General features: G+C 35.1%; 1 protein-coding gene across 1 annotated transcript; it reads right to left on the bottom strand.

Moving 5' to 3' along the window:
- Positions 1 to 24,605: 24,605 nt before the first annotated feature.
- On the bottom strand, positions 24,606 to 45,235 carry LOC149774214 (uncharacterized). Its single transcript, XM_089945675.1, has 8 exons — positions 43,299 to 45,235; positions 42,649 to 42,731; positions 41,509 to 41,665; positions 36,643 to 36,786; positions 33,089 to 33,154; positions 28,593 to 28,695; positions 27,150 to 27,296; positions 24,606 to 26,091 (listed from the first exon to the last, which is right to left on the bottom strand). The coding sequence occupies exons 1-6, from the start codon at positions 43,525 to 43,527 to the stop codon at positions 28,682 to 28,684; spliced, it is 693 nt and encodes a 230-aa protein (XP_089801801.1). The 5' UTR covers positions 43,528 to 45,235; the 3' UTR covers positions 24,606 to 26,091; positions 27,150 to 27,296; positions 28,593 to 28,681.
- Between the last annotated feature and the right edge of the window lie 26,854 nt (positions 45,236 to 72,089).

The raw sequence follows: 72,089 nt of genomic DNA on the forward strand, positions 1-72,089 counted from the left end.
GATTATTAATCATTGGTGATGTTACTGTCGGTGAGATTTTAACATAGCTGGTTTTTTCAATGATTCCTGTAATCTGTGCACTAATTCCGCCGAATAAATCAGTGGTTTTTTTTTAGGTTTTCAAGTTTTATATTAACGTCGTCGCTGTTCACGTTGTATTTCATTGTATCGATTTTTTGACGTATCGAACTGTTTAGATTTATGGTATCTTCACCGAGTTTTTTAGTGTTATGCTCGTCTCGTTTGATTATATCGGCTATTTTAATGTTGCTTGTTTTTAGTTTTCCATGTTGATCCTGAAAAACAGCAACCTCATTGGAGTCTACCTCTGCTATCGATAAAAGATTGTTTATGTAATCTGGCGTTACGTATTTGGATAAACATACGTGATAAAAGAGATCTACAAAAAATGTCAACCATTATTCATTGTTTGTGTTTAATTTACCCGACGTGTATTCGTGGACTGTTTTATGATACGGTTTATCAGATTTAGATATCGCAGCGAGAATATTAATTGCCTCACTGCCACATATCGGAGGATCGGTTAGTTTTTGCATTGGCAGCGTAGAATACCACGTTGGGATGTTTAACTGAGATACGTAACTTAAAAACTCACGCGGTGGAGCTAACCCATATGAGTCTGCGTAAACTATCTCACGTGGATTAATTGTGCAAGCAACCCAATGCGTGCCTGGTCCAGTGCTGGCATCAAGATTTATAATTCCTGTTTCGTATTTGTTTGGACGCGCAGGTAATTGATCTCGCATAAATACACCACGAAAGAATTTTATTTTTAGTTTTTTAGCGGCGTCAATTAAATCAAAATTAGACATCGGTAAAACACTCCGTGTTTTTATTTTTTCCTTACCATGGAGGTGTTCTTATTAATGGAAGGCCTTTTCCGTACCATGGAGGTGTTCCTGGTAGATAAAGGCCGCGTCCCATTTTTTTGTATCTTCCGCCTAGTACTTTTTTGCAGCTAGTCCTCCTACTGTTCCAGCAGCACCTAAAGCAGCGGCTTTTGCTAAAGCTGGTGCAGCCGCGGAAATTAACGCCGGTAACGCAGCGAAAAGCGGGAAAATCCCACCTGTTTTAATCATATCTTTGACGGCGCCCGCAGATAGATTAATTTGAACCCCAGCATTGTCTGATCCAGCTTTGCTGAGATGTTTTCGTTGTGTTTTGGTCAACGAAAGTTTATTTGGCCCGCCTTGAATCTGATTGTTAATTTTACCTCGCAATTTTTCGCGATACTTGATTGTAATTTTTTGGTCTGACCAGGAGTCAGAGTTACGCTAACGTGTTCATACATTTCTATAAATGTATGATTGGTTTAAATCACATTTTCTCCACGGGAGCGACAATAATTCTCATGCGACCACTAATACCCTAAAAAATCATAGTCATATCACTGAGCATAACAGCAATCGCCCTGAACTGAACAGAACCTGCATTGGATAATCTAGCCTTAAAGTGTATGTCAACAACAGACTGTTTTATCAAATCAAGATGTTCCAGTGAAAAATAGTAAATCGGATAGAAATTTTTAAAATCCAGCTGAGAGATCTGTAATCCAGTATCAATATTTTGATCTCGTCCCATGTAGCTCCATAATCGATGATAACCACGTGCTATCGAATTATTGGTAAAATCCAGCGAGATTTCCTCAATTGGTTCTTGATGCCCATTTATTCGCAGTGAAATCTCGCTGGCATTAAAATTATCAAAGATCACGTGACTTTGTTCCTGGTTACCTAATCGAGCAGTCCGTTGAAGGGCTATAAAGATATGTCTTGGTGCAGAAACACCTTGCTGTGATGCTATATGCCAGGTAAAATTACCATTAATGTTACTGGGAAAACTATCTGTGACTGTTGTTAACCAGGATACTATTTGATTTACCACCCTGATTCATGAATGATAATAATTTTTGTTCTTCGCTCATTGATGGTGTCATTGATGGCATCCACAAAGTGAGTTTGGATAATACAACCTTACCGTCGTCAACAGCAGCTGCTTTCCAAATAGCATCATTGCTGTCACCTTTTCGATAAAAGACAACCGAGTGTTTAGCACCGAAAATAACCTTTCTAAAGTCTCTGCAAAATCCAAAAATGTGAAACAGTGGAATCGCGCATGAAAATCTCCGACGATCACCCGATAACATACTCTTGCGCGCAGCAAATCCGAGATTATAATTAGGATTGGAGCCCATTACTACTGGTTCTGTATCAGCTTCTTCATTAGCAGCAGAATGCTTTTTGGGTCTTTTTATTTCATACTGAACAGGACTGGCACTATCTGAGTTATCTTTGGTAAACATCATACTAGGCCGAGCCGATCTGGTATAATCATCTGAATATCTTGCCAGGCCGATAATTGTTGTGGCTACATCAACATTGTCGTTGATTGTTTCGATTTCTTTTCCATCAATCATGTAAGTGGCGCTCTTGAATAATGCCATAATACCATTGTTAACAAATCCAACAATACCAATAATATTTTGGGCATACGCGGTATTATCAAGCTTAATAATCTCACCAACGACCTCAATAAATGCCTCACACGGCAGAAAATATCTAGTTGTATCTTGTACCTGTAATTCAATTCGACTGCTACTATTTGGTGTTAATGCGTCGTACGAATAATACTGATAATCCTGTATTGAATCATCTCTACTTACTGGTTCGTCCATGTCAAAGGCGGCATTTGATACCCTTGAGAACATTATTATTAATAAAAATATTCTTCGTCTAAAAAGAAGTCCCTCTCAGTATACGCTAGTACTAATTACCTCTTGTTGCGGCTGCACCAGCGCTGCGTCTTGTTGCGCTAACGACGCCAGTTTCTGATTAGCAGCGCCGTTTATTATTTTACTGACGTCACTGGGCATCTCAGCGGTGATGGGTAATTTTACCGCTGGTTTCTTTCGCACTAATCTTAATACCCTGTCCTGGACGGCATCAAAAGCTTTGCTAGCAGCCGCGCCAACAGAACTAAAAATTTTATTACGAACAACATCCACTGCTTTTGACGATAGCTGTTTAGCGAATGATCCCACCTTAGGAGCGATTCGCGTAACAAAACCCTTGGCTACATCACCTAATCCTGATCCTGTGATTTTGTACACAGGTAACCGCGCATTAACAACGCGAGCTCGTACTGGTCTACGATGACTATCATGAATGATCATTTTATTATTATTTTAATTGTTTAATCGCTATGATAATAAGCGAGTTCATCAATAAGCTCATGGTAAACAGATACGTCGATAATACCACCCTGAAACAATCTTCGACAAATATCAGTTGCCTCGTTGATTATTTCGTGTGAATTATTCCCTGATCGCGCTCCTCCAATAAGAACCTCCAGCCGAGAAACATCATTAACAACACTATCAGGACAGCTATTGTAACCGCTACCTTTTTTTTCTCTCATTTTATACACATTTCTTCTGAATTCTTTGTACTCTGGATCGTTCAGATCAACCGGAGATTTTTTGTGAGCAAAAAATACTGCAGGAATCCAATCATCATCGGTGGTTTCGGAGAATCTTGGTAATATATATTTTCCTCGTTCTGAGTAACTATGTGTGGCAATGTTGGTCATTTCTTCCTCATCCTCAAAATCCTTAATTGCATTTTTATTAAACATAAGAGCAGCAATTTCACCATGCAGAGTTGATTTTTCCGGTGAAGCAACAAAATCATCAGCGTCGCCATATATCTCTGCCTCTGGTGTTAATTTTTTCTGGTTGACTTCCTTGCTGAATTTTATATAATCTGGATCATGATGATTAAATTCTTTGTTGTAGTAATTGAAGTATAATGATGCAGTCCAATCATTTGGGGAAAATTTATCAACAAACTTCGGCAACAGGTATTTATTTCTGTGATCAAAATCATGAGCGGCAAGCTCAGTTATTCTGTCGCGATCTTTAAGCAATTTAATAGCATCCGGTTTAAATACCTCGTGAATTTTCATTTGCCGCTGTGATAATTCAGCCTCAACAAATTTTCTGAATTTTTTGTAATTTGGATCATCAATATCATAAAATCTGTCCTCGGCAGCAAAATATACTGTAGGTCTCCAATTTTTCAGAGTCACTTTGTCGATAAATTCTTTATTTAGATATTTTTCGTTCTCATTGAAACCAAATGCTGCTATCTCAGTCAATTTATTTTTGTCTCTGAAAGTATCAAGAGCTTCACTGGTAAATAAACCTGTGGTTTTTATTTGCTGTTTTGCAGGTTGTGGTTGTTGCTTTGCAGGTTGTGGTGGTGGTTGTGGTTGTTGCATTTGATATATGATTTTGTCTATCGCATTATTGTATAGTATAAATCTAGCATCATTTGATCTCGCCTGGTTGGTTCCATAGTGTATTCTGTACATCCACTTGTACCACATTTCACGAGATATATTCTCATTAACATATTTAGGTTTTAAAACCTGATCTCCATGTCAAATGTCACAATAGCATGCATAGCTAGCTCATCGGGATTCTTTTTTTTTTATGATATCATTAATAGCATTATCGGTAAATTTATTAACCAAATCAACTTTCATTATGGTGGTTTTATCATCGTCGTCAACAGGCTGAGTTTGCTCATCAATTTTTTTCAGTATAGGAAGAATACCACTATCAGGTTTTTTTTTCGTCCCCCAGGAAAACCCTCTCAGTGGTTTCAGTAATTGGTTTAAACAATAATTCAGTTGACTCAGTGAATCCTTGTTTTGCATCTTCAACCACACGTATTTTTTGCTTAACTGACTTTCGCACTTTTTTAATATTTCCTGTCTCTCTCGTGCTATTCTTGTTCTAAGTGCTTCTCCAACATCCATGATTAATAATAATATTATTAATTTTAATTATGTAACTCTCTCTCTGTAAAAATATGATTGTAATTTTCTTTTTGTAAATTTCTGATTGTAATTTTTTATTTTTGATGAATAGCAGCATTGAGGGCGGCTACCCATAGTTGGTCGTATGGAGGGATAAAAAAATAAAAAAAAAAACACGTAGAGTTATTTTTTCAGCTATCTCTTCGAACTAAGGTTTCCTTGATGGAATCGGGTTCAATAAAAAATAAAACATCCCAGGAAGCCTTATTTTGGTAATCTAAACCTTTCTACGGAATAGTTTTTCATGGAAGCCTCCGTTATTTGTCGGAACCCTTAGGTGTGTTCGCCCTCTCTGCTGCTTTGTGTATAATAATCCTCGATATGCTTTAAAATATCATTTTTATCAACTGTTGTTTTGTCTCCATTGGTTTTTAAAACATCCATCACTTTCTCCCCTCCTCTTCTTATTTCCTCTCGCTTGTATGGCCCTCTCGCTTTCTTATATATCTGTGTAAACTTTCCAGCTTTTATTTCGTTACCCCTTATTTTTTCCTCTTCTATATTATTTAATCTATCCTTGAGTTTGTTTTCAAGTTCTATTGAATTATCTTTTTTAAGTTGCAATTCGATGGCCTATTTTTCTAATTTTAGTTTCATGCTCCTTGTTTGGGCAAATTTGATTGCTATATTTTTTGTTTAATTTTCAAATCATCCCACTCTTTAATTATGTCCATATTTCCATTTTCTGTCATAGTATTTATTAAATTTTTATCCTCTAAGATAAAATTTGGATCCTCTAATATTTTATTATTTAGTTTCCAAGTCCCTGTTTCCCATTTGTTTTCATTTGGCAGTTATTTTCATATATATCAATTTGTGATCTGAGATCTTAAAATTTATTATTTTTGCTTCTTTATAATTATTTTCTTTGTAGTTAGTACATATAAATTTATCTATCCGACCCCCTTTATTTTGTTTGTATTCAAAAGTATATTCTTTTCTTAATAAATTTAATTTACGATATATATCCGTAACTTTATGAGCATTAACAAAGTCCCTCATTATTAGTTTGCAATTCAGGTCATTAGTGGTTAACTCCCCTTCTCTGTCTAAATTTTCTCCTACCCAATTGTAGTCTCCCCCTATTATTACATTTTCCATGTTATATTGTTCTAAATATTTAGATATATTTTTTATAAAGCTATGTTTTTATAGTTTTTTTTTTTGCTGGTACATAAATATTAATGAAATGTACTTTTCCAAATCTTATATGAATCATCCTTCCTTTAAAATCATTCCCCTCATTTACTCTTTCCCAATTATAAGCCGGTTTATTTTTATCATTTCCTTCATAGTCGTTTTTAATTAAAATCCCATTTAAGTAACTCTCACAATATGCTTTTATCTCATCAGTAAATCCATTGTGAGTTTCCTGAAAGAACAAAATGTCATATTCTAGGTTTCGACTAAATTTGGCAATTTTTTCCTTGTTTATTCCATTTACATTAATTGTATTTAGTTCGACTAGAGGACAGGCCATCCTCTTAAGCAAACTGTCTGTTACGGTAGTAGAGTGATAGAAATTTGAGATTTAATTTAAGTTATATTCCCCGCCCACCGATTTTACCCTTGAGGCTCATGCGGGTTAATCCAGGAGACGATAGCGCGAGGAAAACCCCTATGGTCGCCTCCTCTTTCTAGCTTTCTGCTACAATCTATTCCTGACCTACTACCGATCGCTGATCCACTTGCATACCATAAGCTTCGGTTGTATCGAACAGAGTAATCTGATACTTTCTTTGCTTCTCCTTACCTTTTTTCAATGAAGAATCGAAAGTTTTTCATATTGGGTCCTCGGCAAGTAAACTTAATCTCAACTTGTCAGTCAAAGCGCCAAGATAATAATTTGAAATACAGAATTGTCCTAGCTAGCCCTGGCTATAAGTGCATATATAAATCACGCATACGATCTCCTTTATTATTTCGGAGGGAGTCATTGTACCCAGTGAACTATTGTACTATACAAATACTTAACTGCACTCTATAACAGGCGCGATTACAATTTTACAATGGATGTGTTTTCTCATTAGTAATAGGGGTGTGTTTCCACCAAGGCTTTTTAAGTTTGAACGCGAATTATGTTCACCCACATGTAAAGTGTCTGCGTGTCTGAATCAGACAGCGGGTATTACCCTTGACTAAGATATTCCATGTGCGAATCACGCTCGCGGCCATTTAAATTTTCTTTAGTAATCCCGAAACGTCGAGCACAGGCTGAGTTGCACACAAACATACAAGTAAAATGTGAAGATGTACCGTCCGTGTCAATTACACTATCATTCAAACAGGAATAATTAATGCCTTAAAAGGTTGTACGTACGGTCGGCAACAACATCTGATCATTCCAGTATGTATATTGGAACCCTATGGCTCACACGAGGCTGCAAATTTATACCAATGTAATCGACACTGACCAGTAACACGTCTCTTGACTGTAAGAAATTAGTATATAAAGCTTGAGATAGCAGTATGCATTTAAATCTAAAAGAAATAATGTTGATAAGTACAATTTCCTTTTGTGAGAGAACGTTAGGACGCTAACGCCTAAAACGTGGTGACGAATGCAACAAGAAACATAAAAATATGATTGCGTGAAAAGAAACCTTACAGTTTTTAACATTAAGTGATTCTCCTGTTCCAATGGCCACTAATGACCTTGAAGACAATAAAACACTCATCAAAGGCAGTATAATATTTACCGAAGAAAGCGAAGAGAGCGAGGATGCTCATGATCAATATCAAGAGGATTAGTAACTAATTACCTTTGGCATGCAGCATTTGAAACTCCAATGACATTCATTTGCAGTAACAAGATATAAGAGGATTTTATAATCGACTTGAAGATATCGCGGGATTTCGTTGAAAAGTTATTTCGGTACACGTACACAAAATTAATACTTTGGGGGGTAGGGAGACCAGACAGATGCCCCCCCCCCCCCGTATCAAAACAATAAATGAAAGGTGTTTTATGTGTAAGTGTTACCCCCCATATATATGTTGTTTGTTTTACTTTAAGATAGAATTTAGATCAAAAATTTATTTAGATTAAATTTTAGATGGGGTATTTAAATCCCTTGTGTTATCTATAGGGTTGTTCTTCCGAGTGGGTTTCCATCACATGACTCGAAATCCTTTCCCTAGATTCCAAGTAGACCTTGACTAAAGGTCGCCTATATCCCGTGTGTGCTATACGAGTATATGCTATATTGTATGTGTGCTATATATATAGTTTTTGTGTAGGGATAGCCAGTTATTGTCAAATCGTCTCCAGTTGTCTTGCGATCCAGATGATAATTGGATAAAAACTTTATTTTTATGTCAATTCATTTTGAATTTCGAATTTCGGCTATGTAACGGTGTCATACTGGTTTGATTGGAGAAAAAACTAAATTCCGTATTGTTTCATGTGAGGGTTAATCTGTGTCGTTCTTCGCATAATTGATTTATTGATTGAGGTCGGCTGTGCTCGAGTTGGGGTCCACACATTCTTTCTTTATTCGTTTGTATTTCTCTCACCTCGAGAAAGGCCGCCTCTAATTATTTATTGGATTATTGCCAAAGTTCCAAGAGGGTGTATGTTTCACACACAAAAGGGATTAACTGTACAGTACGGGGGCTGTACAGTTGAAGGAAAGAAACAGAAGAGAAAACTACACGAGAGTCTTTGTTTGTATGTTATGCATATACGTTTTCCTACCTGGGGTAGTTTTCCAAAACTCTTTCATAGGCCTGTTCACTTCGCGTGGTGCCATGTGACATAGCCTCATGACGTCCTTATCTCGTACTTTCCCCATTAAGGGGGGCCCCGAGTGGCCGAGTGGTCTAAAGCGCTCACCGTTACGGATCACTGCCATCTCACCTCTGTCTGCGTGGGTTCGAGTCTCGGATTCGGCCAATGTGGATATGTGAGAAAGCTTGCCAGTAGCTTCTCGAGGGTCGATGGTTCCTTCTGGGGATTTCCCGGTTTCTTCCTCCACCATTAATAATGGCCGCCATGTATAGCCTATTGCGTGCTGAAAAATGGCGTTAAACCCTACAACAACAACAACAATTCCCCATTAAGGATCCCTGTTCCTCCCTGTTTATATGTTTTTTAGAGTTTTAAAACTTTCCCTAATCTAAAACGATAATTTTTATGGTACACACAGTGTCTATGTTTAAATTAAAACTTGTGTTTATTTTTTTAATTGTTACATTTATTATAATCTTAAAACACATCTAGAGATACCTATTGTCTCAGGCCCAGATAGCCTCAGAGTCAGGGAGCGAGATTGGGATCTCCGGTCCGTTTCAAGGTGACATACATAAGGGGTGCCGTCCGAAACACCCCCTCCCGCCCCCATTATCCTCCCCCCAGTCCATAGGCCCCAAAAATCTTTAAATGAACCTTAATTTAGTGATGATAATTTATTATTTTTTAATTGTTATGACTTGGTCACATGCCAGCATTGTTTTAGTAATAGCATGGTATTTCGTAAAATTTGCTTTTTTGCACATGGGGCATTTAACAATTGTTCTAATCATTCTTCTTCGTAGCGCGACTTATCCAGTTAACCATGCGTTATGTAAGTATTTGAATATTATACCTTGAATTTTATGTGAGCCGATGTTGGCCCAGTGCCTTCAAACTCTATCCCAATTAACGGAGATATTTTCTTCTTCTACTTTATTTTTTATTTTTAGGGTTAAATTTTGCCTAATCCAATTATAAGTTTTCTTCGTTTCAATTCCCCATAGCTCATCAACATCCCTATATTTCCATAAAAGTTCTTTTATATTCCTAAAACACATTGGTAATTCCTGTCTTTTGACTAACTTATTATTTTTGTATATATCACTTCTATTCCTAATGGTAAAACCAAACCAATAAATATATAACGCTTCCCAATGAGCTTTTGGTTGGTTATTTATCTTTTTAAATCTATTTAAAATATTGGAACATTTAATTAAAATTGGGCTTGGTAGGGCGAGCCCTCCACTATTCATGGCTCTATTTAGTGTAGATTTTTTTTAACATGATGTGTTTTAAAATTCCAAATATATTTTATAATATCATTATCAATTTTATCAAGTTCATTGTTCCTTCCATCTACAGAATTTAAAAGATATTAATATTAGAATATAAATACGTTTTTGCAACTTGTGTTCGCTCCATTATGCATAATGGCGTAAGTGCCCAGATTTTGATATTTTCATTTATTTTCATTATACATTTTTGCAGTTTTCCTTTTCTTCATTTGTTAAAAAAAAATTCTTAGGGCTTTAACCCTGTCTTTAATTAAGTGTGGTGTTAAACCCGGTTGGTTTCCCCTCCAGTTCCCTATTTTTAGCATCTCAGTTTTGTCATGATTGATTTTTGACCCCGACGCTTTTCCGAAAGATTCGTATTCCTTTTCCAAGTGTTTAAAGGAATTGGAGTTTTTAATAAAGTTTGTACAATCATCAGCATGTTGGAGTATTTTAAACTCTTCTTTTAAATTTGGAATTTTGATACCTTCTATTCTTTTGTTGGTCCTGATTTTAATACTTAGACTTTCTATTGCTATTACATATAATAGCATTGACAGTGGGCAACCTTGCCTCACTGATCTTTCTATGTCAAATTTTTCCGTTACAGCTCCATTGACCTGTACACTTGTAGTTGTTTTGTTATACAGGATTTTGGTCCAGTTTAGGAAGTTTGTTCCAAAACCAAATTTTTCTAATACTTTTTGTATGTAGTTATGTTCCAATCTGTCGAAAGCTTTCTCTTGGTCAAAAAGTACCATAGCGCTTTTCGTACCTGTTTCATTAACAAAGTCAATTATAGTTCTTGTATTTAAAATATTACTTTGAATGTTTCTACCTTTCCCCCACAAGTTTGATTTATATTCATTATTTCATTCATTCCTTTTTTAACTCTATTTGCTAAAATTCTACTTAATATTTTATAGTCCGTATTTATGGGGGAGATGTGCCTCTAATTTTTAAGTTCTTCCCTTTCGCCTTCTCTTTGTATATAACTATTATTAACCCTTCCATCATGGATTTAGACATTGTATCATCTTTTAAAAGTATATTATTATATAAACATTCAAGAATCGGCGCTTACTCACTTTTGAATTTTGTGTAGAATTCCACAGTGAGTCCATCTTTCCCTGGAGATTTGCCTTTTGCTAGTTCTTTAATGGTGGATATTTTTTCTTCATTTGTGATGAAATCGTCATACAGGTTTCTGTGTTCTGACGATATCATTTCACATGGTACCCCTTCTAAATAATCGAATATTACCTGTGTAACTATGTTTTGAGACGTATATAAGTTAGTGTAGTATGCTCTTGTTTTCCACATTATTTCTTTTTATCCTTAATTTCTATTCCATTATCTTTTAATTTATATTTTTTTCTCTCCCTCTCTCCTCATTTCCTTTCTTTTATACAGACCTTCTGCCTTATTATAAATGTTATTATTCTTTCCTGCTCTTATCTCTATACATTTTCTTTCTTCCTCTACTATTTGATTCAACCTATCCGTATATGTCTTCATATTCTCATCTGTTAATGTTTTTAAGTCTTAATTTTAATTCTTCTTTTTCCATTTGTTGTATTTTTCTACGCTTCTTTGAATGATAAATTGCTTTTTTTTAATTTTATCTTTTAGTACTTCCCAATCTGATAATATTATACTTATAATGCCCCCTTTTTCATTTTTTATTTTGATTGATTCATTTTTAACTTCTCCCACAAAACCCTCTTCTTCTATTATTCAATTATTTATTTCCAGATCCCTTTCCCCCATTTATTCATATCATTTAAATTCAATTCTAAATTTACTAATTTGTGATCTGAAATTCTGAATTCAATAATTTCTGCTTTTTGGTGTATTTTTTCTTCATATTTAGTAGCATAAAATTTATCCAATCTACTAGCCCCCTTGTTTTTGTATTCATGTGTGTATTCTGTATTTAATAAATTTAATCTTCTATATATATCCACTAGATTGTGGTCTTTCAAAAGTTTTCCCATTACTTCCCTTGAACTGTAGTCATTTGTTGATAGTCCCCCTGTTCTGTCTACACTCTCCCCCACCCATTTAAAATCACCTCTTATAACTAATAGTTCCATTGTGTAGTCATTGATATGTTTACTTAAATTTTGAATGAATTCATGTCTCTTGTATCTGGTGGCTGGACAATATACATTGATTATATGTAATTTATTTAAAAGCATATGTATTGCCCTTCACTTTGAATTTTCCCCGTCTTCTATTTTTTCCCAATTGAAACCAATTTTATTCTTAGTAATTGTGGCTACCCCTGCTTGTATATCATCATGCTTAAAATTATTTAAAATTACAATTACATTCATTTCTTCTTCAATCATGGCTATAAATTCTTTGGTAAAACTATTATGAATCTCCTGTAAAAGGATTACATCATGCACAGTTAAGATTATTAATTTATTGACTCTTTCTTTATCTAATCCATTACTGTTGATTGAAGCAATTCGGAAGTTTGTTCCTTCCCTTTTTGTTTCCTCCAGGTGGCCGCTTTCTTCTAATTATTACACTATGTATATGAGTTATTTGTTTATTTTGTTATTAGTGGTTGTTTAAAGATAAAATGCTTAGTTATCTGGGGGCACTTGCCCCTCCCCCCCCCCCCCATCGGCGTCCGATATATTTGTCGCTTTGTTTTCTGTAAAGTCAAAATTAATACGGCCAATTATCAAGGACAACACGGTGGTCGTAAGGAATTGCAAGCTCAAAAACAAGAGTTGAGTTTACCTATTGTGGTGGTAAGCGGGCAGTGCTTTCGCCAAATACCCGATTGATGATATTTTTGCTGAATAGGAAGAGCGATTTGATAATAACTTGTGGTGGCTGCCGTGGGGTACATTGGCTTGCTTCTGGCTTTTTAGCATAACCATCGGGACTGAAACGTCTTTTATGGTTGCTGATTGGTGTGAGGTTGTATATCATCCAGTGGATTATTTGATAAAGGGCTACTGTACATGAAACAAACATGAACCGAGATGATATATTGATAGTTATTTCATATTCAAACTATATTCCTTTTGAATACATAGCGCGTCTGATTGCAGATGGACGCAATCGAAGCAAATGTGTTTACAAAGGTGTTGTTATTTGACATGGCAATAAAGCCAAAGAGAAACACCGTCAAAACTTTTCCGTCATTGACTTATCCTCCCAGGCAAAGCCACTCTTGTCCAAGTACAGTTGCTATGGAACCAGTTCCGTCTTTCTAAGCTTGGTTCGCACGCTGATAACTTGATGTAGCGGGACGCTGTAAAACTAAGCTGACGATTAAGCTGGTCATGCAATGGTTAGCTTATGATAGTTTGTACGTGATCGCGTCATCAGCCATGTTCCGATGTACTAAGACAATTTGCGGACGTGATTGCGTCGTACATGTCTGATCGCCTACCAACCAGTTCTGTTCCACTATATATGAATCACCCCCCACCGTAGACGACCATAACCTTGTCAATTACGATGTCGACCAAGATAAAGTTATAAAAAAATCGAAAATAAATCCAGAACGATGTCAAAGCCATGTATGAGGTTCGATGCCGCAAAGCTATCCATAATCGACTGGAACTTCTTCGCGGTCAAATAGATGTCCGCGAACGTGTCATAAATATGTTTTAATTGAGAATGGCAGAATGTAAAACTTACCAATATTAAGTGTACAAGGCTAGGAATCCATACATGCGAGATCCAATAGAACTTCAGGCTCAGGACGTATTGCGGCATTTTCTTTCGTGCGATGCATTCATGGAAGTCCTATGAAAGCTTGTGTGTAACAACATATTCTTCGCCAGCGAAAAAGCCGGATTTATCAACAATGGTATAATAGCAATGTTCAAAACCACACGTTATCTTATTGAAGGAAAGGAAAAAGTTTCCTGTTTGGACTATTTCGATGCTGTTGTACCAGTTCTTGAACTCGCTCGTTACAGTGGCGATTAAGCAATTTCCGTTGGTTCGTCTATGACATTTTTTTCAAAGGCACAAGCAAATGCCTTGAGCATATCAAATACAATGTTGACGCCGTCAACAACGATGAGGTCACAGGAGACAATCCCAATATGAACGGCAGATTCGTGCAGCATCGAGTGCAACTTAGTACGGTCAGGGAGTTTTCCTGCACGACTCCAGTCAAAAGTATATTTGGACTTTACATAGAATTTATTTTAGGACTTTATACGGACCAAACGTACGGTCACATTAAACAAATTATCAATGATAATGATAATGATATATATATATATATCACGTGATGGTGCCCTCTGTCATGTTTACCCCGACCCAGAGTTGCGAAGTCACAGATAGCCAATTAGCAGGTAGGTGTGGAAATGTTTGTCCAAGATCTTAAAGAAGTTGCCTGAAGAAGTGGGATTGTCTTAACTTCTTTTCCCTGCAGACAGACAGACAGGTTGAACTGGCCTCTAAGACGATTGGACAGGGTCACAGCGCTACCCAATCAGAATCGAGATAGGGGAGAGACCTTGATTTGGGTAGAATGATATCTCCGCGTCTTCCGGCAAGAATTAGTTCGCTAAGACAAATTACCCAGAGTGGAGGTTAGCGTAACTCCGAATAGCCATTCGTTATTGGCGGGAAAATCTTACAGCAGGTAATTCTAAGTACAGAGAGCTTCAAATAAGGTCAGTGGGATATTTGTTCAGTCTTTGTGGAATGCGACTGCATTTTAATTGTAGGTCGTATGTATACTTTATTATTACTAGAATCGTAGTACGAAGAATTACTTTGTTTTGTTAATATGTTTGCATATTTTGAAAAAATGAGTTGATATTTGTAAAGAATTATGTAGCTTGCTAGCCGTCGTAAGAGTTAATATTTTAATTCGCTATGTGGGTATTTTATAGTAGACTAACACATGTGTTCATATGATTATAGATTTTGCCATTGTTAAATATCTGTAATGTACAGACATGCGTCTGATTGTGGTCAGATTGCAGTACCATGAGATTAAATGCATATGTGTATATACTGATGTGAAGCAATGTATTGATGTCTGTATGACAATTCGCTGATACCATGTTATTACGTTATTGTTTACCCTGCAAGAAGTGTGTGGGAATTTCGATGTGTACGCATGTGTGACAGAAACCGTGATGACCTTACCTGATGATTAATTGTCGATATAGTGTGAGGAGAGATTCGATAAAACATATGTTAAAGCCTTGTGGTTTTTCACAGGAAGCTTTGAGGGACAGACCAGTTACAGTTTGGTAACGTAGTCTCAGATAGAGAGACGGAGGAAAGGAGAAGAAAGGAGAGAAGGCAGGAGAAGTTGGAGCCTGGGAGCGAAATTGGAAGAGGAGATAGTAGAGAGGGAAATGGAGTCGAAGGAGGAGTTAGAAGAACGGAAAGAAGGAAGGAATTAGCGGGAAAGAAAGAGATGAGTAGATGCAAGGACAGGGGGAAAATCGAACTCACACTGTAAATCACGTGATGAATTAGGCTGTCACTTGGTCGAGGGATAGACGAGTGATTGGAAGTTATCGTTTTTAAATTATCGAATTTATTAAATTGTTATTGATTGAATCTCATCTTCATGTTCTCTATAATTTAACCGTCGGCATTGCTGACTGGGGGCTCAGAGCTGTAAATCTACCTCGTCACTAATTTAACTTTCTAACCTCACAAGCCAGGGTAGAACTTTCCTCATAATTTAATTAAATTATATTGGAAGAACCCCACTCCAATGCGTGCAAACGTCACACCCTCGCAGATGGTAAAATCGTGTTATCCGAACTACTTGGGAGAAAACTGAATAACTCACAGTGGACACAGATAGAAGTTTGTCATTTGTGACTTAGCAGACCATCTAAGATTTCGTTTTTACGCGATGCACACAACTTTCCATCAAACTGGCTTCCAGAGAATATTCCTATTCCAACGACTTGCCCAGCAAGATATTAGCTCACCACTTCAATTTTGTTGGGGCATTTTATATCATAGATAGTTTGAACCACCAACTGTAACTTCCAATGATATTTGCAGAACTGACAGTGAATGAGGTCTCACAGTGGTTAAACGCTCAAATTTGATTTGGTTTTCCATAATTTCACATGGAGCTGACTTCTGCTTTTAAATCCAGAATCCGCAGACGTGTGTTATATATATTCATAGGAACAAAGTATGTACTTGAAGGAGCCCTATACTGAGTGTCAGTTGGTTGTTTTTAACTGGACTTTTGACACATTGTGGCAATAATATGACCATGAAATTGACGATAAGTGCATTTCCCAATGAACATAGGAGAATAAACGGAACATGCCAGCTGTGTATAGAAACTGCTATCCTTGAATTACGAGCCCAACGGAGTAGCCCTTGTCCCTATCAAATGGATTACACCCCAAACGGACTGTGTAATGCGTGTTTTATAAGAGCAAATTAGCGGATTTAGTGATATAAAGTCACATGAATATAAAGTTCTTATGAATCAAGAAATAAAGTAAATTGAAATAAATTTTGTGATAACAATACAACAAAACTGGACCAGGCCAGTGATATCAATGTCTACACAAGGCTTCCAAAAATAAGTTTGTATATAAAGGGACATTATCGTGCAAGACTGCTGTGTTATACGGCCTAGATCTCAATAGTTTCTGAGTCATAACCCTGGTTCAACATTGACTGTTGCATCTCTACCGCATATGGGGTTAACGAGAATTCTAAAACCGTTGTGAACATTGAGAGACCATAGTATCTCATGTGACATCAATTCATGAGCTTAAGGGATAGATAACGTGGCCCCATTTCACCCAAAAAAATTATTTTAAAAAAGTAAAAATAAACATATTCCCATGACTTTCTTAACCTTTCAAGCATGTTCCTTTTCCTTAATTTCCTTACAATTTTACGTTATTTTACGGCAAGTTCAAGGCAGCCATAACTGGCAAGTTTTGCCGTTATATTTTAATGACTTAGTACAAGACTGTATAATATCTCTTTTTATAATTTAACTGTTAATTTTTCAATTAGGACATTAATACATCTCTAAACAGTAGCTCTTGATTCTTTTTTTAGTTCCTAGAGCCTTACTATGGATTTAATCTATATATGCATTTTTCTTTTAAGTGCGCTGGTTTACAAAGAAAATTTTGCTTAAAAATAAACACAAAAACGAAGGGAAAGAAAAATGACATCCAAGTGAACATAGGACTACTCTATCAACGGAAAGAATGCGCATACTCAGAGGTGTTTTAATGCTGTTCAAGACAGAAACTTTACATAATTATCTTTTCGAAGGAACATATATGCTACGAGATCCATGCTGAGTAAATGCACTACATTCCTGTTTGGTTTTTTGTCTCGGTTTTAGTCATATAAAAGTACTAACAGCGAGTGGATACAATGGAGAGGAAACTAAAACTATTCATTGTGTATGTGGATCTCAGTCTAATAATTACAAACATAAACCTAATAGCTAATTGAATTCAATTTATGTGCATTAATAATACATTAAATAAATAAACGATTTTAAAACTATGTTTTAATATATTGTTAAAACATTATTAATCAGATATGGCCCTTACATTAACTAAATCCCATGCTGAGAGAATATATGAGGGGTGTGTTTGTGTGTATGTGTGTGTGTGTGTGAGAGAGAGAGAGAGAGACATTAGGGAGAGTGTGTATTTGTGAGAGAGAGAGAGAGAGAGGAGAGAGTGTGTGTATTTGTGGAGGTGAGTGTGTTTATGAGAGAGAGAGAGAGAGAATCACTTCGAGACGATCCCTGGATTTAACGAAATTGATCTACTTCACGTCTTACTGTGTACAATCTAATTAATTACAAGGTCTGGCGAACCTACAAATAGGGAGGGGATGTTGAGGTACCAATGATTTTGTTCTCTTCAGATTTTGGTCTTGCAGTGGAAATAAATAACTAAATAAATACTCTTAGCAATGCAAGGATATATCAAATTTCGGAAGGTCGTAACTGACACAATGAATTCCATAACATGTTATATTTACCTTACATATTTACCTTACATGGTTGTCTTCCCTTTCCTTTTTACTTTCTATATTGAAAGGAAGCATATATATTTATATAGAACTACTTTTCGTAGCTATATTTAATTGGTTTTGGTACGATAATGATTTAAACTGACGTGCTTTGCAAACGTATTGCAACAAATCCACTAATACTCGATTTCCTATAGCCTTGGAAAGTGACAGTGCAGGCACGCACGTGAATTTTGTCCATTTTGAAAAAAAAAATATTATAGAGAACAGTACTAGCTAGACATGCAGCATCAAATATAAGAGTAACAAGGAGATTATGCACGTTTGTCAGTCATATCGCTACGATGTCTGCAGTGTGGCAGCTTATAGTGATGTCTAGCACATGGGCATCATACCGCAGTTATATAGCATGATGTCCCACCCAATCACATTATCCAGACACCAGGCCGACCAGTCCTAACACTAACCTCTTAATGCTGAGCGCATAGAGAGACAGTTGTTAGTACAATTTTTATAAGTCTTTGATATGACTCGACTGTAGTTCGAACTCGCCACCTCTCGCATCTGAGGCGGACGCTCAAACCACTAGGCCACATGAGCGATGTGAAAAGTGTTTGATAATCAGCACATATCCTAATATTTTTATGTCAGAAGTGTTTTTGCAAACGGTAGTGAATGAATACTTCCATTGAAGGCTTATATATTTTCAAAAACGTGCATGTTTAAACTGATTTACTTTTCGTAGCCACTCACCCAACCACCATATCATTTGTTAGAGGATGACCATGCACACAGATACCATATAAAACATAGAGGCCACCTTTTCTGACAGAAAATATAATACACTTTATCTATTTTGTCATCATTATGAAAGGCAACCTGTTTTATAAGACGCAGAAATGGTCTCCTTGTTAGATGCGAATCGTTGTAGTTAGTGGAGTAAGTCTATTGGTTTATCAACTCCAGCAACCATACTTACCAAATACATGCAATGATGTAAGTAAACGTTTGTGCTGGAATTTTAATTCATGTGACTAACTAAATTTAAATTTGCTAACATATATATATATATATATATATATATATATATATATATATATATATATATATATATATATATATATATATATATATATGTAAGATAAAGTCAAAATGCTAAATACATTTACACTAACAAATACCACAAGTTTGGTAGCTAATTTTGCAATACAACATTTACAACTACTAGGTCATCTTTTTTTCAAGGTGGAGTTGCAAAGATTGATATCTGATGGAATTATATGATGTTTTAAACACACACACACACACACACACACACACACACACACACACACACACACAGCTACTGTTTTCCCATTTTGGCAGAAAGGACAACAGCCCAGGACGGATAAAATTCAGTCAACGGCAGATTTTTAAAGGATGAAAATCTGTATTAGTTTTTAAAATGCTGATAAATAAAATGTATACTATCTAAAGGTACTAATGTCTTTAAAGGATTATCTGTTAAGGCTTTATTTTGGACAGATGGAAGAGGGTGCTACATCTCTGTTAATTGGCACAGAGAAATCATGAATCACACACGCACGCACACACACACACACACAATCACGCACAACCACATGCATCCTATCTTATTGCATCAGAAATAATACCTGTAATACCAATATTTCATTCAATATAACCAATGAATCAAAGCATTTTTTGACGGATAGTTTTATGGCTTATTTTATCACGACTGTTGTTCTTGTCATCTTTGTCGTGTATTGGGAGTATATGCAGCTGCTCTTTTAAATTTTACCGATTTAATATCTATCATACATACTAAAGAGTAGCTTACGCAAAAGTATGACGTAGACGTAATACATGTTCGTACGGACAGCTTTGTGAAACACACATACAAATAGCATAAGATGTTGTTACGTTGAAAACTTGTAATAATTATATAGGTTAATTTGTTTTGCCTCGTGAACCTGGTCCCATGTGTGTTTTTAAAAAAGAACATCGCTTCGAAAGGATTACTCACTGGAACAAATACATTTGCATTAATCTGTCTTACTGTAAATGTTTTATCTTTCTTCGAAACCAATTGGATAGCAACTAACCCGCAGTGTACTCCAAGCCAGATCGATGACCTTATGTCACGATTACTAATCCAAGGTATTAAGACATGTATAACTGCCGCGGCCATGTGTTTGATGTCTAAACATTTCCGTGGGCTAGAGTCAATCTCTTACGCAAGGTTACCGTAACCCGCTAGAGAGGGAAATCTTGAATCGACACAGGCGATAGATCGTGCCAACTGGAAAACGGATTGCCGTATCACACCTACATATTAAAAACTTATTCAGAGATCAGAGGAAACCCTAGAGATGAACGGAGCGTGTTCTCATTCATCCCCACGCGGACATATAAAGAGAAGTTCGGTTTCATAGTGACATCCAATTGGAATTTAGATAGAGGGTGCGATTACAACTTAGATCCGAATTATAAATTCGTACCTCGAAAGCAAAGGGTCAGTTACGCCTAGACAGATTCCTAAGAAGTAGGGTTACTCTGAGAAGCCACTCGTAATTTGGCGGTAAAACTTAGACACAAATTCTAAGGAAAGGCAAAGCTTCAAAAAGGTCAGTCAGTTACATAATCAACTTTTGCATAATATTACGGCATCGTAATTGTAATTATTTGTAGTATGTATATTTAATTACTAGCATCGTTAATGTGTAGAATTACCTTTGTAGTGTTTTATTTAATGTGTATTTGAGGAATCGGTTTGAGTTTTATGTAGAGAATTATATAGATTGTTATTTTGTGGTCAGAAATAATTTTGTAATTCGCTATTAGGTGACTTCGTAGTAAACTAGTGCATGTATTCATGTGCTATGTTACAATTGAAACATGCTTGATATGTGAATTTTGACAACGGTTGAAATGTGTAAGATTAGTTACTAAGGATGTGTGGATATATTAGAGCATGGATATTGGAATTATTGTGTATGAGTTGTAATGTAAAGAAATGCGTCTGATTATTGTGATATTGTTTACTAAAATGGGATTAGGAATATGTACTGATGTGACGCAATTTATTGATGTATGTATGAGATATAATTGATACCGTGCTTTTATTACGACGTTGTTTTACCATACAAGAACGTATGAGTATTTCGATGTGAATGAATACATAACCGAAGAAATGTAACAGATGTTGTCTGATGATAGGCTGGATGTAGTGCGAGAAGAGAGGGCTAAGGGAAAATATTGTACCGTCCTTGTATTTTCAACTGAAGCCGTTTAGGGGACAAAGCCTCCGGTAAAGTTGAGTCCCGAGTCTCCAAGAGGTGAGGTGGAGACAAAGTTAAGACCAGCAGAGCAGTCGTAGTCGACCAAAGTCTAGTCGGTGGAGAGAGTCGTGGAGAAGGAGGAGGAGAAAGTGTGAGAAGGTGGAGAAGGAGTTTAGACAAGTCGATGAGGAGAAGGAATTTAGAGGCATAGGCGAGAAGAATACACAGATGAGTAGAACACCATGACATGTGGAAATCTATCTCACACTGCTAATCAAATGATGCAATAGGTTATTACAGGCTCGAGCGGAAGAAGTGTACATGGGAAATTTGAATCATTTGACTATTGAATTGTTATTAAATTGTTATTTGTTGAATTTCACTTATTTTTTGTATATTCAATAATTTAACTGTGTGCTTGGAGCTGTACGTCTATCTTTCACTAGCTTAACTTCCAACCGAAATCGAGCCTGGGTGGGACTTCCGTAATATTTTTAATAAAATATTGGGATCACCCACCCACTCGTCAACCACAACAACCCTCACACCCTAATACCAAACCCAAGCATTGATGGAGTTATGATCCTGAACGGATACGCACCGTTAGCTGAATCAGCCTCGCACTACTCCAAAATACATACAATTTATTGGGTATGAAATCAGAGATTCAGCTTACAGACATAACTCAGGAACTGAACAGTACCTACGATACCATGTACAACTACAAGAAACTCAAATTGAGGAAACATACCTGACTCCTTCCCACGAGAAAACTGTACAAAAATCCCCATACATAAATAATGATGCGAGTTCGAACATGATCACAGCGACTAAAGTAGAAGCAACACTGAATGAAGCAATATATTGTCCAGAGTTGCCAGTGTGAATACTGTAAGCAAATTACTCAGTTTGATGATCCGTGTCAAAACGAAAACAAAAGTAAGATCAGCTTCTCCTTTTTGAATGTATCTGTTATCGAAACGCTCTACATATATGTTTGTTTGGATTAACGTTTTCACAATAATTGCTTATAACGAAAGATGATTTCATATTTGGAGTTGTTTATACACCTCCTTCCTAATACTATTAAATAAATACGTTTGCTTTTGATCACATTGAGCTACTGATCAGACGTCACGAAACTCAATATGTCTTCCTATTAGAAGATTCGAGCAGCCGAACTACACATATAGATGTTTTTATTACATTAAAGGCCAAGCTGATTACCTTAACGATGTACAGCATCCCAGCAATAATGGCATCCAAATGAAATGACATACTAGAGATAGAAAGAGGCCAAATTATTATGGCAATCGACTGTTAGAACATTTTAGAACATGCAATATGTATCTAGCCAACTCAAACATCGGACATGACAAAGGAATAGACAAACGTGCAAATAAAGGAGTAAACGTAAATAGACCATTTAGTTACCACTGTGGAAGGTTTTAATTCAATCAACACAGTTTGTGTTCAAAATGTTTGTCCAATGATTTCTGAAATTAATAATGTAGTAACGTTTGCGGTACACACTGAAGTGAATAAGTGCATATTTAAGTAAAAATATGTCGAAAAATGATTGCGAAGTTCTATTAAGAAAATATATTCGTAGCAGGCGTTAGTCGATACTTTAGTTTTCGACAACAGACTACTTGATTTGAGAGAAATTACGAATATCTATAAACAAAACGTAAATACATTTCCGCCAAAATATCAACAGTTCTTTTACATATAGTTAATACAACATTTGCAGATAGGAACAACAAAAAAGCAACATAATAAAGTACATAGTAAGACATTATGGGGGAAAGAATAGGAGCTTGCTAGAAATAAATATCATACTGACAATAAAATCACCATAAAGATGATATGATTTCTGCCAGAAGACATTGCAAGAAAACAATCAGAACATTCTCAACCCTCCATAGAAAGAAACCTCAAGACAAACTAAGAAACACACAAACAACAAATAAAAAACATTACTGGTCAATAATAAATAATTTGGCTAAAGCAAATGATCACATACCTATCGAAATGAACACCTTGTATGATTATGTTAGGAACATAAATTCATCCAGTGAAAATAATGACGTGACAGATACAAATGTGGCACCATCAGATATAGAACACAAGACAGTATTAAACGAACCAGTCGTCTCCAAGAAAATACTCAATGTACTAAGAAATTTGAAATTTAACAAGTCGCCTAGTGAAGATTCCATCTCGAATGAATACTTGAAATGTACAGGAAATGCTTTTCTTTTCTTCCGTTTATGTAAGTTGTCAACCTGATTTTAAATACAGGTGTTGTCCCAGAAACTTGGACTACAGAGTTGATTGAAAAGATGTATAAATTAATGGATATGTATCAGATCCGGCCAATTTCAGTCCGGTTACGCGATTAAGTTGTCTTTATAAAGTATTTAACGCTTTTCTTGACAATAGAATTTCGTTTTTTTTCCAGAAAAGTACAATTTACTCTCTGATGCATGACATATTTTCAAAATAGACTCGAAATTTGTCCTCCATTTCTTAATAGATCCTTTAAGAGAATACATCAGCCATTGCTTCGCACCTTTTTGGATTTTTCTTAGGCGTTCGGCAGAGCATGGAGAGTTGGCATAGAGAAAAATCTGATTAACACTGATATAAATGGGAAAACGAATATGTATATGGACGTAAAGTCTTGTATATTCCATAACATAAAGAAATCAGGGCATTTTACTTTTAGTCAAGGAGTTAGCCTTTCTCCTGTGTTCTTTGCCCTGTACCTAAATGACATGGAGAATCGCTGCTCGAACTCGAACTGTAATGACATTACAACTGACTTACTGGATGGAGATATTTAGAACTATCTGCATGCTCTCTGCAGACAATAACGTTATATTTTCATATTATCCTTGATGTATTATTTGATTAATGCCAAAAATCTAAACTTACCGTTAGCACAAGCAAAAAGAAAGTTATACATTTTAGGAAATGTAGAAATAGGAAAAATAGGAAGTTCAAATTAGGAGATTCAGAACCTGAAATTGTCAGAAATTATAAATATTTAGGACTGACTCTAACGGAGAATAGTATATATAAGAATGTTAAATCTGAACTTGCCTGTTGAATGTCAACTTATACTTTCTGATTGGACAGTAGTCCCAATTCTCACATACACGGCTGGGATATGGGGTTTTGAAATATTAGATATATTGGAATATATGACGTATACGCTTTATGGTGCTCTTGTAGAACCCCGATTCAATTGCAAATAAAAGGATGATTTGTCGGTTATAGGGTAATTCTCATGAATGGTATATAATGGAAAGTATCTTATATCATGTATCAAAGGCCATTGCATGATAATAATTATTCTGGTCTAGGCAGAAACAGATGGGTCTAGAGCATCAAAACATGGTATCGGAAACTGGGATTCGATTTATTTTGCTTAACCAAAAGATTCACAGCAAATTCTGACTAGATACAATATGTATGCAAAGTCTTCGTGATCATTTTGTACAAACTTGGGAATCATTCATTACAAATTCGGCAGAAGTTGATATATACAATTTTTGAAACGGAATTAACACTAGAACATTATTTGTTAAAAGCCTTATCAAAACGATATTAGGCAAATATAATAATGCTTAATGATAGAGAACAGAAGTTGGCAAAATTTGCCTTGAAATAAAAGATTGTGTATCCCTTGCATGCAATACTGTTTGGGTGACGAATTTCATATCTCCTTGAATGTAGTTATTTCAGAGAACAAAAAAAGCAACTACTACTTGAGCACTTTTATACGAGACGAAATGTACCAAAGTTTAAAGAATTACTGTGTTCTGAAAAACTTGGTATCTTAAGAAATGTATTTAAACTGATTTCTTTTATCGTTCTATTGGTGTTAGTCATAATATCGATTCTGATGACCCATTTGATATCTTATAAGACACCAGTGCCAGTTCACTCGTCTGTTTGACAATAAATGTATTAAAACCGATAACTTCGGTCGGGGAGGTAAAAAAGTATGATCTATATATATATATATATAGAAAAAGTGCCTAGACGCTGTATAGTTTGCAGCTATTGTGCACTCTTTTTCTCTCTCATCAAATTGGTATATCTATCTATCTATATATATAAGTTTAAGGTCAATCATTATCATAAGCAATATTTTTTTTTGAAGTATTAATAACATTAGCTAAGCTTTTCTCCTGATGAACGATGCAAAAACAAAACAGCTTTCGTCACTAACGCTTTGAAATTGTTTAATTCTTCTCAGTAAACAAATATCATTATTTGTTTATTGTAAATGTTCAAAGTGCATGCACTACATTTGTTTGTGAAGTTATGATCAACCAATACATAAATTGCCTTTTCTGGGGCCATTATTGCAAGACGACGATATAAAATTAGCGCTTAACATATAAGTGAGCGACATGTGTTAAGTGAAAACGAACATAGGTGTCAAAACCTAATAGAAAAGTATGTATTACTTACGTATTTTCTTAAAACAAAATGCAAATTTTACGTTTGCCATTGGCATTTATGTACATAGCGTGCAAAATGCACAATTTAGGATATAAAGTTTTCGCAATATGCATGATAGGAGCCTTTTAGCCTACATGTCATTAATCCACAAATGTAGGTACCATAACCAGTTTAAAATCATTGGCAATTTCATTTTATTAAAATAGCTTCCGAATAATAATCATATACATATTTAAGAAAGGCAGAAGGTCATATTTTGTCTATATAAGTTTACTCTACATCTGATTATGGGCTTCGAATGACACTAACGGTACATACACCTTTGAGAAGCAACGTCGCTGGCTGTATTCAGGCTGTAATTGTGGACGTAGTTCAGTAATGATCACATCAGGAGAATGTGTATGTTATTGTTAGATAAAAGGGCCAGAAATATCTGCAACGAATATATAGAGACACAAGCAATAACACACCATCGACTATTCACTCCACTGTGTCTAGACATTCGTGTTTTAAAAGCTAAATACCACCAGTATTGAAAACATGTTCTAGAATAAGACTATCTATCAAAGTGTATTTTTATGATCTACGCGTGATAGCGCAGTGACAAGGTTATTGATACAGAAAATATATTCATATATTTTCCCGTCTTTTTATGCCAGCTTTAGAGATATAAATTCTGTCCTCAAGGTTTACATCTTCTAAGTATTATAAACACAGTGATTATGGTATATCATGCATAAAACGGCGCATATACATGAATATTTTATTTTTCATTTTGGAATCTTTCGGTTTTTTAAATTATTTAAATTAACGTTAAATCACACTAAGCTACTACAAATACTAACCATGTTTTCAATTTCTTAATTTGATCTTTTGCATTAAAGCATATTTTATTAATTAGCAATTCAATTTAGTTTTCAAACTACTATTTCAGAAGATATCGCTGCACAGCATATAAATAATTTGTCTGAAGGTTTTGGCAATTCTTAGGAAAGGTATATCATTATATCGTGTGTTGTTCGGAGGATCTGTGCTGCCTTTCCTGATCTAAATCTGAACAACACTGGACTCCATGAGGCTGACAGCGAATAAATCTACAAAGAAGATTGGTGAATAACACTCCATCTACCAGATGCTGGGCTCCTTCGTCATTCATGTGAAACAACTGCTCACTTCTGAACACAGGTTTTACTAGGCATTCAATATAATATGCAGAAAAGCAAATTGTCATACAAAAATATATGTCCAAAATGCAATTTGTTTTGAATATAATGATTAAATTAAAATTAACTGTGTTGAACATGTTGCAATTGTACATATGTTTTTCAAGAGGGAATAAAGCATGACTTTTAAAATTAATGTTTCAACTTCAACAAATATTTTGCCTTTACTATTTTAAATTGATGCAAACTATAGGTATTTTCACTTAGTATAAAACTATTTGTCCTTCAGAAAAAATGATATATTGTTTTGTTAATTGCTAATTCATACCTTCGCTAAACGTTCAGTCAATTAGGAATTTTGTGTTCCCCTTTTTGTACTTTGGATACATTACTCTGCATTTGGCTCTCACATCCTTAGTGCAAGCTGACTATTGTTGGCAGTTTTTCATAAAAATGCAATACAGCTATCCAAGGCCTATTTAGAAATAAATAAAGATGTCAAAAACATAATTCCATCCAAATATAGACCATATTTCAGATAGAGATTTTACTGTAAACTGTTCAAAAAGCTAAATAATTGAATACACATTTATATTTCGAGTTATCAAAAAATCAGATCTAACATATATGATTAAATTTTAAGATGACTACACTAGACTTTAATGTAAACCACATTTTAATCAACCCTAGACCAACCATCTTTGGTACAAAATTATTGTCACTTAGTGGCATCCCTCCATTGCTGAAGTTTGTTGTCTAGGCAACAGTATTGATATATCTTTTCTCGTTCGAGTGATTAACCAGACTTTGCTACCAGGGTGTTATATGCTAGCAGCCTTTTTCTTTTGGTATGGCAAATATATACTTAGAAAATTAAAAGTATTAATAAATATTTGGTTCAATGGTACCTATAGCACGCCAAGTGTAAATAAAAATCTTTTTAGTGACTGATTTTACGCGATAGTTTTATTAATGAATATATAGGATTTCTGTCCTAAATGTACCAACTAATTTAAGTATGATTTTTTTGACAATAATTACAGTGATATTGACGTTGGTACTTCTTCACTTCATGCATGCGATTTATTTGCAAATATAAATGCAAATGCATTTTAAATTTTACTATGCCAGACATTAAAACAATCTTGATTGTTCGTCATATTTTTCCTCACCAATTTCACTCTTTGGATGTATGAGATTGTGAATTTTATTACATATCATGGTACTGAAAGAATTCCACACTCATTATCCGACCTTAATTTTACATTAATCTCTAACATAATGTAGCAGCAATATTATATCCCAAGTAAATTTACATTTTATTTTTTGTAGGTGCTTAACGCAATGTCCAACAATAGTTCACTTATATCCAGTTTTGTTGATGAATTTGCAAGCGTTTAGCGCCACTTTTAACAATATATCTACTGTATTGTAGTGACCAGCTTAATTTATGTTGGAAGCTGCAGTACCTTTACAAACCCACTGACCAGCCACAAGTAAGAAACTTTATCACATAATGATCCAAATATGATTTAAACCTATAAACTTGTGAAAGCAGGTAAATAAGTGATAATTGTAAGCAAATCACCAATGCCACAGATACCCTTACTCTGTTTTCGAAATGTACATGATACCATTTAAAATTCCAATTGCAACAAAATCATCAACATACATTGATGCAATATTACAAGGCGTTAAATGTTCATATAAACAGAATGTGTTCAATATTGCAGACGAAAAAGTCAATATTGTGTTCACTATTATGTTTTACCTGTACTAGATCCAAGTCACACAACAATGCCCTCGTCTAATTCCAGCACAATGCAACTGCCATATTGGCACTGTGTCCAAGCGACTTAGCTATATCATCTCACCTAAATGAAACAGATCTATGTTTTCAGTGATCATGCCGAAAGTTCGAAACAGCAGGGAAAGGGGAGAGCTTATTATGGTTGATGTAGATCGACAGATTTATGCAAAACCCAATCATCTGTTTGTAAATACATAATGCTTTACTAACAACTAAATCCGAAAATAAAATTTCTGCTGATCTTAAAAATGTCCCGATGGTTTATTTGCAACAAAGGACTATTTAAATCAGTGGCGACATGCAAGCAGCTTTTGCACTATTGTTTATTTTTTCCACATATTCAATCACACAGTCAGTTGCACCTATTGTTTGTAACATTAGGAGTTTCACCAATTACTTTGGTGCACTCGGTGCAACAACTTTAGAAATCTATCAGATTTGATTCCATTACTACTTATTTAGTCTTTTCATCAGTATTAACATACCTGAAACATACAAATTTGATTTATATAACGAACGCCCCTTCAAAGGTAAAGAATACTGTAAGTTCAGGACATACCATAGAGTGGTTGATTTCGGTGCCTTAATATCAGTTTGGTATTGCGTTATATATCTTTCTGTTGCCTTAACCACCAATGGATGCGTTTGGAGGATTCACTCAAATTTATATTCATTTGCCTAAAGAAAACTTGGGCTGCATACATTGTGTAATACTCCTGACTATTTTACTTTTGTCTGTGAAAGCTATTGTAACATTTATAAAGTTTTAGATATCAAAATTATTTTCAGATAAATAAAACTAATTCCTAAATCTACTATCATGTATTCAATAAAAGACAATATGTGCTAAAATATAAAGCGTTTGAAACATGCATCAAAATTACATGTAATTTTAAATGTCTACTTAGCCATTTGTCGGAATAATTTATGACGAGCAAATCATCTCTCTTCTCCGAACATTCTTTAAGTTATTTCTCGCGATCGCCAACATGTCTAATGTTAAAACATGTAGTAATTAGAAATATCAGACTTGAGTGAGAGTGTGAATTTATGTAGTACCAAACATTTATTGTGCTATTAGAAATTTAATTGACCAATGAAGCAGTTAACTTATTAGTTTTTTTTCTTTTCTGTAACCATAATATAGCCTTTTCATATCATCAGTATTTCATATAATTGATAGGACTTTAATGTGAATTCGTTATGGTTGTAATATAAGCTGTGTTCTGAAGCGTATCTTATATTGCACCATGACCAATTCCTAGAAGAAAATGTTTTAGTTTTGTCGACGTCTTCACATTTCTAGCTTGAGACGGAGATTTGTTGCAAATTTAAGTGATAATTCGCTGCTGTTTAAAGTCAGCGAAGTCTTTAAAGCATATTATAATATTAGCCGATATCAACTGTTTACCCTAATAATCTTAACGTTTGTTCTTTATCATCATATGGGCCAAAATCTCTGCACATATAAAGAAGGTATACAATTTTGAAAAATTATTTATATATAATCAGCAGGAACGTTTATAAATGTCTAATCACCATAATGCTAGTTCCTAGAATTACTGAATTTCAATCCTGATGTTAAGTATATTTAATTTGCTTTGTTTGTTACTTAGCATTACCATTTTTTATCTTTATTTTATTATGTTTAAACAAGTAATACATATTCTCTATGCGTATGTGCTTAAGATCAGTAATATTATTAACAAATTAAGTAAATATGCTTATTTGGGTATATGTTTTGAATTTCCTGAGTGAAATATATATATATATATATATATATATATATATATACACACACCAGATTAATGTTTTATAAAAGTCAGGATCATTCTAGAAGGTTATTTCCCATTAGGTAATAGGTTTATTTAATAGAAAATGGTTATTATGCCTGAGGTCAAGTAGAAAACTCTATAATCTTAAAATCGTGAGGACTTGGGCATTTTTGCTTTAACAAATGTGAGACGTTTCCATTGTATAGCACATAGTGAATATATTATAATATAATGTTTGCGCACTTTAGAACAGATGGACAGGAGCCCAAGTATTCAAATTCTTCCTTTAAGGCCCGTGTGCAGTTTTAGCAATATTTTCAAAGTAAGGTAAACTACTTTTGAGAAAATATCCATTTCTTGTGTTTCAATCGAATAATAAATACATTCATTATAGATCAAACATGCAGGTTTGTGACTGACCTAGTATTTGTCTCTTTAATACTAGATTAACTGCAAACCACTGTTCTCATAAAATCTCTCAAGATAGTTTGTAAGCTGTTTCGTCACGAATGTAAACCTTATCAAAGCTGGAAATTACATTACCTTCCCTGAAACCAGTGTGACAGTGACGCGGACAATGATCTCGCTAACGTATTATTGTAAGGATTAAAGTATAAAATATTGCCAAAGGTTATGACATAAATATAATTAGAACTGACTGATGATGTCGCATACACCTCCCCTATATATAGCCATACGTCATGCCTATCGTTAGGAAGAAATATGCTAGGAAGTATAGCAATTCTATGCTGTAAGCCTATTACTCACAGATAATAAGGCAAGCATATCACCTGATTAAAACAATCATATATAATGAATTCCACATAGCAAGCAGAGATTGTCTATCAGAAAACCAATGGAATACTGATTTAACCTAATACGCTTCTAGAAATACCATTGATCCATGGTATACGATATATCATGCTTGCATATCTCTCATGACCGTCGGAAAGACACGAGTTGGATAGGGGGAGGGAGAGATTGAGAGATAGCGAAGAAGAAATATGTTTTGAGATTTAGTGTTCTACCATTGCAAAAGGGCGTTACTTCGTCGTCTTTTGTACCTTATTTTATATCCTTTTATATTTTCGTTTTCCGATATAATGTCAAAGCGAGTTGGTACATTGTCATTTTTCAGTTGTTCTTTTAATGGATTAAAAGATCTTATTTACCTTATATGATGCTCTGCGATAGATTAAGCTGCTTGTAAAACAAAATTCGTAAAAAGACTCTATGCCTCTTCTCTCTCTCTCTCTCTCTCTCTCTCTCTCTCTCTCTCTCTCTCTATATATATATATATATATATATATATATTTTTTGCTACTCATAAAAAGTGGGCACAAGACAACACCTTTAACACCTTTTCCTTTTCCATACCTCACAAGTTCTGACATAACTTATTACATAAAACACATTATTTACACTAAATTAACATGGTTTCCTTTTCAATTGGTAGTAGTTGAAATCTGTACGTTGATATCATAATTCAATATATACATGGGTCTCCGGTGTTTCACGACGAACTTTTATTCTCATTTGTAATGAACACATATAGTTGCCTTTTTTGGAACAGAAGTTTATAATCGATTTAACAACGAATGTCCAAAGATTAATCCGTACGAATTTGTAGAAATTATATGGAAAACTCCTGAAAAAAAAAAAAACAATAGCAGTTTCCCATTTTCGTATTGTTAGAATAAGTACAAAAAGGGTTTAGTTTGCTGATAGTGGACCTTTCAAAGAGTCCTACTTATCTCTTGTTAATTCGTTTATGAATTGATTAGAAGAGTCAAAGAACATATTTCTATTACAATAAATAATTTAAGGATTTTTACTTGGATAAAGATTGATTTTGGTAAGCCTTTTGCGTTCTATAACATAATGCATACATAAATTAAGCAGTCGATACAATATTCTTAAATGAGTCATGTCATTGGTAACCAAAATGAAGAGGGATCTTTCATGATGATATTAAAATAACCGACATCTGTTTAAAATATAGTGATAGTTACTATATTTTAGACACCCACGATACAAAAATAAATCATGATGAAAATATAACTACAATCGGGATACAATACCTTGCTATTATTCAACTGGCAGAAGACGGGTATCTGTTCCATTTAAAAGTGCATTTAAATATCAAGTCTATAAATAAATAGGATAAAGATATAATGTCCTTTAGCTATGACACTAGGACAAATGAGATTCAGATAATTTCAGCAGCAGTCTGTATTTTTCATGTAGATGAACTCATAAAACTGTTTCAGTAACTTTCATTTAAACATATAGACAATAAAGAAAATTATTTAATTAGTATTGGCGGAAGGCGGAATATACGTCACAATTACGATATTACCAGCATTCATTAATCTACAAAATGTTACAGGAATTCACATTATTAAAAAAAAATGTGAAATGCATTAATTATTGAAGACTTCTATACTTTAGATGAATAGATTGTGGGGTAAATTTAATGCTTGCAGAGGACATTTGAACAAACGATGCTTACATAATTAATAACCCGCTAAATAGCTTATGAAGATTGGCATGTTATTTGCATTCTTTAATGCTGTAATAAATTTGAATTTCATGCAACTGTTATGTATCTATTCATATATGCATGATTGTGGGTCTCTGTATTTATGTCTGTCTTCATATCTGTGTATGTATATCACTTACTGGTTTGAAGTAGTTCTATGGAGGAGTGTTTTGCCTCAGCCATCTTCCGACAATAATGGTCCTGACCTGTAATTAATGCATTTATCAAAATCTGTGTAATATGCAAGCCTCATCAGTAGCTGTTGCCAAAATTCAATCGTAAAAGGCAAACAAATTCCTGTTTTTATTATCAGACAGGCACTGTACGAACATATGAATGATACTGAAAACACTAAATGCAACCATCATATGCTAGAATACATTTAAACATGAAGTCTTAAACAAACAATACGAATATAGCTGTGAATTTCTTTATGTTGCTCCTATAATAAATATATTTAAGAAAATATGAGTCTATGTATCCGATGTATATAACCTAAAGTTGTTGATAAAGTTTATTTAAAGCATATAAACAACAGAAAAATTATTTAAGAAATACTGATAGTAACTTGATAGTATCACACAAGTATCAACCTACTCCCTATTTATTGGCTTATTACATTTTATAATAAAGAAAATATGACGCATATGACCTTCAAATAAATATTTTATTTTAATATTTTAAAAAAAGCAAGCTACCGAAATAGGTTTATTTGCTAATACTGTAAAGATAACAGTCTTATTTATGAAGAACTTTGCTCTGTTTCCGTCGGTCATATAAATTAGTTCCACAATAATGTAGCTGAATCAGAATAAATCGTCATAACCAAACGAAAGGAGATGCGTTGATTAAGAATTTCAGTTAGATGGCATTACTTCGAATATTCAACATTTATTTAATGGATCATTCTATTCAGTTAGACCAAACCCATAAAGTTCTATAAATCATTAATAAATTTGAAGAAAATTTCACAAACGTCATAATGAATAAGAAACACACTACAGAGAACAGCAACTGAAATATAATAGGTGTGATACAAAACATTCTCATAATCTGTCACATGAACAAAAATTAAACTTAAATCAATGTATCGACGAAAGATACAGATCAGCGACTCCATATTCGATGAATTGTACATTTTCCCCACAAATACGCACCCATTGGAATTACTTTCCGTCCAAAACCCATAACATTATGATGAAAGACTACGGTTACGTACCCTGGAAGACTTATGCTTTAACTCACAGACTAACAATATATTAAACAAATGTTCACCACTTACAATATTCAACGTAGTTTATATTTTCATATGTGAATGACACTTCAGATTTCTTTTAAATCGCTTGAGAAATTCTATTAGGAATCTTTTCTCGTTACACTTTATGTAAGTTCTTTCAGCATAAATATACCACCCGGATGGCAAGGAAACTCATAAATACTACCATGATACATAAGACAGCGAAAAAGGTTTTGATTTAGTAAAACTGGCGCTTGAAAATAAACATTTTCAATGTGTCTATATCAATTGTATTCATACTGTAGGTACTTCAATCGCTTCTTTTTGTGCATCGCTATTCATGGGCAACGCAGAAAATGACTTCTTGAAACCTAGTGTATGGATGAACGTTAAATGTGACGTCTTTATCATATATTGTTGGATAAATTTCAGCATTCAATTAAATTTATGTTCAGCGTATTGACGATTAAAATACATTTGTAGTCGTATATAATTTAAAAACAGATGTAACGATTTCTGAAATAATATATATATTAAAAATAAAATTTTCGTCAATGTGTTGAATTTTCTGCAAGTTACCCAATATCATGAAAAAAATGGAATACTATACAATCAATCGAAGTGATAAAAGAAAATGATTTCTGAATATGATGCCAAGAGACATTCTTTGACCGACCTATATCAGCGTTTTTGAAAAGAAATAATCCGATTGGTATTATATACGCAGCTTTAGAAAAATTATCTCCTCTAATCCAGCTTGATTTACTGCAATGCAAAGTCAGACACAAGAATGGAAAACTGTTGGCAGTCAAGCAATGTATCTATTTTATGAAATCTAATTTACTGATAGTATTGCTTGAACTGTTGAAACAAGGAGGGTGGTGGGTGTTGTCAGCATTGGCGGACAATTCCTTCGCATTTCTTCAGAAACGCCTACTGCTATATATTGCCAAAAGAAGGTTAGAAAGATTTTCATTTATATTTGATTTTCAGATATTAAGTTGTATCATCTAAACTATTTAAAGCAGTTATTTAACTCACGAATCACTAGCAGCAGCAGCAGAAACGTTTTGGTATTTATCTCAATTTAAGGTCGCTTACTGTTTACACATTTCGAAATTGTACTGTAATTTCGACTATATTCCAAGTGCAATTACATCCTCCTTACTTCACTCAAAATGAAATAAACATTAAATTCCATAGCGTCTTTTTGATAATTGCAATTGAAAGACTTTATATTTTGTCCACAATTTGATTTCAAATATTCAATGACAGAACAGAAACACGCTTGCAGATGTCAACACGCTTCTCCCTCGCTGCTTCAATCCGATGTATTTCATGTAGAATTTACACAGATGAATCCAGTCCAGAAACACAAAATTTCGTAGAATCGACAAAAATACCAAAATCTATTCATTCAAGATCAAATGGAAAAGTTGGTGCAATGCGCATTCTTTCTCAATATGACTCCAAATTTTAATTTTAAGTAGACCAAAACGCTATTTTCTTTCGAAAGTTATGTGTAGCGCACGACTATGTTCAAATTTATCTGGGCGGAGTTATGTGCGCATAATTAATGCTGTTGTTGTGTAATGATGATTATGCTCTTGTGTTTTTAGTTTTGAATGCGGCATACATTTAGTTACTTTGTTTCTTATAGTGTATTTTGTTCATATAATTAAGCCTTAATCAGAATAAGAAAAATGAGCATATGATAAAAAGTGTACTGCATTTGTATGATAAAATATGAACTCGTTTTGTCGGATGGATATACTGCACTCCCATGGTAGGGTCGTGCAGTATTCCATCCGAAAAACTCATTCATATTTTCCCATACAATTGTTGTAACCTATAATTACAGTTCAATAGAAGAAAAGGAAATCAGCCAAAATAATAATAATGTTAAAAATCCTAATAAGTAAGACTTTGATTGGGATGCTAATACGTTTTTCTCAATGTTCTTTTCAGATATTAACTGTATTGTAAAGCTGAGTGGGTGTTTTCATATATTTGTATATGCGTTACCGGTTATTATTATTATTATTATTATTATAGACAATTAGTGTTTATCAAGGCTCTATTTAAATTTGAAAATATAAATATAATTATAGTTCAGTGCATGTTCCTAAAAGTAACTTTAACTAATAAATTAATATAAAATCTGAGCATTAGCAGTTTAATATTTCTAAATACTTATTATCAGTTATTAAAATTAAGCATATCTGTTCAAATGCAAACTCCAGCTGTGGCATCAATGAGTTTTTTCTATCAAGAAATAGTGCAGCTAATACCTGAGTACTGAATTTTAAAAGCCTTGAATTGTATGATTGTTAATATATTCAACAAATACGGGACTATTATATATGAAACGTGTTTGAATTATTTATTCAAATATTATTTCGGAAAAGGAGATGTATTATAGTTTAATTAGATTTATTGCATTTGTCACCTACTTACGAATCCTCCGCCATACAAGAAACAAACAGCATACGACAAGAATAGAAAGCACAACAAGAAATGAAACCATGGCAGTAATGACCACAGGAAGGTGTATGTTTACAGCTTCTAATGGGTTGATTCCCTTTGGTACATCTGTTGAAGCTGGAAAAATGCATGTACATATTTGTTAAAATGAAAATAATATTCTGTCTTAGATTGTTAAGACCTGTATTCACTTAGACTGATATTTAAGAATAAGCTCAAAGTCTACCAAATTTTATTTCGTCAAAGTGTAAACTAAATGAAAATACTAGCAAATGAATGTACATATGTCAGCATTCTTTACTTAATACCATTAGAAAGAATATATATGAACAAGTATTCAATAATCAGATATTTTTAATATGAAGCTTGATGATATATTGTATAAACGTTAAGAGACAACATTTTATACTGACAAGGAAAAGCTTTAACTTGCCCTTGGACACGATTAAGATTTCGTGATGATGTGAATAAAAACAATATAATTTCAGTGACTTTATCTTAAACGTATAAAGATCATGCGAATGTAGAAACGATCGGTGTGGTACGTAAAATTGATTAATATACATAATTGTTGCTATTTGAGCCTTTGTAGGGGTCCCATTCATGTTTCATTAGAATGAATTGCAAAACATTCCTTTGATGAAAACAGTCTCTTACAAAACAATAAATACTTATTAATCTGATAATGTTGTTTAAAAAATAAAGTTAGGGCAAGAAACTCGTAGGCATATTTTGGGCAGACGACGATAAAGAAACTTGAATGGCTGATTGATGCCAGTGCAATTGGAATTAAGTGCCTTGTAGTTAGATATTCCACGACAGGATGGTCCAAACAGGTTCTGAATTGAAGTAAACGTTGGTGCCATTATGTAGAAGATGAAATGCTAGTACGAATGTGGTAAACCACTCATCACGCTGAATCAATCTGTGTAGTTTCATAGTTGTAAGGTAAACACAAAGTTTGATTTATCTTGGTAAAAAAAGTTTTAAAAAAATAGAACTAAAAAAAAACGTTATGTAAGAATCAAATAGTTAAAACTAAACGCGTCATTCAAGCGTGAAACATATGTCACACTGGGCTAAGTTTAGCATGTTTGCAATGATTACATGTGCCACAAGCACAATTTACGGAAGTCGATAGAAAATATAAAACCGCACACCATAATGCTGTGTTGGCATGATTTAAATTTGTTCTCCCGACTTGCGTCCAAACAAAGTTTGAGGAGTCTATAAATAATATATTTAAATGTTACTGCATTTGTATGGGAAAATATGAACGAGTTTTTCGGATGGAATACTACTACAAAACCTTACTTTGGGATTGCAGTATATCCATCCGACAAAACGAGTTCATATTTCCCAAAACAAATGCAGCAACCTTTTTCATATATCATCATTTTTCTTATTCTACCCAAGGCTTAATTATATAAACGAAATACACTACAAGAAACAAAGTAACTGAATGCATGCCGTATTCCAAACTAAACACACAAGCGCAAATTCATCATTCCACAACAGTAACAATATTAGTGCGTACATAACTCCGCCCAGATAAATTTGAACTTAGTCGAGTGCTGCACATAACTTTTGAAAGGAAATGGCGTTTTGGTCTACTTAAATTTAAAATTTAGATTATTATTGTCAATGAATGCGCATTGCAACAACTTTTCCATTTGATCTTGAATGAACAGCTTTTGGTATTTTGTCGATTCTACGAAATGTCGTGATTATGGACTGGATTCTGGATTCTTATGAGCAAATTCTTCATGAAATACATTGGATTGAAATAGCGAGGGGGAAACGTGTTGATATCTGCAAGTGCGTTTCTGTTCTTTCATTTAATATTTGAAATCATAATGTGGGGAAAATATGAATTCTTTCATTTACAATTATCAAAAAGACGATATGGAATTTAATGTTTATTTCATTTTGAGTGCAGTAAGGAGGATGTAATTGCACTTGGAATATAGTCGAAATTACACTACAATTTCGAAATGTGTAATCAAGCTTGAGAACCTGTAGCATGGCGCATGTAATTCCGATTTGCAGAACTAGGGAAATTCAGGACGTAAAACTGTAAGCATATTTTTTTCCATTCTTATTACCAGCTAAAGAAGACAGTTTGTGCCTTGTCACTTGCGTGAAATTTGTAGGTACTAGTAATTTTATGAAATCTGGCATCTCCCGCCTAAATCCGAAATATTCAATCTTAAAAGTTAACGCGAATTGTAGCAAAGCAGCTGGTATGTGACAGTCCACGAAACATATGCTTTAGTTCATTCAGAAACGAATGTAATCAACCAAAACGTAAACCGCCTACTATGTGAGTGTACATGATTTGTTTACAAAAAGTGCTGGTCATCTGCATCCATTGTTTATTTACAATAGAAATAGTTCCTTTATGAGTGCAATATGAAGTTGCGCGCGAGTTAGTATCGTAAAATACCGAACGATTCTGACAATGAAAAGTTAAAGGAGAAAAAAAATGAGCATATAATAATTTCAAAATTATTGAGAACATAACGGATAAAAGGCTAAAAGATAGACATTCGATCACCCAAAAGGTAACAGTGACCTTTTATTTCTGTAATCATGTAATTCTTAATAAGATGCAACTACACACGAGCATAATACCTAACATATAACATAATTGAATAGTGTTGTGGATGTTACTGGCGAATGCATAAAAAATTGAAGTAGTTTATTAGTAACAATTAAATTAACGCATGTGTATATTATTATGTAGTATTCAGTTACGCTCACTGAGTTGCATTCTCGTACAAATATTCATGTGTGTATGTGAAGTTGGCCCATTATATTGATGCTGTAACCAACGAAATGCTGAAAATTAACAAAACATTCACTATACTTTAAGTAAAGATATTTATCTAGAGTATGTGTGGTCAAATTAAGTTTTAAGATACATGTAAATACCGATTTTTGTAAGTGTAAGTGAAAGAAGGTAAAATATGTTGAGAGTGTAACGTACTAATATCTGAACATAAAACAGTGACTCAAGTGTTAGACTGAATCACAGTGACCTAGGGTATATGGAACGTGTAAGGAGCGAACGTAAAGAGCAAGCAAACACTCAATGACACAACTTCACAAGCAGACGAACGAACAAAGAGAGCAGCACGTTATGTCCCATTAAATTGAAACTAAATGTGAGGGTGCAATGGCTGAAAAAGAACGAAATAAAGATCAATATCATCAGTTAATAAATACGTGGACAGAGGTTTCAAAGATGCATTAGCTGTATTTTGCAAGTTTGCTCACGTGATGCCTATAATAATTTTCTTGTTCATTGGCAGGTTGTTAGGCTGAGCATGTATCAGATAATAACTAGCTTAGTTGCCTGTCCTAGGACGCGAATAACAAAAGTAAAATTATTTTAACTAAAGAATTGGGTTGAGCAAGATTAAAAGAAAGTATGAACATTGAAATTAAAAAATGTTTTAGAAATAGGAATAATTGCAATTCAGCCTCGAGTATCGAACTAGCGAACTCTATTTCTATATATACAGGAAACATGTGAACTCTTATTTATCACCCAGTACACACAGAAAAACAATATGGATGCATATATATGAAACTAGGTTAAATGTCCGTCCTAGTACAGGGACGAAAAAGTAAACAAAACAAATTTGGAGGAGCACGTTTTAAAACAATTTGAACATAAAGATACAAAAAAAGTAAAAAACATTTTGGGATGCGACCGCGGGTTTCGAACTCGCGACCTCTTGATTGGAAGTGGGAAACAGAAAGACAAATAATAGCCCATCCTAGGACGGGAGTGATGAAAAGAAGGTTTGAGCATAACAATTTGAAGAAAAAGGTAAAAACGAATTGGGATGAGCGAGTTTAAACAAAAGTTTGAAAACAAAAATCAAAGTATAAAAAACAATAAAACAAGACATTTGGGTTGCTGCCTCGAGTTTCAGACTCGCGACCTCTTTTTCGGCAGCCGGGACACACACAGTAAAAAAAAACAAGAAATAAAAAAAAGAAAAAAAGAAAGAAAGAAAGAGAAGAACAAATGTGTGTATGTGTGATTATTGACAGGAAAAGAAACGGGAAGATTAGCTGCATTGTCCACTACGAAAATATTAATTTGAATGAACTCCATATGTACATACAAGGTAAAAGACAACGTTATTGGTCGATCCCGGCTCTATTTGGTCTGACCAGAAAGATGTTTAACCTTGATAATTTGGTTGCCCCGTTGGCGCCTTTTAGATGTAGAGTGAAGTCATTGTTCAATCAAAGTATTACTGACATGTACCCTCAGTTATAAAAATGTGGAGGGATCATGGATAGGCGAGAGTCACAATGTAGGCCTTCAAAGACAAATGCAGCCATCAAAAGTAGCAGTGCATGAATTACAACAAAAACGAAACGACATGTGATAAACTGGTACATTAATTTTGGCCATGAAATCTCCCTCAGTGTGGGTCTGTTCCAGTCTAAAACTGGTAATAACGTTATATCTGTTTGATCAGGCCGTAACTATTATAGTGAAAGTCAAAAACGGACAAACCGATCTGTATGATACTTTGATAATCCGAATCGCATATCGACATGGAAAAACAAGAATATAGAGATAAGGATATTTGTATCTTTTACACTATGACGATATATGGTGCAACTAACAACTGTGCTATATTATTATCGCAAAGTTGTAAACTGTACCAGATATCGTGATAGTGTAAAATGCATTGGGACATAACACATTTTTAAGGAACAGAAGTCCTTTGAATGTGCACAGATTTTTGTTTGAAGCACAAAGTGAAATCATAGTTAAATATATTTTGTATCTAACAAAAATAAACAACATACCTGTTTGTTCCGACACAATCGGACTGGTGCTTTCGTTCATATTGGTATGGTTTGTAACAGGGACACATAACTTCTGTGGATCATTTTCCATGCACTCGATTGCTGGCCCCTTTATACAGCAAAGAGAAGAGTGTATCTCTAAGTGACAACCGTCTGTCTGAAACACACCATTAATAGTTGACGTATCTAGTACTCTTGAATCGAATATCCAAAACCTGGACAATAAAGCTAAGGGTTTTTGTGTTTGTTATTGAGCACACGTGAGTGCATCTATCCGTATAGAAGAAAACCAATATCTGAGAAATAAAATATCCGCTGTCAAATGACTCACCTGATTTAATTACGTCATTAGCGTTACTATTTATTTATGTGCACTGCATATAACTGTTAATGCCTTCCTAGTTTGATTCCATGTATGGCGTTATCTTTAGGTTTATATACATTTTACAGAAATTGAACATTTTTAAGTTTTATCTTGTTGCACTTCACGTATAAATTTCTTTGGAATAGAGTTTCTAACTATGGTTTATGTGCAGTTAGTTATTACATGTTTCGAGCATCTGTAAAACACAATCTTGCAAACGATAGCTACTTTTGTGCTGCGGTGCCGTAAAGGGTTATTATAAACTATCGCTTCTTTCTCTTTCTTTGCCGATCAATATGATAAACTATGTTGTAAATAGCACCGATGCTTAAAAATCGAAGATTAAAGAGAGATGTATTGCGACACCTGTTGATAACAAGTGTGTGTGTGTGTGTGTGTGTGTGTGTGTGTGTGTGTGTTCATCAAACATTGACATAAGTATTGGCTGTACAATAAGAATAAGCAGTAATTTGAAGATCTTTATGTTATGCGGTAATCATGAGCGAAAAATCGGATTCTACATATTACAAATCATCCGCTTTATTACTTTGTTACATTCTAATAAAAGTGGAAACGTAATATGAATCGCACTTCTTCATTATGAAATGTGTGTGTCACATAAAGGAAAACTCCATTCTATAATCGAGACATTGTGTGCGATATGGCGTATGTTTCGTTTTTGTAGACAAAACATATCCATGGAATGTAATGTGAGAGATGTATATTTAAATAAGTATATAGCAAAACGAACATAAAAACAATACTCAGTTTTATACCACTATGCTAACATTTCGTCCACCGCTCCACAACGGTGATAATGAAAGTCCTTCGCACGTACACCATTGCTGCATTGTTACTTCTTTGAATCGGAAAGAAGAATCAAGAAAATAAAAAATACATTTCATTTATATTAAGATAGGCTTTATTATCTGATATGTGTGAACTAAGGTATATATATATATATATATATATATATATATATATATATATATATATATAACACCGTATATTTTGCTTATTTATAGCATGAATTTTTATGGCATTACTGTATCAATAAATATACTGAAAATTCTTGGACAAACTTCAAAGTGTTTAGTCTTAATATGTCATATAAACGTTTGTCTGTGTGTTACCATTAGGTTTAGCATACTCAATAGCAGCTGCACGTATGACATATATTATAATCAGTATGTAGTCCCAAGTCATGAAACATACGCACTCCCACCGTAGACAGTATTACATAATACACAATTTAAAACGAAACAAGAAATGATCCTTAAAAGTAACAAATCACAGCAGTTATAATAATATAATTGAATTAATTCTTTCATGAAGTTCATAATAGTGATAGACACCAGGACGAGGATACATACGAAGGATATTGAGAAAACTGAGTTCACGTTGTTCTAACATGCATTATGTATACCTATGACATTCAGAAAAATTGACCGAATGATCTGACTCTCTTTCCATGATATAACTGGATAGAGGGTGTAGTTTCCGGTGTCTTTAGAAGAGATATTCTTCAGCAAGATTCCTGCGACGCTAATTTGTTCTACTCTCCCCTGGTATTTCGAATCTACAGAGAAACCATTTTTTTCAGAATGATATGCAATCACTGTTGTAGTGTTAAAGCGCCATTGGAGCTGTCTCATCTCTTCATTCGGTTCTTTTTCGTACTCCCATGTCAAATTCGCAGTCTGGCCTGTGCACTTGCTAAGTTGTGACGGTGTTTTAATCCATTTTATTCCTACATTTTAAACGGAAAGAACAGCAAATCATTTTTCTCATACGTAGACGCTGTACGTTCCAGTTTGTTACCACAGGTAAATATATTTAAAGTCGTAATAATTTCTTGATAAAATAAAGGATATATTTTTAATTCGCTATGCAGAGGGAAAACTGCACTAAAATTATTGGTAAAAAAGTTTAAATCACCACTGACGCTTTCTGCGATATAGATTCATATTTGTATTATTTTGGGGATGAAGATTCGTATTAATGCAGATTCATATTTCAATGAAGAGTAAACATATGGGATTATCGTTAATGAGAAATGCAAGTTAAAATAAAAAGTCATATCACTGCACCTATAAGTCACTTTTTCCCACATTTTTCATAAACCAACTAAATGATCGTTCTTTCTGTTACTCGATATAATAATGACGATTATAGGTTTACTCATATCATACGAGCCACTGCTGTCAAACGTCGTCAAGTGAAGATTTTGTCAGGCTGAAAAAAATATGTAGATCGGAACTCTCCCTAATATTATAAGAAACTTATTTTTAATAGCTTGGCACAAAGCTCCTTCCGAATACCTTTTTCTGCATTTTTTTCGGACTACCTTTTTTCTTTTCGGTAATTAGATACAAGGGTATATTTCACATACATGATATGTTTGGCGTGTTTTTAATATTCATAGCATCGCTTCTATTATATCTTTTAGTGATGGAAAGGTCTGAGAAACACGTGCACCGTGCATTTTGTGCTATGAATTCAATATGCAGTTGATCTATTTTGAAATGACACATTAGTATTTATGAGTACCCGACCGTTACATACCGCGTTTGTCAGGTCATACCAGAAAGGAAAAAAAAACTTTATCCAGGACAACCACCGCCATATTGGGGTGTGTGCTTGGGTGTTTGTGTAAATGTCTCGTCTTAATATAACGCAAGTGCACTTTGCGGTAAGTTAAGAAAGTTCTAGATTTTGACCTTTTCTTGAAAACACTCTTAAGCACACCCACAAGCTAAGACATATTAATTAAATTATTATAAAGCATATGTTTCAGTTTAAATGCATTTCTTCTTATCAGATTACGCGAGAGAAAAAAATTTAACGAAAAAATCAGGAGGCAATGATTTACCAACCTGAATTGTCACGCTTTGTTTTGTATTGTCGATATTCGAGAATTAAAGAGTTGCTCGATAAATTTTAAGAAGCAATATAAATTTCATTTTCATTGCAATGTACAAAAACTGTGCGATCTATAACATAAATTAACTTTGTAGTGTATCGAAGAAGTAATTGAGCTCACACTTTATGGAAAAAATGTTCGATTTCTGCGTAATTTATTTAAAGGTCATATTTATTCGGCATGGTTACAGGCTTACCCTTTATGAGAAAATACAAAAGTAGGCAAACGTAGGTAAACGTTTAATTTCAACAACGTTGTTGTTTGTGTATTCTGTTAAGATAGGACCTTTTGTGAAGCGACGATGTTCGGCCTGAATCAACATTGTCAATGACACTTTTCAATGGGATTGAAATGTTATCACTGAAGCACATTTGGACACCTGCGTTATGTTTATTTTTTTCTACAAATTACAAGAGCGAATCCATCGGAATAACGATGTGTAGAAACGGTTATTGGCAACATATTTTGCCACACTTTATCATAGGGGTTGACTGCATTATTGATATATATATATATATATATATATATATATATATATATATATATATATATATATATATATATATATATATACAGGAAACATGTTAATTATAAACAAATTCGAAGAAAGGATTTCGAAATTTATAAATATTACTGATAATTTTGTATTCTGCCTAAAGCGTGGTTGAATCAAATAGATCAAGTGTATAATTTCTTAAAGATGGCACTAATTCAAAATGTCTGATTAACTTAATACTTTAAATAAAATAACACAACCTGCTCTCTCATAATTCGGATAATAACATCTTGTGTTTATAATGTTATTTACATACACACTTTGCCGATGTTGTAGTTCTAATGATCTATTATTATCACAGTGATTACTGAATGAGTAATCAGTTATAAACATAAGTATAATGGTGATCTCAAATATTTAGCGATACGTTTAAGGCCGCTATGCACAGAGTAAGGACACAGACATACAGACAAGGTATAATAGGCATAACATTAAGACAACATTAAGACACTTACAACATTCTGATTTTTTATAATGCAGAAAAATATAAAATTCTCACCCTCCCCTTCAATCGATCATTTTTATTTACGTTTAGTTCTGTACGGCGAGCGAAAAAACAACAACAGATTATATAAATATGCAAAATGTTTATATACCTATTATTTACAAACATAAGTTTGTACGAGTTATCCCTCTGGAGAGAGTAGCTTCCATTATTTTATTCTAAGTTACAATTAAGTCGTGAACTTTTAATATTCACAGATTTAAGACTCAGTGGAACAAGTATATGAAGTTAATAGCAATCAACGGTAGATATAAAGGTCTCGGTAATTATCTGAAATCTCTACCTTAAGGCAGTTTGTAACCAAGAAGCTCGACGTTTCCTTTGATGACGCTATTGACCCGCTGTGTTTGCTGTAGTTGATTTGCCTCCCCTAAGCTGTCTCGCACGCTTTAGTTGAAGGATAAATTTTCGTTGCTATTGGAAACTACAATTTGTGACATGTACCATTTATAAATATAGTCAGGTTTCTGTCTCACTAATTGTGCAACCACTTGATTATTTAACTGATCCACTTCTCCTTTTGAGCATAGGTTAAATTCATGTAACATTGGACAACGTAATTGGTACATTCTGCAGAAGGAGGGTATGAAATAACTCATTGCATACAATTGCAGACATATATACTAATTAAAACTTTCTAATTAAAGGCAAGAAATGAAAACGAAGACAATAAGGAGGTAAGGCGAAGTAACAAAATCATTAATATCGTCAGGATCACTCGGTGTATCAGACTATCATAATAATGTCTAATTTAACTTCAAAACATTAGAGAAATGTATAATAACTGTGGCGTGTCGGGGTTGTTGTGCCGTCACTGTGGTAGGTGTGGGGTGCGGTGCTTCCAATATTTTATTTAAATTATTATAGAAGTCCCACCCAGGCTCGATTTTGGTTGGAAGTTAAATTAGTGAAAGATCTGTATAAAGCTCCGAGCCCCCAGTCAGCAATACCGACGGTTAACTGATTGAATATACAAAAAAAGTGAAATTCAACTAATAACAATTTAATGACAGTGCAATAATCAAATGATTAAAATTTTCCAAGAACTCTCCTTTCGCCTATTGCACCCTTTGGTTTATAGTATGAGATAGCTTTCCACCTGTCCTTCTATTCTACTCATCTATATATTATTCTCTCGTATTCATCCAAATCCTTCTCCTCTTCTTCCCGAGTCCCGACTTTCTCCAAATTCCTTCTCCTCCACCGACTCCTCGACTCTATATCGACTAGACATGTCGACTCCGACTGTTCGGCTAGTCTTACTTCCGTCTCGCCTCTTAGAGATTCGGGACTCAACTAAACAGGAAGTTCGTCCTCCATAAAGCTTCATGTGAAAACACAAGGACGGTACAATCTTTTCCTAAGCCCTCTCATCTCACAATACACCAGGCTATTATCAGATAAAGGCGATTAAATTTCTTCGGTCACGCATTCATTCACATATAAATACTCATACGTTCTTGTATGGTGAAACAACGTTGTACGAAAAGCACAGTATCAATTATTTCTCATACATACATCAGTAAATTATGTTACATCAGTACATATTCCTAATCCCATTATACTAAACAATATCACAACAATCGAACGCATTTCGTTACATTACAACTCATACAAAGTACACACTTATTCAAATATCCATGTTCTGATATATCCATACATACATATTAACTAATCTTACACACTTCAACCATTTTCCAGATTCACAATTCAAGCATGTGCAAAATCTAATATATCACATGAATAAATGCACTAGTTTACTATGAAGGAATCTAATCGCGAATAACAAAATTAATTTTGACCACAATCTAAGAATCTTCATAATTCTGTATAATTCTCTAGATAATACTCAAACGCATTTATCAGATACGAGTGTAAATTAAACACCACACAGGTAATTATACGTACTAAACGAACCTAGTAATTAAGTATACATACTACCCTATTTTACAATTGCAATTCCGAATATTCTGAAAAAATGGAGCAAATAATTCACTGACCTTTACGAAGCTTTGTCTTTCCTTATAATCTGTTGTTATGTTTTCCCGCAAAATTACGAGTGGGTTTCTCGGAGTAATCGTATTTGCTCAGCAATCTTCCCAGGAGAACTAAATTTTCGCTTGCTTTTTAGAAGTTATAATTCGGATCAAAATTGTTACCACACCCTACGTTTCAGTTTCCATTCGATGTCTCTTTGGTTCGATGCAACCAACTTAGCGGAAACTTAAAGTTAATAGTTAACTGATTTTAAGTAAGGAAACGCCTATTTGATTAGATTGATTAAAAAGAACGTGTTTTCTTAAAATAGTAATATTTTCAGCAATGAATGGTATTGAAACCCAAAAAGGGTATTGGGAGCAGATGGATGGTTTGAGTCATAAATTTATCTGACAGTGTATATGTTAACTACGTGTGTAATTCAATGGCATCAAAATTCACAGATGCATTCGGAAGCAAAAAATGACCATTCCGTTATTGAATTTTCTGAGCAGGCAACACCTAAACTATCTAAGCATTATAACATATTGCCAAACACATTTATTAATTGGCCCTGCTAGTTCAAGAGAAACGTAGCTGTTGTTGAATATGACTCACATTGGACCCGTATAGTATATTCATCATTGCTGTCGACCCTGCTGAGAACATCGGTATCAGGAATTTTATCTTTCCGCCATATCCGCTTATCGGAGACAATTCATGTAGAATTTATTGATTGGTCGGGAATGTCTACATCATTTTGAACAGAATATTCTGGTAACAACTGCCTCTTTTCAAATGGTAAGTATTGCTCTGTACTTTGTTTTCGTAAATCGGTTGAACTCGGTATGTGTTTTGCTTCAATATTGGAGATGGAAACCTTAGGTGCGCAGAAATTGTCGACAGCATTGTACTTATGTTTGGGATTTATGTATGTAATATGGTGACATTAGTAAGCATATCCTTCAACATTTAAAGCCTTTCAAATTTATACAAAAGTTTTATTTCTTGAGAAGAAGAATAGCAATGCAAAATGTTATGTAATTTCTTTTTCGTTGAAAGTAATTACTACACATCCAAAATAATGTAACTTAGCAAAACAATCACTTTATGGATTATTAATTATATAAATTTTTCAATGGTGTTATGTCACATTGTTGGAGGTATCATGTTAATATTGTCATGTCAACAATCTATGCACTATCTTATTATATATGTTCAAGATATGTCCATCAAAAGATATTTTATGCGAATCTAAGTATCTTCTTGTAGTTTTATTTACATTTAAAAACTGTATTCAGTCTTTGAATAATGGTCTCATAAATATTTGTTTTATTTTCTGTGTAGGTGGTGATATTCACACCATGCCACCAACACCCACACACGTTTGAAAATAAGCAAATACAATTTTAAAAAAGCAGTTTAAAAAAATTACCATTAAAAACACCAATGCCCACATTTTGTGTTTCGTTTAATAGCCTCTGAGTATTGATTTATTTCCATAGCTTTTAAGTCCTCCTCAGATAATTTCTTGAATCTTGGTTTATATCCCTTAGCTGCCTCAAATTCGATTGTCTCAGTTCCCACGCTATTATTGTGGTTGTTGTGTATGGCTAGGGTGACGGAGGTCATGGGGTGCTTTGAGAGGGAACTTGTTAGTCTCTTCTGTTATGTGTCATTTTCAGCGCTTGTAACATCCATCGCAATATCATTAAATCCATCTCCATCTGCTTCAATCGCTGCTATTATTTCTTTTAACACCTTGTCATCTAATTGTTAAAAAAAACTCCTCAGAAAATTGCAGTGAAAAATCAGCTATTTTGCTCGACTATATAGCAGACGAACGCTAAATGGTATAGTGAACTATGCATTTAAATCATAGAATATTGGAAAAAGTATAAAAAAGGGTATTACGTTATAATTTTTTGCTGAATTAAAAATTTCACAATGACGTATCTGCAATGTTTATTTATATTGCAAACCGAAAGTAGTCCCAGAATGTATCGATGTGTAAAAAATTCCAGATCAGTATCACGTGACCGTTAACATCCAAACATATCGCAGAAAATCTGTTTCATTCATAAAATATGACGATACACCTGTTAAGTCACAAAAAGATGGGTATACGCTAGCACTCAACACTGGAAGTATTTTAAGAGAGTAAGGTCAGAGGTAATAGGAAACAAATGTTTCAGTATCTCATCATAAACGATGACTTTGCAATATAGCAAATAAAGCATTAAGTACTCGTCAGAATTACCTTCGAAAAGAGGTTGTGAAGGTTAGAATAAATCTGTAACAATACACGTATTACATGCTTCGAATCAGCTGCAAGCATGGGACATTTAATCATTTTTCTACTTTTAGTGATATATTTAAAATTATCAAACAATACCCATGCCCATGTAATTTTTGTATCTATTACTTTTAAAGGGAATTTCAAGTTTAAATTTAAACACTTCACTCATGTTTTCTACCTTACCAACATATATCATCAAGGTGCAACAACGGTCTTTGTCAATCACGTATTTTCTCAAATCTGACACAGACTCTTCTTCACCATCCTCGAGTCGTGTCGTTGCAAATTCTTGCTGGTTTATATTTCAAATAGACACAACTTGAGTCTTACCCTCCGCTACATCGATTCCAAACATCAAAGCGGGAATAAAATAACAGGTTATATTCCACAGCTTGGTTCTGCAATATAATGGAGATCTCGTTTGCATCATGCACATAATTATTTTTAGATGCAGAGGAACATTATAGAAGTTCCATGAACTATTTCATTTGCGCCATTTTAAAAGTCGGCACGAGCAGAAAGTACTGTCATTAAATATCTTCCATTTATATACAAAACTGCAATAAAAGGTTTGATTTTAAAAGAGATGCACATATGAAATGTAACACGTTTCCTTTGCTGGAGATCTTTTTTAGTAGCTATTTCAAAACATATAGCTAAGTAATACACAAGTAGGGAGGCTGTAAGCAAACAAATACTTCTTTAAATATTTAAGAAGTTCCTTCTTATCTTGCTGCATATATTTGTTTCTGAAACAAACTAAGCAAGGAAACAGTATTCAGGCAATTAGCAAAATCAAATATCATATAAATATCACTACGATCAACGGGCTTTAAACGTCTATTTGTACTTCAATAAAGGTTAGTTTAGCACGTTATCCTCTCAAAACGCGAACATGTACATTCAGATCTTCCGTAATATCACGTCTAATGTATTTTGAAATGATACAAACCTGCATGTGTGAGGATTCATTTTGCCATCGTGAATTTAGAATTCTTAAGGCAAGCTTTTCAATGAAGGCACAGTTTGCCCTGAAATTAAATTCCCTATAATGTATAATATGTTCATCCAACGTTTACATTAACATCAGATAAATAAATAAAAGCACACAATGGTTTCTACGCTAGTCTATGTCTGGTTTGAAATATTTTTTTCAAGGTACAATAAGACATTTGGTTGTCGACATAGTCTTCTACTTGGAAGTACAATAGACATCAAGATCTGATCATTCCATCTTCCGAAACATGTTGCCTACATAAATCAGTGCAACGACAATCTCTCTCTCTCTCTCTCTCTCTCTCTCTCGTGAATGAGATTATATATATATATATATATATATATATATATATATATATATATATATATATATATATATATATTCTGCAATATGGTCCTCAATTGTTTGGTCAGGTTATGTTTTAATAAAGTCAAATAACACTCAAGCATTATCGCAAAAGCACACGTACATAATTATAATGGAGTGAGATATGAATATGTAATGATCAACATGTACATAATTGAACCATATGTTGTGTCATTGCTCGTTCGTCAAGTTCTAAGGTGACAATGACATTACCAAATGGTTTGGTTTCTTTGAATATGTGAATGGCTGATCAAACCAATTTGTGCTTTGAACTCTTGCCAAGATATGCCAAATTGGTTTGCGTGCTCAATAGATGACGCGCTGCAGTTCTGAGATTTTCACACTTCCTCTAAAATGTCCCCCGTTCAAAGTTTGTAGCTCCAGTATGGCGATCTTCCCAAGAGTCATTGTCAATGTTGAAATGTTTCAGGGATACACAGGTATTCAGATTTTGTCATGTCAGAAGTTATATATGCATAGACAAAACAAGCAATTATTGTCTCTGGATACAATACTAAAATTCTGTATTGGGAGGCTTTAATTTATCATTCCATTCAAGGTCAGGAAAAAATTTATATAATGAGATTTAAAACGAAGCAACCTGATTTGAATTACCTATCATCAAGGGAAAAAGTTTAGTAAAGATATGTCCTTATACAGCACACGAGCTTTTGAAATTGTTGTTTTTTTTTTACCTCAGAATATGGAGTTAGTTTGTTGATTCAAGATTACTCTCGGTATTTGTTGATTGTAGTCCTGTTAGGTTAGGGATGTAACCTGGAGAAATATCGTTTGCAGACTTATATATAATAGGATCCCTTTAAAAGTATAATAAAATACTTTTTGTAGACGTGAAAACAACAGTTCATAATAGACGGTTTCAGAATCATCATCGCGGCCTTTTTTTAAGTTGTCAGTTCTGGATAGGTTATAATTAGCTGTGTTTCCCCGTATGGTAAACCCATAGTCTATATGTGGTAGTATATGTTCCCAAAAATAAAGTTTAAACGACTGGAGAGGTGGACATGTTCACAATATTTTTAAGGGAGTTATGCTTTTACAACCACTGCACGTATGTAATCGATATGTGAATACCAGCTGAGGTCATCAATGTAGATACTAGACGTGGAAGCCATTTTGAGCTAGAGGATATCCATGTAATGGGTATGATGTCTTGTTCTGGTTGCTATACTGTTCATTTAAGATTTATTAATATGCATCCTGTTTTTTCTTTGTTGACACTAAAGTGATAAATTGTTTAGGTCAATTTACATTTTATTTTCAACAGAGTCGATAGACTTACCAGATGTATGCAATGTTGAATTGTCAGCGAATAGCTCAGTGTTAGAGTGCAATGGATACAAAACTATGTCACTTATAAACAGTGAAAGACGAAGGTGCCTAATATAGAGCCTTGTAGAATACCATTTACAATATGACCTGAATCAGGCGTATATTTTATACGTATAAAAGCTTGAGGTCTGTTAGTGAGATATGGTGCGAACCAGATAACTGAGTCTGAAGAAAACTTGTACTGATATTTACAATGAGTACCGAACGGTCAAGCGAACCGGAACGTTTTCTTGATCAATGAAGATCGCCTCATTCGATCTGTAGTAATCTCTGATCTGCAAGTTTTGTCAATTCAGTTTGACATGAAATTTTCTGTCGGAAACCTTATTATGATTTACAGAGGGTTTGATGTTTGTTAAGATATCCGAAAAGATGCTTGCTGACGTGAATGAATAATGTTTTAATAGTACATTCAGAACAGATATGAGTCGATAGCCAGATGTATCGTTCTTGTCTTTTCCCTTATTAATTTCGAATAGCTAATTTTAATAACTCTGGATGTTTACAAGAAGTGATATCTAAGCTAATGACTTCTTTTAAAGCCAGCATTTTAGAAGGTTTTCGTCAATTCCATTTAGACTAGTTAGTGTCTACTTTAGTGATAATATCAATAGTATCAGTTAATGTAATTGGGTGGGGGTATTAAAACTAACATGATCAAATGCCCTCTCATTCACATAGGTAGTAAGTTAATATTTTTTAGCTACTTACAATTAGACTTACTGTTTGGAAAATATCAGGTTCAGTTGACTTGGAACATCCTGATCAACAGTGTAACTAGGGTCATTGACTATACTTTCACATGGATTTAGCATTACTGGCTTATATGAGTGCTCGAAAGTGATTCCAGATCTATTTGTTATAAGGGTTTTTGGCGATTGCTTCTTTGACAAAGGATCATTTATGTTATGCAGTAATAGATTTAATTTCGCTCCGCAAGAAAAGACAATTGGTAAACTCGTTACATTTATCATTGTAGTTTCTTTTATGCTACACCACAGCAGTTTCATTAGTAAACCATCATGTGTGTTAACAAAATTTAATGTTCATTTATGATAGCAAGATTCGTTTTAGTTGTTGTAGGGTTTTAACGCCATTTTTTAGCACACGATAGGTTTATACATGGTGACCAGTATTAATGGTGGAGGAAGAACGTAGGTAATTGCACGTAATACAGAGGTGATTAGTACATTCAGTTTGTCGAATCTGGAAAGGGTAAATGAAGCAGTTGTTTTGTTTCTGTCACTAATACTCAAAAGTCATTATGTCTAGCAATAGTTTTATACCACCATGTTCGTAAACCTTTCCCCAAAACGTATGGTATCCCCATGTTGTTGGCTGTTCAAGGTCAAGGCACATGCTTAAGGCAAGAGAACCCACATCCACGTAGTACATACTATTGCGTGCTAAACTTATTTACTACCGTGATTTATGGATGTTTAATCCCGTGTTATTTGTCATGCCGCCAGATCAGCGTTACTGTTTTTTTTTTCGATTATGTACACTGTGTGGCCTATTTATTTTAGTGGGAATATAATAACTTAAGTGTAACCATAATTATAAAGTACTATTGGAACAGACAGTCTCTGTATGAGAACATCCATTTGTTAGCTTCCTGTAATAAGAAAAAAAAGAAAAAAAAAGCAAGCAACAAGAACTAAATTTGTCTTTAAAATGTTTAAATTTAGAGAGAATTCCAAAATTGATGTGAGGTGAAATGGGTGACAGTGACAACTGAATACAAGAGGCCAATTAATTATACCATAAATAGCTAAGATATATCAAAAGATTCGTAATATGGTGTTTCATTAACCATTTTATGGCGTAAATGAGTATTCAGGCTTAGTAAGATTTGCTCACAATCGAAAAAGACCGAATTCTGTAAGACTATTTTTCGACCTCTTGGCCCTCGTCAAATGCCACCCTACCCAGATGAAAGTTGGCCAAGTTAAATTGTAAGACAATACTTGATTGCTGAAGAAAAGGTTGGTGCAAAACATCATTTCGTAAGCAAAAAGAGGTGAATTTATAACAAAGGGACATATTAATCCACGTTGGCATGAACTTATTTTGCAGTATCTCCATCTCAGGTTGTCATTATATGGATTCACTGGATTCGAATGATTCTACTCAAATCACCGATGATTGATCAAGGTGTCGTTCGTATGCCCGTGAATCTTAGTTATCAAATATGTTGTGATATTGGACAAATTATGAACGAGCTCGTGAATATAGTGCACAACCTATGGAGCGTGATATATCCAAGAACAAAAAATTACAATATTTTTTCAGTCCAAAACTAATAATGTACTTTGATATAAACTCATTTAAAATATTAACTTTCAATCGAATGAAATTTATATTTGTTAAAACATTTCCATTTATTAAAAGCAAAGTTAGAGAACAAAAACAGTAATTAAAAATTGTAATGCTAACTTCAAGTGTCATTTGGTAGGAATATAGACATTCCCTGTTTCACTAAGGATGTTGCTAAATCTGATATATTTCTCCAGTTGAAGCTTCCCTTGTGACAGTTCATTTTAGTACTAGAACTAGCTCTTCAAGAGTAACGTTAACTCATGTGTTTAGACCTTTTTATATTCTACCGAAGCTGAGCCAGGAAGAAAGAAAGTTAAATTCGTAATGTTTACACACATATTTATTCATATATATATATATATATATATATATATATATATATATATATATATATATATATATATATATGTATGTATGTATGTATGTATCGGCATAATGATATAAATTGGTATTCATCGTTCGATAATGAAGGGTATGCCAGGATGACTCTTGGAAAGGAATGAAATATGAAATGCAGTTGCACTGCCAATGAAAACTTCATTAAGGAAAAAGCAGGTATAAGATAATATCAACTTGAAATCGAACTATACACTAGTAAGCGGGAACTATATTCCATGCAATTATTATTAAGCAAGTACATTGCAACAGAAATTATATTATATTTAGCAAAACATGGAGTCAAGTATAAATATTTTTAGCAGAACCCGGGTAAACCCCGGTTAGAACCACCGAACCCCGGAAAACTACTGGCGTGCTTTCTCACATACACACATTGGTTGAGCCCGATCCCCAAACTATGCAGACAGGCGTGACCTGACAGTGATCGATAAATGCTGGCGCTTTAGGCAGTTGCTTTAGTGGAAAAGTTCCAATTTGCAACATATTTTAGATTATTCTTTATAACTGAGCAACTTTAGAGCTTTCTAAATAGATACAAATTTAGAGGGGGTGTGACTTCCTGATTAATCGTAATATAATGTATGCAAAAAGGTACAAAGAGTTTAGACTAACAAAGTGACCTCAGGCTTTATACGATCAGTTTAAACAGATTATAAAACGTAAATGAAGCTCAGCTGCATTGTATATAACAAAACCGATCCAATCGTAGACACAAATGCATTCTTTCGTAGATATTGATACGATATTGAGTACTCATTTAGATGTTTACGGAAATACTTAATCACAGACGTGAATGCCGAAACAGACGATAACCGTTAGGAATCATCCCGAAAATAAATATTGCTAATATTGACCAGTTGGAATAAATTTAGGTGTACCAGGGTCTATCCAGAGCATATCACTTAGTTATCTGAAAAGTCATTTATATGAAAATGGCGGGTAATTGTTTGCTGCAGCTGTTCTCCCAGCAAGTATAGCTATCGATGCTATTGTCTTTTATTACAATCTCAAATTGCATCAGATATAAAGAAAATAAAAGAAAATAGTGTGATATATTCTGGTCAATTAGACCCTACCGAATCAAAATTGTCTTCATGTTGACGACTTCATGTGATATTTATATCTGCTTGCCAACGCTGACAATCTGTGACGAGGAGCACCATTTCAGGTTCTGTCTGTTACTTGTTTCAGGGATAGAGCGACTGGCATTACAGATGAGAAACTTTATCTTACGTTTATAATCTAAGCAATAAGAACTAGCTGTTATTTTGACAAACCGACATCTTAAACATTAATATGAACAGGTTCATCATTCCAAAAAAAATAAATCAATATGTAATGTATATGCAACAGCAAATATGACATAAAAGACTTAGCTACATTGCATTGCAGTACACACTCTTGTACCTAATAATCAAGAGTACAATACTGACATGTCTCAGAAGTAAGTATTTTGCCCTTAGATACCATTATTATAGACTGGAATATCCCAACAATGTGGCCAGAAAATAGAGACATGTCAACCAGCGGTCAGAACAAGTCACTTTTCCAAAGTCATGTGTCCTTGAAAACAGGCTGACAACCCCCCCCCCCAACAAATTACAAAACATTGCAGCGATGAAATATATCCGTTATTCACTCGTTTCAAGCAAATAGCCTCTATTTATTTACAAAATTAATGCTGCATCCATCTAATATAAAAATCATAAAAAGTAAACTGCACATATGAAGTCAAAAAGGTCAATATTTTTGATAGCTATAATAAAATAGAACATAAGAATATATTTCACTTGAGATGCCAAATTAACATAAGTTCATAGGAAATAAAATTTATGCACCCCAACACAAAAAATTTTGTTACATCATTTTTCTCGTTCGAAGATCATTTTTGACACGAAGCGATGCTCACAATACAAATATAAAACATTTTCCTAATTAATAATTTTGAAAACAAAGCTATGGTTTACTAAAGAGCTTGATGCAAGTCAAACTAATTGCCATCCAGGCTGTTTTTGAGATATTCTACTTGCCTAAACCATGCAATTGTTGTTATACCTGGCTTGCCCTGTTAACTAGCCGACTAAAGGTATTTCACTGTACATGACTCATATCATTGTCAAGAACAACATATGCCAGAAAGATTTATTTCACAAAAGTATCCATATATCTCATTGCTAAACAGCAATAGCTCAGAACGTCCCATCATAGCCTTAAGTTATGAAACTGGAATAGGTCAATTTACGAGACTGTTCCCTGCCACTTAAGCCGCATAGTAGATCGGCAGATGTTCAATATATGACAACTTAGGCAACTATTAAGGACTATTGGTGACATACAATGTAGTACACTTGGGTGGAACATGGCACTCTTATTATAAAGAAAGGGCTGAAGGTTATGATAATAATAACGTCCCATCTCTTCAATTAAGTATCACGTGACTCTAAGCAGTCGGTGATTAAAAGAATAACATAGAAGAAAACATCCATTCGTTTTTACCAACAGTGTTATGAGACAGTGTAAAGCAATAGGACGCCTGGATGCCATCAACACTTATTAATAATCCGTTTAGTGTCACAGGAGAACTGCCTTTTGCATAAAACCTTAACAAACTGAGCATTCGCTACATTTTTGCTAGTACTGTTTTCAAAAAACAAATTCTTTTGTCAATCCTGACCATTCTTGACAGTATTCCTTAAACTAAGATAGTGAGGACAGTACTGCCCATAAGCAGCATTTTATATTGAAGAAACATGATTTTTTTGTAATAATAATGCTATACAATTTTCAGTCACAAACATCATGATGATCCCCAAAGTGAAATGTATGGAATAATTTGACATTGTATGTTCATGTCTCTTTATGTACATACTGTTAATGTATGTATGTATGTATGTGTGTATGTATGTATGTATGTATGTATGTATGTATGTATGTATGTATGTATGTATGTATGTATGTGTGTGTGTGTGTGTGTTTGTGTGTGTGTGTGTGTGTGTGTGTGTGTGTGTGTGTGTATGTGTGTGTGTGTTGTGCCACTCGATTGCCACCCAAAATTAAACTTACATTCTATTTTCATAACGACTATTGTTGTCTGCATAGCTTCTAAATGTTTAAAGCCAAATAAAGCTTGGCAAACATAGTGGCATTTTTTAATGTAAGTAGTGACTCATTACGTCCATTCAAAAAGGACAGCTTGGAATGATTAAATAATAATACCCGCACTGACTAAATTTGGAACTATGCCCGTATGACTTTGTCTTTTAAAATATAGTTGGACATGTTATTTCTTAATCTATCGAAACACTGAATGCTATTTTTCTTTAAAATTAAAATGTATATAGCATGGCAGATTTTGTGTGTACGGTATTATTTATCCCAAAATAAATCGATCTATATATCTATCTATGTATCTCTCTCTCTCTCCATATATATATATATATTTCTATAGTAATAATACGAAAGAAATTTTTAATATGCGTTGTGACATTAATTGTGCAACATCAAATGTTATTTATTTGATAACGTGCAAAAAATGTGGCATCCAATATGTTGGACAAACCAGTCAACAAATATCTAAACGTATGAACCAACATAGATCAGATATAAAAAATTATATCGATCAATCATTTTCATCTCATGTTGCCGCACATTTTAACAAAAATTCCCATACATTGCAAGATTTCTCCTTCCAACCTATTGTTAAAGCTGATTCTGAAATGGAACGTCTACTAAAGGAAACCTATTGGATTCACCGTCTTAATACGGTATATCCAAAAGGTCTAAATTCAAAAACACTATATGACATTTAGTAATTTTTTATTAATTTTTAATGTTTTTTTTTTTTTTTTTTTTTTTTTTTTTTTCTGAATTAAGTCCCCTGTTTACAATTAGATATGAATATTTCATATTATTTTACTGTGCAGAAAATCTTAATTGGTAAAAGTATAATCTAATAACATAAAAATATGTTTACTAGTTCTTTAAAAATGAAATTGAATTTGTAATTAATTATCAATATAACATGATTAATTATTTATAAAATACTTGATAGTAACCGTAATGCACACCATATTTGTATTATATTTTTATTAAATAAATTGAGTTCTGATAACCACTTTCAGAGCTGTAAAGATTATACTAGTGTATATGTTGATTACATTTATCTTTGTATTTTTTTTTTTTTTTTTTTTGTGTAATTTATTTTCTTTTCTTCTAATAAGCGTGTATTATACATAATACTAATGTTACTAAAACTGTTTATCTCTATCTGTTAATAAATGGTATATATAGTTTTCAGTAGAGATATACGTATCTTTAAGATCCAGTTTTATATATATATATATTTATGTATTAAGATATCATTAATCTTTGCTGTATATGCATATCTCCATGTAAATTATTTGTTAAAGTATTAGATAATTACGTTAAAAATGTAAGCTATGACGTCATCTTGTTTATATCATTGTTTATTTCATTGATCACTTAGAAACAACATATTTAATGACGTAAGCAATGATATTGAATTCAGTTTGAATTCAGTCTGATGAAGCATTAAAGCGAAACCGGTCACACATTCTACGTGTTGGTGTTGTTTATTTTATAATTTATATATATATATATATATATGAAATGTGGTGTCTGATTATTTAAAATTATTTGTTTCCGAAGCAGGGTCATTTTGACAGAGTACTAAAGTGGCCTTGAGTCCACTACATTTTGGAATTTATCCCAGTAAACTGATCATATATATATATATATATATATATATATATGTGATATGTGTGTGTGTGCGTGTGTGTGTGTGCGTGTGTGTGTGTGTGTGTGTTGGGGGACTGATCTAGATAGAACAGTTAGGCACATCCCAGCATTTCATATTATAATTGAGTTGCTTATTCGTTTCTAAAATGCGTTATTTTATTTCCAAAAACCTTAACGGGGTAAACAAAATTCTGCTTTTCGGGTTCAGGCTCCGTTTATACGCACCTCGCCCATAATGAAGACTGTCTGTTAACAAACTGTACGATTAAGGTAAAGCACGTGACCTTTGAATGGAATACAATATTTTTTATGTTCTCCATATAAGTTTCAAAAGTAAAGCATTACAATGTAAAAAGAACATTTATAATTTGTACTCTCTAAACTTTCAACACAAATCACTTAAAATGTCTTGACAGATAAAGAGTCGCTTTATTAGATACATTTTAAAAGACAAAGCTTTATGGGCATAGGTTCAAAATTACTCTGTAGGGGAGAATTTTAAAACGTATTTGAAACCTTCTGTATTGGTTCAAACTTTGATGAATCCAAACAAAAGCTTGGCCAGTAACATTAAATAATACCATCGTTTGCCATTCGACAATTCTTCTTTTGTTCGAAACTGTGTTAAGCTATATAGAAAACAATGGACCGTATTCAAAAGACCTGTTCGATGAAGGATAATAGTCTAGTGACGTAATCAAAAATGGATCTCTAAATAAGGGATAAGCTCTTCTTAGGCACAATTACACTCACGCAGGATAAGCTCTACTGTGTGGGTATATTGAAAATAGTACACCATGGTATCCTATAGATTTTCGGTTCCTTATACCTATTTTTCAAATTTGTATAATATTTTCATCCTGAGCGCGGCTGAACACAACATAATAAATGTAGAAAAAAAGGTATTCGATAGTCATGTTTATAAAGTTGTTTAGATCACTGGATTAGATTTTCATCGGAACCATGTTTTACCAATTTCGGCGCAATTGAAAACTAAACTGTTTCCATTGTGGACATAGATATTTTATACATAGAATTCATATTAAATATAACAAAGACTAGAGATTTACCTGTAGTTAGTACCTTCTAATGTATGGGGTTTGTTTTTGTATGAAAGTTGTTCAATTTTTGTCTAGCTATTGACATTTGAAAAACAATAATATTAAGGCTTCCTAAACACGGAATTGCTAAAGGTTTCTTAGAGTGATTCACAATCTGTTGCTAAACATTCTGCTTTCCGTCGTGCCACTTCAGCCTTTAATTCTTGTATTTCTACCGTTTAGGTGTAAGCCGTGGTTCCAAATTATCCTGAAGGCAGTTTTTGCTTCAATGGAATGTTATCATATTGTTCGGTTGACACTGAAAGTAGTGTAGTGGGACCCTTCAGCCTCAATGGAAATTAATATTACGGACCCCCACCCCCCGACTATTTAGCCTCAAGATTTATAGCCTCAGTGGGAATTAGCATTATCCCACCCCCGGGACTGTTTAACCTCAAACTTTTTTAGTACACCCTGGGACTGTATAGCCTCGAGGGAAATGCAACATTAGGAATATTAGATTTGTATAGCGACTAGGGAAAGATAGCGTCTGACTCTACGGTAGGGAGATTGGTAACACTGTAGCAACTAGGGGCAGGTGACATCATAGTACTGAGCGAAGGTAGAGATTGATATAACACATATACAACAGACATTTAAAAAAATAAAGGAAAGAAAGTCTTTCCTCCACTTCTTCAGCCATCTTCTGACCTTTCCCACTATTCCTTTCTTCTTCTTCGCTTCATTCTCTGGCATCCAGTCAGGATGGCCTAGAGCTCTAACATTTTCCTGAGCTTTGTTCCAGTTATTGTTCATCCTCTCAAACTCTTCCTTTTTCTTTAGGTTTTCTATTTCTTTTCTCTCGTTTGACCACCTTTCTTTGATCCTTTTCACTTCTTGGATCAGCACACTTCTCATGAGTTCTTCTGCTTTCTTCAGCTGGTCCAACCCCCATTTTATAAAAGACCACTCTGCTCATTGTACCAAAACTTCCAACAAAAACCTTACTCTGATCACAATATCTAAGGCTTCTTTCAACATTCCCACTTTCACATACACAGGGTGAATAAAGCCAATTAATCTCTTCACTTCTTTTTCTATAATATCTCTCACAAGATCCATAGCTAATGTCAGGCTAGTTACTTTCCTTGTGACAAAATCCTCGGTAACTTCATGCCTCCAATTCTTATCAAGCCTTTTTACTACATACAAGCCATCTAACATCCAATACCAAATATCCTTCAAGTCGGTAAACAAATCAGAAGCTTCTGCCATCCTATTCTTCCTTGCTTATTCCTTAGAATGGCGCGAATGACGAACGCTTCGAGTTTTTATCTGCAAAGGAAGGAAAACATCCCCTACTTTTCTCATTTCATATTATCTACTATCCACACAAACGTAATGAGACAAAAACATAACCATAATCTACTATCCACACACGGGAAAAGAAGAAACAAAACACAAACTCTACTATCCATACACGCCGAGAAGCAAAATCAAACCCAAACTATACTATCCACACACAGGGGGAACCAGCAAAAAACCATAATCTACTATCCACTCATGGGGTGAAGCAAAATCAAACCCAAGTTATACTATCCACACAGAAGGAAAGTTAAAAACCACACACTCTACTGTCTAAACAAATGTGCGTGAGCGCTTAAAAACCCAATAATCTACTATCCACTGACGCGGAGAAGCAAAATCAATAAAAACTATACCATCCACACACACGAAGTAGCCAAATCAAACCCATCATCTACTATTCACACACGCGAATAAGCAAAAAAAAAAAAAAAAAAAACAGATTCCAATCATACCATCCACACAGAAGGGGAGTTAAATAACCACAAACTCTACTATAAACACAAACGTACGTGAGCACTTACAGAACCCAATAATATACTGTCCACACAAACGTACTTGAGCTCATACACACACACACACACACACACACACACACACACACACACACATAACCATATTATTAAATGAGTAAGTGTTTATGATCACACTACTCTACACTTATACAATTGGCAAATTGAATAGTGTTTCTTTTCTAGAGCTTTGATTATGGCTGTTTTTTAGAAGTGCAGTGGCACATGGCTAATGTTGGCATATCCCAGGTCTCACACCGCACACGCATCGTCTGCTCCAATCCCCTTCCCAATTTACCCATGTGGTTGGTAGTGCAGAGGCCTCTGCACCCCAATCTTCAGTTTCAGGGATAGTGAAGACTTCCCTCCTCATATTCTGTACACGGGGATCTTGTCTGACCTCTGTTTGTGGGGCGACAAGTCTCTATGCTGGTTGTGTCGGTGGTACTTGAAGTGGTCGTGGAGGCGTCCTCGCCTCTGGCTTCACCTTGCACTTAGGTCTCATCAAAGGGTGAGATCTGGTCGCTCTCTTATTTTCCTCCTTTTCTTTTTTTTTTTCTTTCTTCCCCCTCCTTCTCTATCCTTTCTTTTATTTCTTCAATCGCCCCCGCTGTCAGCTCATTCAACAGTCGTCTGGGGTACTTCAGGTGCATCTGAAGTTCTAAAATCTTCGCTAGTCTACTGCTCGTTTTTAATGTTGTCTCGTTGACAATACATAGCCAGACGGACGACCGTTTTCCTATAAATGCTTGAATCACGGACGTGACAGAAAACATCCCTATCACCCAAACTTGCATTATCCATATTATCATCAAAACCTCACGGACCTAAAAGAAACACTCAATTTTTTTCTACTGGCAATTATTATTTTAAAAAGATTTGACAAGCGACGGAAACGAAGGACTTGGAGTCACACTTTCTAACCAAGATACAGAAATCATGTGCTTATAGACGCACTTCTGTTGTTTTCTAACTGACTAACATACCACTGCCAATTGAATGATTGTTGCTTTTCTAGAGTATGGGGTAGCTATGGAAAGGGCTGGTTTTTTGTGAACGACGAGTATGGCAATCTTGCATGATCTAAGATTGTGACCTCGTCTGGCGACAGGCTTTCTCATAGGATAGGGTCTGCTTCTTCGAAGAGAGAAAGAGAACTCGTTGGGGTCGACACTGCAGACGATAAAGCCTCTGTCAGGTTCCTGCTGCTGCTGTTGTTGATGCTGTTGCTGCTCTCTCTGTCTCTCTCTGCTGGTTCTGAAGTCCGTACTTCTCCGTCCATTCTTATTTTTCCCTGTTAATTTCCTCTCTGAAGAGCTCTACTATCAGGTCTTCAGTGACTTGTAACATTCTGACATTCTCTATCTCTGCAGGCTTTGGTATCAGACTTTGCCTGACACGATGCAAAGTCACGTAGGCTTCGTTCAGCTTGGCTAATCTTGAGGACATCTTCGTAGGAGGATGAGTCAACAATGGATGGTCAGACTGGAGATGACTCCGCTTTGATGGTAAAAGCGCGGAGGCTAAGGAAAACATGCCTACACGGTTTCGGGTCGGAACGCTAAAATAGTGTAATGTGAGGGATGGAGGGAACTCAAAAGGCATAGTTCATGATACAAATGGCAAACAAATGACAAATGCATTGTTTCTTCAAAACACAACATTCTTGTTCAAATAACTCACAACTACCAATTAACAATGTTTTTGAACATTAACAATTCAATCAACTAAAAAACATTTTTTCAATAATTTACTATTTTGGACATGGATGATAACGTTGTGAATGAAATTGAGATTTTCTTATTTGGAAGTTGATGGGCCATTGATTTACGCTACGTTTCCTAGCTAAAGAAAAAGACAGGCATACTGGTCACAACACCATTGATCTAATTTCTCATCGTTTGTAGACGAATGACGATCAAAAAGTCATTAAATGTTCTAAAGAATATTCCAAACTGCGATGATGTTTAAAATACACACAATATTGTCCACACACCAACGAATATGTGCCTTGTAATTTCACATTATTGAATCGTGTTGTCTGAGCATTTCTTGTCATAAAGTCAATAATATCGTCTTCCAAAGGAGGCAATCCACACGAATCGAAATATTCCACATATCCTTCTTGAGGAAAGTTGACGGTAACCAGTGGGTTCCTGGGAGACGGCTGTCGTCCGTGTGTGGTCAATTCGATCCTAACTTTTTGCTTAAAAATGTCTGACAAGTAACCGTTTATTCGCCTCGTCTCCCAACTCTGAGCCAAGAGAGCTTCACTGCGATGGATTTCTAGAGTTGTTAATGGAGGCAAAGAATGTGCACGCAAGCCTTTATACCACTGTTGCAACACGTATTCTTTCGAGATTAGACTCCAAGCTTCGTCCAGATTTACTTCTTGACTCAACATCAGCCACTTATCGTGTTAAATTTGAATGGGATGATCGCGTGACATCGATAGCAATCTTTCTTGATCAATTCCGTAATTTTTTCTGACAGGTATGTAGCAAAACAGGAGACTAAATGTTCTTCTTGTTCTGGCCATCTTGACTTCATCATTATGACTTCTTCGTCTTTGTCTTGGGGATCTACTTTCATAGTCTCCTCACATTCCATGTCCAAACATTCTCCACTATGTAAAGAGCGATAACAATCTTCCATGGCTGTAATAGTCTAGAATGACTTCGCTCAAATTGTTGATTTTTATGGTATTATTGCATTATGCATACAGGATGACGTTCACCATCCGGGGTAGAGCTACTGCAAACTGAAGTTCCACTCGAATCTGACCTGATTTTATAGGGTGAAAATGTCCCTCTAGCTGCCTTGGTCAGGAGTGAAATCAAAAGCCCACAAAGTGTAACATCCATCATATTCTTCGTATGTAATGCCGTGACTGGTGTTGGTTAATAACTGGCCAATGGCTTCGTACATGGACAAGTACGATCTCAAATAATTATTTTTGTCAAAGTTAGGTTCGAAAGGTAGGGTACACAAGGTCTTGCCATCGCGACTGACTTCGATTTTAGACACCTTGAAGTAATAAAAGTTGAAAGGATTTGTATCGATGATTCTTTTTGAAGGCTGAATTCTCGACGAGACCAAGGATTAAGCGTTTGGGTAACTGTCCCTGGAATAGATGATCTTCGATCATGGATCGATGGCCCTTGGGAATGGAGAAGGTTTTCACTTCCACACGTCGTATTGGATTATTGGTGGTCGTTCTGCTCAAAGTGTGACTAATGTCGTTTCCCACTTTAGGTAACACTTCCACGGGTTGTACGTAGAGTCTGGCTTCTTGGATGATGGTTTTGTAATCGGCACTATCAGCCATTAAATGGAAAGCGGTACTGCTGCGATTCAATCTCAGGCGAATATGCACTCTGTTCAACAAATACCTCTCTTGCAACCACATGCCCAAATGCAAACGATCCATCAGTTCTAAACTCTGACCCTCTGTGATTTTGTTTCGTCGATGTTCAAGTCCATCATTCTCATCTCCAATTGTGTCGAACTTTTCCTCATCGTCTGGTTTTCATAGCCCACAGGCATCCAGATGAGTGTTCTTATGGTCTATTCCGTACGTCAACATATTTTCCAGATTGGCACGGTAAGGGTAAGTATCCATGCAGCTATTGACTAGTTTGTTATTCAAGTACAAGTCCACTCCACTGAACAAGGAATGCATGCAATTGTTGATGGGAGCTACTTTCTCGTCACCGTCTATATTGCCTCCATTCTTGTCTGTAATTTTGGTTTTGAAATACAAATAACTGCTGTTCAGATCAATATAATCCTCGGGCTGTCTTTTAATTTCAAACTCGATCGGAGCTGAATCCGTCAGAGAGGAGACGGGATGAAATTCGACCCATTGGTATTCTTGCATCGTCATCATGGTGGGTGGTATGGCAAACAGATCTAGTTCCGACTTGGAACAGGCGCAAGACACTCGGTGCATCATTTTGTTGCTTCTTTGTAATTTAATAATCAAAATCGTCTCAGTCTCGGACGGTTCTTGTTTGCTTAGTATTTCTAGCTTCAGAAGTGTGAAGTCTTTTAAAGGGGCTTTTATTCGTCGTCTCGTTCTGCCTTGTTCTTGCTGTGGCAACAGGGAAGCAGGGATGCCTGACTCGGTAGCGTACAGGGCATTTATAGGTGTTTCTCGCCGGCCCAAAATGTCTTTCCCGTTTGCAACAAGACAATTTTTCCTGCTCTCTAGAATGCTTCTTTAGGGTTTTGTTTGTCGATGCTGACATTTTGGAGACATTCTTTACCGTGTGTAAAAACCGCATCTTTCAAGGCGTGCAATCATCGTGTCACCGTCGCTTTCAACACGGAGACCACTAAACCTAAGGCTAAGTTCAACATATCTCCTAAACCGTGTCCTAGCTGTTGGTACACTGGATACATATTTTTCGAGTCGTTAGAGAACCGTTTTCGAAAATGGAGTTTCACTGTGACTTTCTCTTTGGTGAATGGAATATTTTGTCCCAGAGCTCCTTTTATAGCAATGTTGACAGTATCCAAATAAGACTTGCTGACGGGCAAATAGTGAGAATGTACAAATTAGCGGTGAACATGACAAGTGTTTCCACCTTCCTCGTCTGCGTTCTTGGCAGAATCCACTTTGAAAGGAATGCCATGCAGTAATGGCACGGAGGTTGTCCCACCACGATATACTCCACCACATCGGAGTAGGCAAAGATCAAATTCAGTTCTTGTTTCAATTCTACTGGGGAACGAAACTACTTGGCAAAAGAATCGTTGTCGGAAATGACTGGTAATTTTGGGTTTTTGTTCTACTGTCCTCTTCATATCCATGTACCCGCCCAATATCTCATGCAATTCAGGACAAAATAAAGTGGACAACACGTTGTTTCCCTCAAGAAATTTCCTCAGTTAGCGACGAGTTATTATATGGTACTCAAGGGTGACACTTTTGCTGACACTCTCCAGAGCTTTAAGAAGCACGACATTAAACCTGGATGTAATGGTGCTCACCAAATGTTGTCCACTAAAATAATAGCATTGGGGAATGATCAAGTGATAAGTCGATTTTGAGTTTGTTCATTATGTGTTTTCTTATCATATTTTCCATGGGTATTCAAGTACTGTTGAAATTTGCTCCTCATGAACTTCCACTGAAAGAAATTTGATTTGGAAGGACATTGAGGACTACTTCGGTTGGGTGAATTATTTATACTAAAGCAACTTCCCAATGGGCTTGGTGATCTAATTGGATGGCCCATGGTAATTTGGCCGTGTCAGCACAACGTGTTGTAGGAAAACACTTTCATGGAACTGTCACTGTGTAAGGTTAAGTAAAATTGGTTATGGTGGTTCATAATTCCAGAGTTCTGTGGCTATCCGTTACTGGAAGTCATAGGAGTGTCTCCGCCCAAAATGGGGTTGTTGTTCTTGGAGTGGTGACTGACACTGGACGCAAGATTCCCGTTGTTCCCGTTCGAGGATAATTTCAGAAATGGATTGGGAAGAAGGTAACCGATGCAACTGCTCAATAAAATGGTCCACAACTGTTTGTCTCCTTGTTGCAAACTCAAATTGGCAATGGCAGCACCGATGAAACAATAGACCACACGGATTTGGCAGAAAAAAGACGATTTCTGTTTTAAGCACACGTTCTCCACATCACACCCACAAGGGTTGTTTCTGTAATTCTTGCAGAGAAGAACTGGGTGAAGGAGTGGTGGCTGCAGTGGTAGCGGTAGCTGAAGCTGTGTGAATGGGCATGATGGTCAGTTCTTATATAGTTGATGACTTGGGAAGCGTCGATCCAAGAATAAAAAAGGTTGGATATCCTTTCCAACACACTTTGACTTCTTTGACACGTAGTTTTCCCACTTTACTGGCTTTGCGTTCGAGAAAGCTTTCAATGTCGTACACGTAGTCTTCTTTTTTGGTGACACATTGTAACTCGGGCATTTAAAACGTTCCTTTTAACACTTCACCGTTCATGCCTTGCAATTTATAGACGGTAGGATGACGGCCAGGCACTCCTCCAGTGACATAAAATATCTCGGTGGTCCTGTTAGGTAAGCAACCTTTGTCAAATGTGCGTTTGGCTTTGCCAGTGAGTGCGCAAACTCCTCTGGCCAACACTTCACCTTTGTTGCCGACAGCCACCGTCGGGGAGGTACCAAACAGGCGATCAGAAACCATCACTTCGTTGTCGGGAGTCACATCTTGCGAGGCACGTCCAATGCTTCGATGGTAAGATTGGTTGTACGCTTGAACCAAGTGTGGTAAGATTTCGATTTACTTGAGTGTGGTGATGCGTAAAATATTTCCAAATGCGTTCTTTCAAAGTGCGTTGAAAACGTTCCACGATGCTAGCGTTGGTTTCTGGATTCTTGGTGGTTTCTTTAATTCTTCTAGGAAAGCTTGGCTCAGACATTCGGAGCCTTTGTCCATTTGCCATTGAAGAGGGTGACGACCGCTTTGTTTCAACACCCGTTGCAGGACTCGCCCTAACTCACTGCTCGATTTGGAAGTCAATGGCACGACCCGGCAAATTTGGGAAAGGCGTCGATGACACAAAACAAATATTTGTAGCCCCGATTGTAGGTTGTCTAATTACTGACATCGGCTAAATCGGCTTTGTCATTGATGATCGATGCCTTCCACTTGGGTGCCACGTCTGGAAACCTTTCGTCGAATGGGTTTTGTAAAGTGTACGTATATTGTTTTTGCAACCATCGTTGCACTTGAGGTAAACGGAGGATATTCAGCCGGGTTTTGGCAACACGATACAATTTTTGAACTCCTCTGTAACCTGGATGATGGGATGGATCGTAGTAAATGCTGATTAACACCTTTTCCATTTTGATTGTTTGTTAATAAGTTGCCCACTCTTCGCTGATGGTGCTTTGAATGGGGCGAAAGGGTGGCTTGGAAACGGATGTACGTGTCCGATGAGCCACGGGAGTAGAAGTCGAAGCTATTGGTGGAAGTAGTAATGGAATGGCTTTGGTCTTCTTTTATTTGTTTCACTTCTGGTTTCCCTTCTTTCTTTTTTACTTCTGTCGAAGGAGGATTGAACAACATTTATGTAACCCAATCTTTCATTTCTTCTCGTTGGGGTGTGGGGAAAGGGGTCAACAAGGATGCTGAAATCTTACTAGAAATGGGAGCTGCTGACGGTGTTTGAAAAACTTGTTGTATCTCTTCTTCCTGAGGCTTTCGTGGGGTATCGTCTCTCGTGACTCGTGGAGATGGTAATGGTGATGGTGGTAGTGGTGTGGGGGATGGACTTTTCATCAAGGTCTTAAAATCTTTCAGAGTGTTTCGTCTAAAGTTTTCTGGTGAAAGAGTTGCAGTCGTTGAAAGAGTTGACCGTACTTTTGCGATTTTCATGTTTCGGACAAGTCGTGGCGTTCCACCAATGACTGCAATTCGTGTTGTAACTGGGAAATCTCGATCAATTTATGATTGGGAGGCAAATGTTCGTTGTACCTGCCAACGATGGTATTCCATCCACCGCTTGTAAGGCACTAAAGCTAGTTTTCGTCCTTCCATTCGATGTCAAGGGTCATGTCTGAGATCTTGCGACTCCTTTCAGCAAAGGTCCTACCAATAAAGGCACAATTCCTCCGCGCTGCACCGACATCTTCTTCTTTTGACGAATGGGGATTTTCTTTTGAACCATTTGGCGAAGAACACGACGATGTTTGTCTAAACATTGTTTCTGAGCTTTCGACAAAGGGATCATACCTTTGAAGACGTTCAAACAACATTCGCACACGGTATCGATGACATCTTTGGAGGCCGTTTGGATGAGTTTTTTTCGCATGGGTGGAGAAACTTTGGACAGGGCAGAAAAAATGTCCCTATGTTTGACTAAACTAGGAGTCAGTCCTTTCCTTTTCTTTCCTTTCGGTTTAGAAGAGGGATGTTTTCTGCGGGGTGGCATCTTTGGGTCTTCAAGAGCACAAAAACACTCATACCCATATTTTGCCTCAGACCGTTCGTCATATGAACTTGATGACAGGCATCACACGTCGTGCAGGGGTTCGTAACGGACTAATTTGAGAATGTTTTTGTTTGGACAAGTCTAGTAAACTCTGTAACATGCCTAATCTCTCTTGGAATATGATTTTGGGAGCAGGTACTTTGTGAGCAGCTGCCACGACTGTTGAAGAGGAGCTTGGAGACACGGGCTTCCAAAATTTCATCAACGGTGAAGTGGATGAACCTGATGCTACCGGATACGCGGTCACCGTTGTTGCAGGTCGTGGTTTGCGAATGAAAGGTAGCGTTCTGGCTGAAGTACTTCTCTTGCGAATAGAAGATGTTTTAAGTGGGCTTTACGTTTTCTTGGGACCTTTCTGTTTCTTTTTATGTGGGCTTTTCTTTTTCTGGGGTAGTGACCTGATATTGATAAACTTGCTCTTTTTCTCTTTGGGGTTTCGTTAGGCTTTTATCTTAGGGAGAAATTTGGGAGCATTAGGATCCCATTTTAAGAGGGAGCGAATGATGACACATCATAGAGTACCGCTCCCTCCATGTTTCAAAATGATTTCCTTTGTGGTTTGAGTGTCGATGCGGTGATCGGCCGGTTGGGTATAAGCTACTTTGTTTCTATCAAAAAGTCGTTTGGTTTGATGGTGAATCTGAATGATGCCTTACAGTAATTGACGTGCTGTCACCGTGAACCAACGTAAGACTTCTCTGAGACTGGCGTCTAAGACACGAGCATGTATTTCTAGATTTTGTTTTCGCTATTGATGCCATACAAGGCACGAATCAATTTAACGGGAAGATGAGAATGAACGGACGTCATGTTGACGCTGTGTGAGACAGACGAAATGTGTCCGAGGTTATTATAGATTTTTTT

Source organism: Sinohyriopsis cumingii, unplaced genomic scaffold, assembly GCF_028554795.1.
Source record: "Sinohyriopsis cumingii isolate HCF-2022 unplaced genomic scaffold, ASM2855479v2 utg000379l, whole genome shotgun sequence".
NCBI lineage: Eukaryota > Metazoa > Mollusca > Bivalvia > Unionida > Unionidae > Sinohyriopsis > Sinohyriopsis cumingii.

Excerpts from the sequence above, each read along its gene's own strand:
- LOC149774214 (XM_089945675.1), bottom strand. The coding sequence starts at position 43,527 with ATGAGACAGCTCCAATGGCGCTTTAACACTACAACAGTGATTGCATAT. Across the intron at positions 42,732-43,298 it reads AATTTTTCTGAATGTCATAG|AAGTAACAATGCAGCAATGG; the intron begins GTATACATAATG and ends TCCGATTCAAAG. Across the intron at positions 33,155-36,642 it reads TCTTGTATGGCGGAGGATTC|GTCAGGACCATTATTGTCGG; the intron begins GTAAGTAGGTGA and ends CATTAATTACAG.